General features: G+C 38.0%; 3 protein-coding genes across 4 annotated transcripts; 2 read left to right on the top strand and 1 right to left on the bottom strand.

Annotated features, from left to right (window-relative positions):
• The first annotated feature begins 47,985 nt into the window (after positions 1–47,985).
• Positions 47,986–48,439, top strand: LOC138884064 (uncharacterized). Its single transcript, XM_070164804.1, has 2 exons — positions 47,986–48,166; positions 48,249–48,439. Exons 1-2 carry the CDS (start codon positions 47,986–47,988, stop codon positions 48,437–48,439), a joined length of 372 nt encoding a protein of 123 aa, XP_070020905.1.
• A 7,649-nt stretch (positions 48,440–56,088) lies between these two features.
• Positions 56,089–56,522, top strand: LOC138884063 (probable pectinesterase/pectinesterase inhibitor 7). The gene is made up of 2 exons (XM_070164803.1): positions 56,089–56,236; positions 56,293–56,522. The coding sequence occupies exons 1-2, from the start codon at positions 56,089–56,091 to the stop codon at positions 56,520–56,522; spliced, it is 378 nt and encodes a 125-aa protein (XP_070020904.1).
• Positions 56,523–57,008: 486 nt separating this feature from the next.
• Positions 57,009–60,366, bottom strand: LOC104235724 (nascent polypeptide-associated complex subunit alpha-like protein 1). 2 transcript variants are annotated; one of them, XM_009789538.2, is made up of 4 exons: positions 60,173–60,366; positions 58,561–58,645; positions 57,623–57,750; positions 57,009–57,512 (listed from the first exon to the last, which is right to left on the bottom strand). In XM_009789538.2, the coding sequence occupies exons 1-4, from the start codon at positions 60,230–60,232 to the stop codon at positions 57,180–57,182; spliced, it is 606 nt and encodes a 201-aa protein (XP_009787840.1). In that variant the 5' UTR covers positions 60,233–60,366; the 3' UTR covers positions 57,009–57,179. The 2 variants fall into 2 exon arrangements, with proteins under 2 accessions (XP_009787840.1, XP_009787845.1); XM_009789543.2 differs by having other exon boundaries at positions 57,623–57,747; positions 60,173–60,332.
• Positions 60,367–72,089: the final 11,723 nt, after the last annotated feature.

Raw genomic sequence — 72,089 nt, 5'->3', positions numbered from 1 at the left:
GCGATACACCTGGCATAGCCAGCGTCACGGTTTTGGCGTGACAATCAAGAATAGCATAATGGGGCGTCAACCAGTCCATGCCCAAGATAATATCAAAATCAACCATGTTGAGTAACAATAAATCGGCTCTGGTCTCAAAACCACTAAGAGCAACCAAACACGACCGGTAAATGTGGACCACGATAAGAGAATCTCCCACAGGAGTAGAAATATAGACAGGGAACTCAAAGAATCCCGAGGTACACCCAAATGCTGAGCAAAATAAGAAGACACATAAGAGTAAGTGGAGCCTGGATCGAATACAACCGATGCATCTCTGTGACTAACCAGTATAATACCTGTGATGATAGAATCAGAGGCAATAGCCTCGGTACGGGCAGGAAGGGTATAGTATCTGGCCTGGCCTTCCCCTCTAGCTGGCTGAGCAGGTGGGGTAGCAACTGGTGCAATGATCATAGCCTAAGAACTCTGCAGAGCGCGCTGTGGCTGAGAAGTCTGTGGAGGTGCACTCCTCCTAAGTCTAGGGCAATCCCTCACCACATGGTGTATGTCACCACACTCAAAACAAGCTCTGGGAGGACGTGGCAGTAGGAACTGTGCGGTACGGGTACTCCAAGATCCCTGAACTCCTGAAACAAAATGTGAAATCTGAGATGCAAACTGAGCTGGCTGACCCACAAAACCTATACCATGCCGTACTCTTCCTCCAAAATAATGACCAGTGGGTCTCTCTAGTCTACGAGGTCTCCTCTCTTCCCTATACTCTCTCTCCTGACCTTGTATATCCTCTCTCTCTTAGACCCACCTATTCTCTACTCGGTGAGAGGTTCTCACTACCCGCTGAACTGGGACCACAGGCTGTGTCGCCATGACACCTAGGACCTGAAAAATGTGAGCTCGTTGCTCTGGGGTGGGGGTGGTGGAAGTCTGGGCCCCTTCCCTGATCTGTGAAGTAGTTGGTACAACATGAATCAACCCCGCCTGAACTAATGTACCAAACATGCTTAGGAATTGTGCTAATGTCTCCTAAAGTGTTGGAGTAGTAGTAGCAGTAGGCGTATCCGGTGCCTGGGCTCTGGCTGGAACTGCTGGTGGCTCCTCAGTGGTAGCTCGTGCGGGTGCTCTGGATGCACCGCGTGTGCATCCTCGGCCTCTACCTCGGACCCGACCTCTAACGGCTCTCGCAGGGGGCGCAGGTGTCTGATCATCTCTGGTAATACGTGTTCTCACCATTTGTGAGAGAATGGAAGACAGGGGTTTAGGATTGTGATGTCAAAAATCTTGCACCACAGGGAAATCAAAAGAAGTGCAATTTTCCTAACTGTTACATAGCCTCTCGTAGATAAGTACAAACGACTCCGTACCGATCAGCGAGATTCTATTAAATCGGCTGGTGATTCATGACTCCTATGAACCTAGAGCTCTGATACCAACTTGTCACGACCCTGGTTTACTCTCCATGAACCATTGTGACGTACCTAGACTCTACGACTAGGTAATCCTAAATTGCGAAAGAAAAACCAAATTTGCAGAAGTAAAACAATTTAAAAGAGAAATAAGGTAATAATAGTGTTTAAATGAGCCGCCCGGCATACACCATATTTAAATATCAAAACCCATACCTTAATCCAAGGCCCGGAAACCCACGAATCACAAGCTAAGAGATACATAAGAAGCTCTAACTCTAGAAATGTCTAATAAAGGGAAATACTAAAGGGCTACACTATTACAATAAGATAGAGAGGGACTCCTCGGTCTGTAAACGCGGCAGATATACCTCGAAGTCTCTACAGAGCGCCTCGCCTCAAGGATAGTGAGTTTGAGCAGAGGTACCTAGATCTACATATTAAAAAACATGCGTAGAAAGGGACATGAGAACACCACAACGGTACTCAATAAGTGCCAAGCCTAACCTCGGTTGGGTAATGACGAGGAAGGTCGGGGCCCTACTGAGATTAAATAAATATAGAGATGACAGAATAAGATAAGTAATACAATTGAGAATCTCTAGTAAGAATTTAATACAGGATAATAAGGAATACAATAACTGAAACAGAGAATAAGACAATCACAAGGAAATACCAATCATAACAAGGATGAAAACCGGGGATTTTCCAGTGTCCCGAGGATGTCTTAGTACCCTCACTATATGTCAGGGATCTCTTGGTATCCCGAAGATCTCTTATTACCCTCACTATAAGCCAGGGATCTCTTGGTATCCCGAGGATCTCCTGGTATCCTCAATGTATGCTAGGGATCTCTTAGTATCCCGAGGATCTCTTGGTAACCCGAGGATCTCTTGGCATCCTCAACGTATAATAGGGATCTTTTGGTATCCCGAGTATCTATTGGTATCCTCAACATATATTAGGATCTTTTGGTATCCCGAGGATCTCTCGGTATCCTAAATATATGCTAGGGATCTCTTGGTATCCCACACTTTAGCTCAAACCGTAAATGCATACAGGGGATCTCCTGGGATGCCGTCCCGTAGTCCCAAAGTAAAGCACACAACAATGGAACAAGTAATACTCAAGTAAACTCAACTTCATAACAAGGTAACACAGACAATTCTAACCTAGCATGCTTCATGTAATACAATTTAAGACAGTTAAAGCAAATAAAGCAATTAAGTCAATTAGACATTCTTCTCTAAACTACCAGCAGGTTTAAAAGTGCGAGTAGAATAAGTAGAAAGGGAAAACACAATTAAAGTTACTTAATGAAAACCGAATTTTCAACAATTAGCACAAGTACGCACTCGTCACCTCACGTACAAGGCATTTCAATTATCAAATATATCATATCCTAAGGGGAAGGTCCCCCACACAAGGTTAGGCAAGCCACTTAAATCGAACCGACTCAAAATCAACCCGAGACCACGTTCTTGCCCTGAGTATTCGACTCCAAATGACCCAAATCTATTCAATTCAATTTCATAATGTAAATAACATTTCAAATAACTGATTCTACAATTAAATTCTAAGATAATCACGAAATTAGGTTAAATGACCAAAATGTCCCTCGGACCCATGTCTCAGAATCGGGTAAAATTTACATTTCAGAATCCTCGTACCCTCACGAGTCTAGCCATGCCAAAATTATCCAATTCTGATACCATTTGGTCCTTCAAATCATTATTTTACATTTTTTGAAAGATTTCACAATTTTCTTCCCAAATTCCATCCAAAATCGCGAATTAAATGATGAATTCAATGATAGATTCATGTACTCTAGCCAAATCCGAGTTAGAATCACTTACCCCGATGAATTTCTTGAAAAACCTTCGAAAAATCGCTAAAATCTGAGATCTCTAGGTCAAAATATGAAATAAAACCCTAAACCTCGTATTTATAGTGCACCTCCCGGATTTCCACCACTGCTGACCGCACAAAAACCACCACTGACCGCGGTGGAGCACCGCTGACTGCACAAAAACCAGTGTTGTCTGTGCTGGATTTTACTACAGTGAAAGACTTTAGTATGTTGTCCATAACTTTCTCTACAGATGTCCAAATTGTGATTTCTTTACCTTTCTAGAAACTAGATACGAAGGGCTACAACTTTCGTTTTTGAATCATCTTAAAATTCCTTGTAGGTCAAACGATATAAGCTTCCGAAATCAGACCAGTGAAACTTTCCTCACCGCGGACCACATTAGATTTTGTGCGGCCGTAAAGCCCTCACCGCAGCAGCACAAAATCCTATGCGGACCGCACTGGTGGGTTCAGAGGTCTGCAACTCCTTTGGACCTGCAACAGCTATGATTTTAGGCCTAAAATATTCCGGAACCTACCTGGAACTCACCCGAGCCCCCGGGACTTCAAACCAAATGTACCAACACATCACATGACATCATTCAAACTTGTTCAAAACTTCGGAACGCTCACAACAACATCAAATCACCAATTTAACATAGGATTCAAGCCTAAGAACTCCAAGAACTCTTAAATTATGCTTTCGATCAAAAAGTCTATCAAATCTCGTCCGAATGACATGAAATTTTGCAAGCACGTCACATTCAACACTACGGAGCTACTCCAACTTTTGGAATTCCATTCCGACCCTAGATAAAAATCTCACTATCGGACCGGAAAACTTTAAAATTTTGACTTTCGACATTTTAAGCCTTAATTAGCTACGAACCTCCAAAACACAATCTGATCATGCCCCTAAGCCCGATATCACCCAACGGAGCTAACGAAACCATCGAATTTCCATTCTGAGGCCGTCTTCATACTGTTCCAACTACGGTCAACTTTCCAACACTTAAGCTCTCATTTAGGGACTAAGTGTCCCAAAACTCTCCAAAACTCAAAAACGAACATCCCGGCAAATCAAAATAGCAGAAATAAACTAGGGGAAAGCAGTTAATAAGGGATCGGGGCGTTAATTCTTATGACAACCAGCCAGGTCGTCACATCAATATCTTTAACAATAACATCCCGGCAAGGGATATAATAATGATAATCATCATATTAAGCATGAGTAAATCACAACGGATTCACAACAATTACAGTACGCGACTTGCGGGCATGCTTAACACCAACGTATAGATACTCGTCACCATACCTATAAGTCGTACTCTACAACTAACATTTAGCAAATAGGACACAACTCTTAATCCCTCAAGCTAAGGTTAGACCAAACACTTACCTCAAAGCCACGAACACAATTAAGCCTCAACTACCGTTTTACCTCTTGATTCCACCACAAACTTGATTTTATCTAGCCACAATTTACTTAACGATATCAATAAATGCTAAATGAATCCATTCTAATGCATGAAAATAGGTTTTATGAAGATTTCCCCAAAAAGTCAAAAATCAACCCCGGGCCCACAAGGTCAAAACCCGAGGTTCGAACTAAAAACCGATTACCCAATCACCCACGAACCCAAATATATAATTTATTTTGAAATTGGACCTCAAATCGAGGTCCAAATCCCCAAAATTTGGAAAACCTAGGTTCTACCCAAAACACACAATTTTCCCCATGAAAACCCTTGATTTTGAGTTGAAATCATGTGAAAAGATGTTAAAGATTGAAGAAAATGAGTTAGAAATGACTTACAATCGATTTGGAGAAGAACTTTTCTTTGGAAAATCACCCAAGAGAGTTTATGTTTTGAAAGAGTTTGAAACATGAAAGATTTTCGGCTAAGTTATGAATTTGCAGGTCGCAAATGTCGTAATTGCGACTAGGGTTCGCAATTGTGAACCCCTTCATGACCTGCTATCTTCGCAATTGCGAAGAATATGTCGCAATTGCGACACATGGAAAATTCATTAAGCTTCGCATTTGTGAAGAAACAGTCGCATTCGTGATCAAGTGGTCGCATTTGCGAGCAAGGCCTGCCCAGGCCATCTTCGCATTTGCAATCAATCTTCGCATTTGCGAGCCAGCCTTCACATTTGTGAAGCCTGCACACCTGCAATATACCAGCAATTTCCTAAATCCAAATTTCACTCTGTGGTCAATCCAAAACTCACCCAAGCCCTCAGGGCTCCAAACCAAACATGCACCAAGTCCAAAAACACCATACGGACTTGCTCGTGGGATCAAATTTTCAAAACAACATCAATAACTATGAATTTAGCATCAAAATCAAAGAAAATCTCAAGAACTTTCAAAGTTTTAAATTTTACAACTAAGATTCCGAATCACATCATATGACCTCCGTTTCTTACAAAATTTTACAAGCTCAACTTAAATCACATATAAGACCTGTACCGGGTTCCGAAACCAAAATACGGGACCGATACCATCAAATTCAAACATATTTCATTTTCAAAAACTCATATATATATTCCAAAAAACAATTTTCTGTAAAAATTCATTTCTTGGGTTTGGGACCTCGGAATTCGATTTTTGTCATGCGCCCAAGTCCCATATTTTCTTACAAACCCTCCGGGATCGTCAAATCACGGGTCCAGGTCCGTTAACCCAAAATGTTGACCAAAATCAACCTTAATTCATTTTAAAAGAAAAATTCATCATTTTTCACAGAATTTCACATAATGGCTTTTCTGATACACTCCCGAATTGTGCACGCAAATCGAGATAAGATAAAAAGAGGGTTTTAAGGCCTCGTATCATAGAATTTAGTTCTACAACAAGTGATAAATTTTTGGGTCATCATATTAAGTCTTAGGATTTTGACCGTAGTTGAAACTGTGTGAAGACGACTCCGGAATGAAACTTAGGAGCGTGTCTGAATGGCGAAATGGCGAAAGTCGATTTTTTGGAGATTTGACCGGAAATGAACTTTTTGATATCGGGGTCGGATTCCGATTCTGGAAGTTGGAGCAGGTTTGTAATGTTGAATATGACTTGCGTGAAAAATTTGAGGTCAATCGGGCGTGGTTTGATAGGTTTCGCCATTGGTTGTAGAAATTTGAAGTTTCAAGTTCATTAAGTTTGGATTGGAGGGTGATTCGTGTTTTTGTTGTTGTTTGATGTGTTTTTAGGGCTCGACTAAGTTCGTATGTTATTTTAGGACTGGTAGGTATGTTTTGTTGAGGTCCCGAAGGCCTCAGGTTGATTTCGGGTGGTTAACGGGTCATTTTGGACTTAGGAAAAGTTGCAGGTTTTCTGGTGTTCTCCAGTTCTAGTTTCCTTCTTCGTATTTGCGAGGGGAGTCCCGCAATCGTGAAGAGAAACTGAAAGCAGGTGGAATTCTATGCTTCGCGTTCGCGATGTTGGTCCCGTGTTTGCGAAACTAGGAGGTTATAAGTTTATGCGTTCGCGATGAGGGTCTCGCGCTCGCGTAGAAGAAGTTGGTCCACTGGGTCCTCAGGCCTTTTGCCTATGTGTTCGCGATGCCGGTCCTGTGTTCGCGTAGGGTTGAGATAAGTGATCTTCACGTTCGCGACAATGGCTTCACGAACGCGATGGTTCTTTTTGCATTCGCGAAGAACGAATGCTTGGGCAGTATTAAACATTCCAAAATCGAGGATTTGACCATTTTTATCAAAACTTGAGATAGAGAGCTCGGATTTGGATGAGATTTTGAGGGATTTTCAGAGACATCGATTGGGTAATGATTCTTCACTTGATTTTGGTTATATCCCACTAATCTGTCATTAATTCCATTCTTTAATTTCGGGTTTGGGTTGAAAATTTTGAGAAAAATGGAGAAGTTCTTCAACTAAGATTTTGGGTTTGATTGGGATTTTGATATCGGATTTGGATAATTTTGGTACTAGTGAACTCGTGAGTGAATGAGTGTTCATATTTTATGACTTTTACCCGATTTTGAGACGTGGTCGCGGATCGATTTTTTGGGGTGATTTTCTAATCTCTTGCTTAAGCCTTGATTTTATTAATTAGATCAGATTCTTATAGTTATATTTATGGTATGTAATTGCTTTTGGCTTGATTTGGACCATTCGGAGTCAGATAATCATGGAAAAGACATTGCTACCGATTGATTGAGCTTGGTTTGAGGTAAGTGGATTGCCTAACCTTGTGTGGGAACTCCCCTTAGGATTTGGTACTGTTGTGATATGTAAGCGGCGTGTACGTAGGGTGACGGGTGCATTGTCACGACCCAAAATTCACTAGTCGTGATGGCACCTAACGCAACCCACTAGGTAAGCCAATTAACAATTATCCATTTCCCATTAACTTAGTAAAACAATTAAAAAAAAGGAATTATCTGAATCTTATACAACTCTCAAGGACTGGTAGTACAAATCATGAGCTTCTAAGAATAAAATTTTCAAAGCCGACATGAATTAAATACACCTTCTGTTTGAAAAGTACATAAACATAGTTTTAAAATCTAAGGTTACCATGAACAAGAGGCAACTACAACAGGGATGCAGGTACAACTTCCAATCTAGCTCCCATCGAACACAGCAACATCGGCATCTGAAATCTGCATGTAATGTGCAGGAAGTGTAGTATGAGTACAACCGATCACATGTACTCAATAAGTAACAGATCTAACCTTAGGTTGAAAGTAGTGACGAGCTGGAACATGGTCGGGTCCAACACCAATAACCAACAACAATTTATAACAATGTAGAGCATATAAATAAAGGAGCAATTCAGAAGTAAAGTGCTCAATTTTTTCACAATTTTCCGAAAATAGTTCCGCTTTTCAAGAATAACAGTGAAAACCCAAATTCTTTACCGAAATCGTCAAAAAACATGAGATAGTTTGAAAACTATAATTTTTTCAAAATCCTTTTGACTATAGATAAGATGTTTCATTTTCTTTCCAGATAGCAAGTGTGAAATACCCATTTACGCCCACATATCAATGTGTGTAAAAAGTCATGAATGATGTGATACCGTACAACATGAGGAAAAATGCATCTCTATGCTTGTATGTCATGTGTGCATGCCAATGCCATGTATCTTAGAGATGAATCATGTACTCACACTCTCACAGTACTCAATCTTACTGTCTCACACTTTCCATTCATCATGCCCAACCACTCGGTACTGATATGGCACATATGGCCTAGTGAAATTCATCCCTGAACATATACAACACTGACTATATGTAACCCAGTGCCGAGGAAAAAGGGCAATCCAACCCTGTGGAGAAATCCATCTCCAGATATCAAGTACTTTGCACAAATCCATGTCCAGGGAAATCCATCCCTTAATAATATCATCCGCGTTCACTGGGGGTGTGTACAGACTCCGAAGGGCTCCTTTTGCCCAAGCGCTATCATAAATCGGTATAACCACTACGGCGTGCAGTCCGATCCCATAACTATCGCTCATAATCAGGCTCTCGGCCTCACCCAGTCATCAATCTCTCTAGTCTCACCCATGGGCTCACAATGTCATGAAAGCTAACCCGGAACAATGATATGATGTATCAATAAATAACAACTGAGACTGAAATATGATATGAATGCATGAATATGATTGAGTACGAAATATACAGTGAGATGACAGCAAGCAACGACCACTATAGGTCCTAACAATATCAACATAAAGCCTAAACATGATATCTAGCTTGATTGACAGCTCAGTTACTTTATCACATGGTGAAAACATAGACATCAACAAAGTAGGGCCACTATACGGTGCCATGGAAATAACAGAGTCATAATTCACCGAGTGCATGCCCACACGCCTGTCACCTAGCATGTGCGTCACCTCAATACAAATTACACAACACGTAATTTGGGATTTCATACCTTCAGCACTAAGTTTAGAAGAGTTACTTATCTTGAACAAGCCAATTCCAACACCGAGTAAGTCAAGCGATGCTCCAAAAATACCATCATGCATGTAGCGACCTCCGAATGGCTCACAACTAACCAAAAACAACTCAAATTCATCAGATAAAGTCCAAGGGAACAATTACAAATGATAAAGATCGAATCCTGCGTCAAATCTCAAATCTGACAAAAAATCACATCTGAGCCTGCACCTCAGAACCCGATAAAACTCATAAAATCCGATAACCCATTAAATTACGAGTCCAACCATACTAGGTTCACTTATTTCCGACTCCAAATCGATGTTCAAAACTCAAAATTCAAATTATGAAACTTTAGGCCAAAACCTCCCAATTTCCTTTTAAAAAGTCATCAACCAAAAGCTAAAATTGAAGAGAGATTCATGGAATATAACCAAAACCGCGTAGAGAACACTTACCCAATTCATATGGTGAAAATTGCTTCAAAATTTGCCTCAATCCGAGCTCCATAGCTCCAAAAATGTGAAAATGGCTGAAACCCTCGAAATAGAGTACTTTATACTTCTGCCCAGACATCCTCTTTCGCGAACGCGGGATAGCCATCGAGTTCGCGATGAACAAAAATTATGAGCCACTAAAATGCTCTACACGTTAACGGCACAGGCCTCTCGAACGCGATACACACTGGAGACAGAACTACGTGAACGCAGCACGAGCCTCGCGAACGCGATGAAGAAAGATCCTCCAGCTCCATCCCCCAGCTCAACTCTACGCGAACGCGAAGAAGACTAGCCCTAACTCTTCGCGAACACGAACCAATATTCGCGAACGTGATGAAGAAAATGCCACTGCCATCAAAATACACTACGCGTTTGCAACTCTTGCCACGCGAGCGTGATGAAGGACTAAGACACCAGAAAACCAGCAGAACACAACAGTGGAAACATGAAGGAAAATGATCCAAAATCAATCTGAAACACGCACCAGCCCCTCGGCACCCCGTCCAAATATACGCATAAGTCCCATAACATAATACAGACTTACTCAAGGCCTCAAAACACACATAACAACATCAAAACGACAAATCACACCTCTATCCAAAATCAATGAACTTGAAACTTTGAACTTCCACAACCGATGCCAAAACCTATCAAAATCCGTCCGATTGACCTCAAATTTTGCACACAAGTCACATTTAACATTACGGACATGCTCCAACTTCCGAAATTGAAATTTGACCCAATATCAAAAAGTCCACTCCCGATCAAACTTTCCAAAATACTAACTTTTCGCCATTTCAAGCCAAATTCTACTACGGACCTCCAAATCACAATCTGGACGCGCACCTAAGTCCAAAATTACCCAACGGAGCTAATGGAACCATCAAAAATCCAATCCGAGGTCAAATACTAAAAAGTCTGAACTTGGTCAAACCTTTCAAATTTAAAGCTTCTAGATGAGAATCATTCTTCCAAATAAATTCCGAATAACCTGAAAACCAAAACCGACGATTTACATAAGTTATAATATATCATACGGAGCTACTCATGCCCTCAAACAACCGATCGAAGTGCAAATGCTCAAAACGACCGGTCGGGTCGTTACATGCTATTTGTTGTAAAATCCAATTTTTTACGGAGTAATAACCCATTTCTTCTTAATTGAGATATACTAGCATGTGTGGTTATCCTGTTTAGCCTAGAATAGCATGTCTACATGCCATAAATGTTTATTTGAACTCTGTGCAGCATGCTTAGTGGATTTCCTTCTTTTTCCTTGACTTGTACTTAGTCTAAACTGCAGGATTTCTTACCGTAACTGTTACTTTCATTGTTTGAGCTACATATTTACTTTGGGACTACGGAATGGTATTCCAGGAGATCCCCCTGCATATTTATTTGGGACTATGGGACGGTATCCTGGGAGATCCCGTTGCATATTTATTTTGGGACTACGGGACGGTATCCCGGGAGATCCCCATTCATATTTATTTTGGTACTACGGGACGGTATCCCAGAAGATCCCCCTACATATTTACTTTTGGGACTACGAGACAGTATATCGGGAGTCCCCTGTTGTTACTCCTATGTACTGTACTGTTATTCTTCTGTGATTCTCTCTTTGTTAAATTTCAGTCTCTTATTACAGTCGACATTTTTATTCTGTCTTATTTAATTTATATATAACAGTAAGGCCCTGACCTGACATCGTCACTACTCGACCGGGATTAGACTTTGCACTTACTGGGTACCGTTGTGGTACACTCATACTACTCTTGTGCACATATTTCATGTGCAGATTCAGGTACCTCCCACCAGTCTCGCTATTAGTTGTATACTTGCTGCTGCTCCGGAGACTTCAAGGTACATCTATCCGCGTCCGCAGACCTCGAAGTCCCCCTCTATCCCTTTTATATTGTTCTTCCTTTACTTTTTCTAGTTATTGAGGTATAGAAACAGTTAGACAAAAATCTTAGAAGCTTGTGACTTATGATGTTTCGGGTTTTGGGAGAATTTTGTGTATATTTTGAGAGTTGATTATTGTACATATCGAGTGGCATTTCTATCAGTATTTAAATATCAGTTGTTGTTAGTTGTTAAGGTTTTGCTTTTATTTTTGGTTATTTCCACAAATGTTAGGCTTACCTAGTCGTAGAGACTAGGTGCCGTCACAACATCTCATGGAGGGAGGATTGGGTCGTAACAAGGACGTCATATCCTTAACATTTACACTGCATATATGAAGTTAAGGACATGATGTCCTAAAGTTTAAAAACGGAAGCTGCAAATACATGACACTTTGTCCTTAATATTTACATAACATTCATGAAGTTAAGGACACCATGTCCTTAATATTTACACAACACTCATAAAGTTAAGGATATTATGTCTTTAACATTTACACTGCACACATGAAGTTAAGGACACCATATCCTTAATATTTTACACTGCACATATGAAGTTAAGGACATGAGGTCCTAAAGTTTAACAACAGAAGGTACAAATACAAGTTAAGGACAGTATGTCCTTAACATTTACACTGTACATATGAAATTAAGGATGTCATGTCCTTAACATTTACATTTCACATATGAAGTTAAGGACACGATGTCCTAAAGTTTAATAACAGATGGTGCAAATACAAGACACTTTGTCCTTTAATATTTATACAACATTCATGAAGTTAAGGACACCATGTCCTTAATATTTACACAGCACCCATGTCTCGCACAGGGATATTTCCGTCTGGATGGTAAAAATTTATAAAGTATTGACTAAAAAGTAAATACATTTTAAACAAATAGCTAAAAAATAAAAACATCTCTAATTAGTGACTAACTGTGCACTTCCCCTTACAAACGAATTACATCAAAACTGAAATTGTTGGGGCAGTGTTTTTGCACGGGCCGAAACTTATCTAATTACTACTATTAATAAGGGAGAATGAGAGGAGCTTCTGGTCAATGTGAATTGACAAAAAACCCATGAAATCTCACTACAAAAAACCCATGAAATCTCACTTTATTCTTTTGTTTGTCCTAATATAAATTGAGGTGCATCCGGTTATATTTTGGGTTTGGAGAGTACTTTGAAAATTTTAGTGCTTTGTGCTTCTGTGGCTTGAAAGGGCAGTTGTTCTCTCAAACTTCAACCCTGATTTGGTCTGTTATTACTTGAGTTGCCATCCTACATTTTGGTAATTAAGGCAACTACGCAGACCCTTAAAAGTATACAAAATGTCATCCTATCACCTTTTGCCTTGCATGTGATGTGAAGTGAGAGTCTACCACGTGGCCTGCAAACGTTTGATTTCTGTTCTTTCATCTTCCCATGTTAAGTTATTTCTCCATTTCATTTTTTGTAATTTCTTCTTTTGAGAGTTAAATATGACCAATTGCATGGGTTTTAGAATTATTAAACTGGCATAAATAGTTTCCGTTTTATTTTTTGCTTTCAAATAGGTTTTTACTGTCTCTCCCTCTTAATTTATCTAATCTGCAATGAACAAATAAACTAAAATAGCAACAAAAAAGGCCAAACTAATTGACTTATGTTATGAAATAAAGACGGTAAAGTAAAGACAAGTATAGAAAGAAACTTATATATTATTCGAATTCAAACTGATGTACATAATGAACTGTAATCTCTTTTATTTATAGAAGAAAGGAAGCTGCTACTGCAAGCTGCTATTGCATGCTGCTGTGTAAGCTGCTACGCAAGTTGTTGTGTAAGTTGCTACTGCAAGCTGCTGTGTAAGCTGTTATTATATCAGATATGGATAATTCTCCACCGGGGGTAATGTTTATCCATAACCGGGTACCGAAGTGATAAGCTTCTTCAGGAAGCTTATTTCCAATAGAGTACTAAATAGATAAACATATTTACGGCGGAGTCCCATATAGATAAGCTTCTTCAGGAAGCTTATTTACAATGGAGTACTAAATGAACATCCATAATATAATATATTTATAACACTCCCCCTTGGATGTTCATTAAAAGATAATGTGCCTCATTAAAACCTTACTAGAAAAAATCACATGAGAAAAATCCTAGTGAAGGAAAAAGAGTACACATATTTAGTAATACGCATTGCTAGGTGCCTCATTAAAAACCTTATAAGGAAAACCCCATGGGAAAAAACCTTAGTAAGGGAAAAAGAGTGCATCGCGTATTTTACTCCCCCTGATGAAAACCTTGTTTCAAATATTTGAGTCTCCGCATTCCAATCTTGTATACCATCTTCTCAAAAGTTGAAGTTGGCAAAGATTTAGTGAATAAATCTGCTGGATTATCACTTGAACGGATTTGTTGCACATCAATGTCACCACTTTTCTGAAGATCGTGTGTGTAGAATAATTTTGGTGAAATGTGCTTCGTTCTATCTCCTTTTATAAATCCTCCCTTCAATTGGGCTATGCATGCAACATTATCTTCGTATAAAATTGTGGGTCTTTTCTCACATTCCAAACCACATTTTTCTCGAATAAAATGAATTATTTATCCCAACCATACGCATTCCCTACTTGCTTCATGATTAGCTATTATCTCAGTGTGATTTGAAGAAGTAGCAACAATAGATTGCTTTGTGGAGCGCCATGACATGACAGTACCTCCATATGTAAATATGTACCCGGTTTGAGATCGAGCTTTATGGGGATCAGATAAATAACCTGCATCTTCATAACCAACAAGATCTGCATTATCTTTGTTAGCATAAAACAAACCCATATCAAGAGTTCCCTTTAAATGTCGCAATATATGCTTAATCACGTTCCAATGTCTCTGTGTAGGAGAAGAACTATGTCTTGCTAGTAAATTAACAGAAAATGCTATGTCAGGCCTTGTAGCATTAGCAAGATACATTAGTGCACCAATTGCACTGAGATATGGTACTTCGGGACCAAGGAGTTCCTCGTCCTCTTCTAGAGGTCGGAACAAATCCTTATTCACTTTAAGTGATCAAACAACCATTGGTGTACTCAATGGGTGTGCTTTGTCCATGTAAAAGCATTTTAAGACCCTTTCTGTAGAGGCAGATTGATGGATAAAGATCCCGTCTACTAAATGTTCAATTTGCAGACCAAGACAAAGTTTTGTCTTTCCAAGGTCTTTCATCTCAAATTCTTTCTTAAGATATTCAATTGCCTATTGGAGCTCTTCTGGAGTTCCAACAAGATTTATGTCATCAACATAAAGAGCAAGTATAACAAATTCTGATGACATTGTCTTTATAAAAATACATGGACAAATAACATCATTTATGTAACCTTCTTTTAGCAAATATTCACTAAGGTGATTATACCACATGCGCCCATATTGATTTAAACTGTACAAAGATCTTTGTAATCTGATTGAATACATTTCCTGAGATTTTGCTTCAGGCATTTTAAATCCTTCGGGGATTTTCATATAAATTTCATTATTAAGTGAACCGTACAGATAAGTTGTAACTATATCCATTAGATGTATTTCAAGCTTTTCATGTAGTGCTAAACTGATGAGATATCGAAATGTTATGGCATCCATAACAGGTGAATATGTTTCATCAAAATCGACTCTAGGTCGTTGTGAGAATCCTTGTGCGACAAGGCGAGCTTTGTATCTTTCAACTTCATTTTTATCATTCCTTTTTCGCACAAAAACCCATTTATGACCAATTGGTTTTATACCAGCAGGTGTTTGGACTACTGGTCCAAAGACCTCTCTTTTAGAAAGTGACTTTAATTCCGATTGAATTGCCTCTTGCCATTTTGGCCAATCAGATCTTTGTCGACATTCTTCGACAGATCGAGATTCAAGATCCTCACTATCTTGCATAATATTAAGTGCAATATTATATGCAAAAATATTATCCACCACTATTTCAGATTGATTTAAATTAATCCCATCACCAGTCGAACTTATTAAAAGTTCTTCACTTACATGAGCTTCGTGTTCATTGATTTCTTTAGGAATCTCAGAACTAATCAGATCTTGGGTCTCTTCAGGAGATCCCGTCATAGTATCGTTTTGATCATTTGTCGATTTTCTTTTTCGAGGATTTCGATCCTTAGAACCCAAAGGCCTACCATGCTTCAGGCATGCTTTAGGTTCACTAGCTCTCATGCTAGTAGATGGTCCTACTGGGACATCAATTCGGATAGGCACATTCTTTGCTGGGATATGTGACTTAGTTATCCTTTTCAAATCAGTAAATGCGTCTGCCATTTGATTTGCTATATTTAGTAAATTGATGATCTTCTGGACCTCCTGATTACATATAGGAGTACGGGGATCAAAGTGAGATAATGATGAAACTTTCCACACAATTTCTCTTTTGATTTCCTTTTTCTCTCCCCCTAATGGTGGGAAATTTGTTTCATCAAACCGATAATCTACAATCGAGCAGTAAATAAATCTCCTATCAATGGTTCAAGATAGCGAATAATAGAGGGTGATTAAAACCCAACATAAATTCCTATCCTTCTCTGTGGTCCCATCTTACTGCGCTGTGGTGGTGCTACTGGCACATATACAGCACATCCAAAAATCCGTAAATGAGCAATATTTGATTCATGACCAAAAACTAATTGTGACGGAGAATATTTATTACAATGTGTTGGTCTGAAACGGATAAGTGATGTTGCATGCAAGATAGCATGGCCCCAAACAGTAGTGGGCAATGTTGTTTTCATAAGTAGTGGTCTTGCTATCAATTGCAGGCATTTAATAAATGACTCTGCAAGGCCATTTTGAGTATGAACATAAGCTACAGGATATTCAACTTTTATCCCAACTGATAAACAATAATCATCAAAAGCTTGAGATGAGAATTCTCCAGCATTATCAAGGCGAATAGCCTTTATATGATAATCTGGGAATTGTGTCCTTAATCGAATTATTTGGGCTAATAGCTTTGCAAACGCCAGGTTGTGAGATGATAGTAGGCACACATGAGACCATCTTGAAGATGCATCTATTAGGACCATAAAATATCTAAACAACCCACTTGGTGGGTGAATAGGTCCACATATATCACCATGTATATGCTCTAAAAAGGCAGGGGATTCAATATCAATCTTCATTGGTGATGGTCTAGTGATCATTTTGCTTTGATAACAAGCATCACAAGAAAATTCAACATTTGTAAGAATCTTCAGGTTCTTTAATGGATGCCCACTCGAATTTTCAGTAATTCGTCTCATCATTATTGATCCAGGATGGCCCAAACGGTCATGCCAAAGCACAAAAGTATTTGAATCCGTAAACTTCTGGTTTACGATAGAGTGTGCTTCAACTGTACTAATTTTTGAATAGTATAAGCCAGAAGATAAAGTTGGTAACTTTTCTATAATGCATTTTTGGCCAGAAATATTCTTTGTAATACAAAGATATTCCACATTCATTTCATCTATTGTCTCAACATGATACCCATTTCGGCGGATATCTATAAAACTCAACAAGTTTCTTCGGGACTTGAAGGAGAACAATGCATTGTCTATAATAAGTTTTGTTCCCTTAGACAGAAATATTATAGCTCTTCCGGAGCCTTCAGTCAAACTTATATTACCAGAAATTATTGAAACATTTGCTTTTTCCTTATGCAAATAAGAAAATTATTTCTGATCGTTGAATATGGCATGAGTTGTTCCACTATCAATAACACAAATATCTTCATGATTTGTCTTTGATCCAAACAAATTTGAGGATTATCCATATTCTTCAAAATAACATAAATAAAATATATGATAGCAAACATCATTATCAAAGCATAACTTTTATTTATGTATAACAATTACATAACCATACTATCTATTACAAACAACAAAAATTAAAATATTTACATTTCTACAGATTCACTACCGATTACATGACTTGTTTCTCCTTCTGGGAGTGCAAAGTAATCAGCTACATCCAAATGCATGAAGTCTAAATTATCTTCAGAAATAAAATTTGCTTCAGCATTTTTCTCTGTCTTCTTCAGGGAGGCTTGATAAAGCTCAACCAGGTGCTTTGGCGTACGACAAGTACGTGACCAGTGCCCTTTTCCTCCACATCTATAGCATGCATTTTCTGCATTTGGCGCTTGCACCGCTTCATGCTTTTGTTCCTTCCTTTTCCACTGCTGGTGGTGAGGAGGCTTCTTTGGTGTATTATTAATACCATGATTGGGGTTTCTTCCCCGACCACGGCCATGACCACGACTGGGGCCACGACCTCTTCCACGTTTAGCTTGGTGGAAGTTCGTCTCATTCACTTCAGGGAATGGACAAGAACCAATAGGTCGGCTTTCATGATTTTTCATTAATAGCCCATTATGTTGCTCTGCTATAAGAAGATGTGAGATAAGTTCAGAATACTTTTTAAATCCCATCTCTCGATATTGCTGCTGCAGGAGCATATTCGAGGCATGAAAAGTGGTGAAAGTTTTCTCCAACATATCATGATCAGTAATATTATCACCACATAATTTCAATTGGGAAATAATTCTGAACATAGCAGAATTATACTCACTGATAGATTTAAAATCTTGTAGCCTTAGATGAGTCCAATCATATCGTTCATGTGGAAGAACGACCATTTTCAGGTGGTCATATCTATCTTTTAAATTATTCCATAGTATGACTGGATCTTTAACAGTCAGACATTCCATTTTCAGGCCCCCATCAAGGTGATGACGTAGGAATATCATTGCTTTGACACGATCTTGGTTTGATGCCTGATTTTTATCTTTGATGGTGTCTGTCAGACCCATCGCATCAAGATGAATTTCAGCATCAAGCACCCAAGACATGCAGCTTTTGTCCGATATATCCAGGGCTATAAATTCAAGTTTAGAAAGATTTGACATTATTTAGGAAAAGAAAATTCTTATCTCTAATACTTTCAAAGTATTTGCTCGAGATAGCAGAGTCTCGTGCTGATAACGTGTTATGAAATAAAGACTGTAAAGTAAAGACAAGTATAGAGAGAAACTTATATATTATTCGAATTCAAACTGATGTACATAATGAACTGTAATCTCTTCTATTTACAGAAGAAAGGAAGCTGTTGTGTAAGCTTCTACTGCAAGCTGCTGTGTAAGCTGCTATTATACTAGATTTGGATAATTCTCTACCGGGGGTAATGTTTATTCATAACTGGGTACCGAAGTGATAAACTTCTTCAGAAAGCTTATTTCCAATAGAGTACTAAATAGATAAGCATATTTATGGCGGAGTCCCATATAGATAAGCTTCTTCAGGAAGCTTATTTACAATGGAGTACTAAATGAACATCCATAATATAATATATTTATAACAACTTATAATTGATAAGAATTATGGACTAATCCCTCGGTCAACTTTCCGAAGAATAATTACAAATTGATCTTACTTAATATTTTAAAAATACAGGAGCCGTTTTCTGCTCTCTTCAAAAAATTGTGTTGCATTTCCCAACAACATGACAGCCGTAGAAACCACCATTAAAATTACTAAAGGTATGGGAGAATATTAGAATTAAGATAAAAAATAAAATTTGCAGCAAGGGCTAAGAACACAGTAATATCTAGGGCTATTCATGATAATGCTTTTAATGGGATGCGCTTCTATTTTCATACGATGACAACTTGACTTTTCCTACGTTCCCAATAATGTTTAGATGGAAAGTACATAAATTAATTATATTATATTTTTTATTATTAAATATAATTAGTTTGATTTGCAAACTTTTAATAAATGAAGACTTTTAAAATTTGTGGTCTTAAACATTTAATAACTTGTGTGGCTATAAGATTTTTGAAATGCATGATGATAAATATGTCATAACATTTCTATCATTAAAGGCAAAATACTAAGTTTAAGTTAAATTAAATCTAAATTTTAAATTTTTTTTTGGAATAGACTAAAAAGAATTAAATTAAATCTAAATTTTAAATTTTTTTTTAACAGATTAAAAAGAAAATATGTTCAAATAAATTAATAAAGAGCGAACATGTAGAATCAAATTGGGATAGGTGAAACAGATAAGTACTATTTGAATATTATCATTTGTAGGTTGTTTGAAAGTGGCGGTAAAGGTGAGGTGAATGGTCGAGAACAAAGATAGTGGTGGAGAGGATGGTGAAATATAAAATAGAAAAAGACAGATTAAATTTTTAAAATAATATATATAATTAATTTTTTAATGATGAAGCTAAGACTAAGGTTCGGATTGTGGGAGGCGACTCGGAGCATTTTCCGGTTGTTATGGGATTACACCAAGGTTCTGCGCTTAGCCCGTTCTTATTTGCCTTGGTGATGGATGCATTGACACACCATATTCAAGGGAATATTCGGAAGAAGGTGGGCGTGGCCCCTGTGGATGACAAGATGCGGGAAGCGAGGCTCAGATGGTTCGGGCACTTGCGGAGGAGAAGCCTTGATGCTCCGGTGAGGAGGTGTGAGTGGTTGACCGTGGTGGGTACGAGAAGAGGTAGAGGGAGGCCTAAGAAGTATTGGGGAGAGGTGATCAGGCAGGACATGGTACGACTGCAGATTTCCGAGGACATGACCCTTGATAGGAAGGTCTGGAGGTCAAGCATTAGGGTTGTAGGTTAGGGGGTAGTAGAACTTTCCTTACTTCGTACCGGGGGTGAGGCGGGGTTGGATTAGGGTTGATCTTAGATGGCTTGCAGTTTATGTTGAATCCACACTATATTTGCTGTTTATCTTAGCCCTGGGCCTTAGTTACTGGTTACTGTTATTGCATGTCATTTATCTTTTGGTTGTTATGTTTCTGTTACTATTACGGTTTCTACTTGAGTTACTAATGAATTGTTTTTTCCTCTCTTTCTCTTTCGTTTTTTTCTTCTCTGAGCCAAGGGTCTATCGGAAACAGCTTCTCTGCCCTATCGGGATAAGGGGTAAGGTCTGCGTACACATTACCCTCCCCAGACCCTACTTTGTGGGATTTTACTGGGTAGTTGTTGTTGTTGTAATATATATATATTAAAATTTTAATGATGTGTTATAGAAAATCTGACGTGGGCATTGATATGCCATCCATGTCACGCCATTGACGAACATTTTGTCTTAATATTCTATTTAATATTAAAAACAAACCCAAACAGAATATCAATTACTATAATCGAGCATAATACAATTTTTTCATAAAATGCTAATCCCTAAATTATTACTGTGCCATTTCAAATTAAAATATTAAGTAATTTTTATTAATTGTTATTAAGCTATTCTCATTTACAAAAAGCTCTGACTTGACTCAAAATACTAATAGTAATTTTATGTTTTTTTTGTATATATAACAAGAAAAGTCATTTGATAAGGAAATAACACATACTCAAATTAGAACTTACGATATTACTGTTCAAACCATTTGAATTTTCATGACCATTTTCAATGTCAAGTAAACATTTCAAGGTACAATTTCTCAAACATCTGTCTTTAATTCAAGCACTTAATGAGAAAAGTCTATAAAAAGAAAGAGCAGAGAATTGGTATCTCCTTTAAAAATATTTGTCTCGATATTTCCAGGTCCACTTCTAATGTAACACATATTTTTTCTTATGTTAAAAGAAGACATCTTATCTTATTTAATATTATTAACACATGAACTATCCACGAAGAAAAATGCAAACTCTTTGATTGTTCACAACTTGACGAGGTTTAAATAAATTAGATTTTTTTCTTAAATATACGTGCTAGTAAACTACCAAAATGTGTTGCCTATGAATTTTGTGCTACCAAAAATAGAATATGAGGAAATAACAACGCACAAACACAAAGAAAAAGTAAGTTGATGAGATATTGGTCACCTTTTATTTCTTCTTCATTGATGTTTAATCCCAACAAAATAAGTTTAAAATCAAATGACTAACTCGAAAATGCAATAGTTTTTATTGAATAAAGATGTATATGAAATATCCATATGTAAATATATTATTTAAATTAATTGAAAGATCTTTGCAAAACAATTGGAGTAATACAACTAAGGAAATTATTTTTGTAATAAAATGTTGGGCCCATGCTCATGGGTCATCCCCATCTAGTACTATTAAATGGGAGAGAATGTGAGGAGCTTCCGGTCAAAGTGATTTGACAAAGAAAACCATCTCATTTCACTTAATTCCCTGAAATACTCTTCCAGGTTAACATGCTTGCCTGCCATTCACAAGGCTATCATTGTCTTTGCCTTTACGATCATTCGGCTGCAATTTTGTAGTACGAAACATGGGCCCATCAAGCTTTCCATTCCACAAGTATTGTGTAGTTCTAAGTAAAAATAGCACATGCTAGTAAGTTTTCGGATTGGTCATTCAAATATAGCTAGTATTTATAAAATTATTAGAAAATAGCCACTATTTTGCTGCAACAGGGACCAGTCCAGCATAATATACTGGAGATCGGTGCACCTGTGTATGAATTTCCAGCATATTATGCTGGAACTTTCTGCGTTATGAACTTCCATCATATTATGCTGGACTGGTATATTATACTGGAACTCAAGTATATTATGCTGGAGTTCCAGTATACTTATGCTGGAACTCCAGTATATTATATTGGAGTATTTTCCGGATTTTGAATAGTGTTTTCGTTCAGAATTCATGTGGCTAAATTTCGATTACTTTTAAAACCTTGGCTATTTTTAAATGACCACTTGTAAATCTGGCTATTTTTGAATTTTTCCGAGTTCTCAAGGGTATAATAAAGCATGGGCCCCACCTAAACTTTTAACATGTATATCTTCTATTGCAGTTGTAGCCTATTACATGTAGTCTTTTCAATGTTTTTCTTCCTTGATTTTCTCGTGGGTTGGATCATAGGACATGCAAATTTAGTTGTAAGAATTCTAATACACAAGTTAAATAAAATAAGTAGTAGTATGCTATAGCTAACACGTAAGTAGACAACATAATAAAACATAAAAAGCTAAAAAAGATAATATCCTAAATAACCAGCTTTACATAATAATTTAACCAACAAAAATAAAATAGTGAGTTAATGAATCCAATGTAAAACAAAAAAAAAGGTAATATACTACAACTAAAAAATATATATTAAAGAGAGTTTATAAATCTAATGTAAAACAAAAGGTAAGATACAACCGTTAAACCAACTCTACGTAATAGTGTAAGAAAATAAAAAATATTAAAATGAGTTCATGGATGTAATATAAAACAAAAAGTAAAACAAAATCTGTATGATATAGAATAAACACTTCAGGTCCAATAATTTAAAGATACTAAGATCGATAAAGTACAAATAACATATAATGTAGTGATCATTTTAAGAAGAAAAAAGAAAAGTAAAACAAAACTATTTAAAAACATGTTTTTCTTCTCTAAAGTTCTCATTTTTTCAACTTTAAGCTTTAAGGTTTATGGTTAGAAGTTAACAGGATCAAAACTTAAAAAAAGTAAAATGAAAGCTCCTTTTTGGAGAATATTTTTCTTATTAAACTTTATTTATTTGATCATAAAGTAATAAAAACTTAAAAAATAACAATAAAAAGGGTGAGAGAGATATTTATGCCCCTTTTGTAATATCTCATTTTGTTTGAAATTTATAGGATAAAAAAAATCAAGGTAGAGACATGATCAAACAACTCTTTGTGGAAAAAAAATTAATCATTATTAGGTACTCTTATTAGTTAGTTGGTTTGCATTTTCATTTATAAAAGATCAATAAATCTATTTGTTTTACATTTTGAAACTATCGCATTTGCTGCTCATTATTTTTGCTGGGATACTGAAAAAATTAATAATTTCTCTTCAATTATCCAATATTTTGTGGTTCTAAAACATCAAATAGGTTTGTAAATACGATTTATTAATATTCGAAACAAGTTTAATACTTAAGAAAAAAGAATATATTTATGTTGTTGGCATTTATTTGAATGAAACACATGAAATGAGATTTTCTTATTAAAAATATTGAAGCACTTCTTCCATAACTCTAATTCCGTGAAAGTAATTTAAAAATAGAAAATAATTTCAGATAATTGATTAGAATGTGAGCACATCCGCACTGATAAACCTTTTCATTCTTTGTAATTAATGTACAATAAAAGTTCTTACATGATAATATCTTTTAAAACCTCAATTCAAGCATTAATATGTAACTTTTACAATTAACATGATACTATTATTTATATTATGGTGATTGATATTATGGTATGTTGGATTGCTGCCATTACATATTTGTCTAATTCAAAACAAAACAAGAAAAAGGAAAGCTGGCACAATTTATCATGATCCAAAAATCCCTCCGAAGGAGTCGTGATGACACCTAGTCTCTAAACTAGGTAAGCCTAATATTAACTGAGATAATATTTATATTTGCTAACTTTAATTTAAATAACCCTTAACAAATTACAATTTTCAAAACCGGTGGTACAAGTCACAAGCCTTTCTAAGAGTAGTTATACAAAATAAATAAATTACTACTCCGAAATAAAAGGAACAAATGGAAATAAGTACAAATGAAAGTGATTCCGAGGCCTGCGAACGCAACAATAGGTTACCGTGAGTCTCCACCGCGATGACCCGCACTTTTACTATCGTTCAATACCTGGATCTGTACACAAAAATGTACATAATTGTAGTATGAGCACACCACGACGGTGCCCAGTAAGTATCAAGACTAACCTCGGTGGGTAGTGAGGAGGAACAGTCAAGACACCAACTGGTCAAATGATATGAACATGATATGATAATATAATATCGAGATACAGATAACGAGGCAATATCAACAGCGGAAAGAAATCAAAATACAAACAGTAGGAACAATAAAGGGAAAACACGGGTAGTAACGAACGTTAACCAAGTAAATCAGATAATCAAGTAAATCAACACTGACATAACAGGAACAGAGATAAGTAAGAATGTATTCAATTAAAGAAGGCAATGCCTACTCAATCAATCACATCATATCTAATACACAATCTCGATCATCTAAATCCTCGGTTTCTCATATCATAAACTCAACTTCCGAACCTTCAACACACATGGCACCTTGTGCCCCCATATTTTCCATTTCACTTTTAACAACAAAATCCACATGCTATACAATACATAATGTTCGTACAATGCACTCAATATGTCCAATAAGTCTCATTTACCTAATATAAGTAAAATTACAATTCTAAACTAAGTAGGAAAGCCAGCGAGAAAAGATAAAGTTATTTCGTTTGAAATCATTTGAGTAAAGAAAGTACCCCTTTTAATTTAAAATACAACATCGAACGGATTATTACCTTTAACATGAGAGTTAATAACTTAAAACATAATAGAAATTCCTTTTTGAGTAAAATACAACCTCAGACGGTTTAAGGGGATATAATTGAGAAACTAATTGAATTAAGGATGTAACAATTATTGAAGTTTGAAGTATATATATATATATATATATATATATATATATATATATATATATATATATATATATGGTGAGGTATTAAAAACACTATAGGTTCTAACACAAAGGATCACAACAATAAAGGAATTTAAAGAGTTTAAACACTTGAATTGATAACAACAAATAAACACAGCAACAGAAAGTGTACGACATCACCCTTCGTGCTTTTACTCTCGTTCTCACCATAAGAATCAATATTCACTTTTATTCTTTCTTGTTGCGGCGTGCAACCCGATCCCAATCATATAATATTGTTGCAGCGTGAAACCCGATTCAAATCATATAACGATGTTGCGGCGTGCAACCCGATCCAAATCATATAATATTATTACGGTATGCAACCCGATCCAAGTCATATAATGATGTTGTGGCGTACAACCCGACCCCACCTGTCCACCCTTATTACTCCTTGTTGTAGCGTGCAACTCGATCCCATATAATATTATTGCGGCGTGCAATCCGATCCCATATAATATTATTGCGGCATGCAACCCGATCCCAATATACTAACCAACACCAATCACAAAAGAATATCGGCAAGGAAACAATAGTATAACAACAATATCTCGGCAAAGGAAACAATATCATAAGCAATAACATCCTGGCAAGGGAAACAATAAGTACATAATAAGGGTCACGGAAAAATCAAGAAGTACGATAACCTCAACAAAACAACAAACATAATAAGCACGTGATAACTACACCGGTAACCATAACAATTGGACATGTAACCTATTTGCACGAAGGCATAGAGGAACTCACAATCAAGAAGTATCAAAACAATAAGGAAGACAATCACTTCAATTAAGGCAATTAAGTGTCAATGTAATACGTAAGAATTAGAGGAGAGCTAACAACGTCATATGGAGCATATAGAGGCAATTTAAGCAATTAGGAAACCCAATCATAACGGGATACTTTTCATGTAAGGACCTAAGAACCCTAGAGGCAAATTTGCCACAAATAAGTCCGAGCACACACTTGTCACCTCGCATGCATGGACTACAATAAGCATAGAACACTCAATTCCTAAGGGGAAGTCCCCTACACAAGGTTAGGCAAGATACTTACCTCAATCCGGCCAATTTAATACTCAATTTAGATTTTCCTTTACCAATTCGTCAATGCTCGGCTCAATCTAGCCAAAAATGACTTGAATACATCTAAAAATGCAAGAGAAAATAATTCCAATTAATAAAACTATGATTCTTATACAATTTGTAAAAAGTCAACAAAAGTAAACTCCTCAGGACTGCACCTCGGAACATGACAAAATTTACAAAAATTAAATATCCATTCTGATACGAGTTCACCCATACAAAAATTATCCAATTCCGATACCATTTAGTCCTTCAAATCATCATTTTATATTTTTGAAAGATTTCACAATTTTTCCCAAATTCCATCCCAAATCACGAATCAAATGATGAATTCAATGATAGATTCATGTATTCTAGCCAAATCCGAGTTAGAATCACTTACCCCGATGAATTTCTTGAAAAACCTTCAAAAAGTCACCAAGATTCGAGCCCTCTAGGTCAAAATATGAAATAAACCCCTAAACCTCGTATTTATAGTGCACCTCCCAGATTTCCATCACTGCTGACCGCAAAAAAAACCCATCGCTGACCGCGGAAAATGTTGACTGTAGTAATATACTTTAGTATTTTGGCCATAACTTTCTCTACAAATGTCCAAATTATGATTTCTTTACCTTTCTGGAAACTAGACATGAAGGGCTAAAACTTTTGTTTTTGAATCATCTCAAAATTCCTTATAGAGATAAGAGGGGTTGCTCTGATGGTAAGCAACCTCTACTTCCAACCAAGAGGTTGTGAGTTCGAGTCTCTCCAAGAGTAAAGTGAAAATTCTTAGAGGGAAGGATGTCGGTGGTCTATTTGGAAACAGACTCTCTACTCCAGGGTAGGAGTAAGGTCTGCGTACACACCACCTTCCCCAGACTCCACTAAGTGGGATTATACTAGGTTGTTGTTGTTGTCAAAATTCCTTATAGATAAAAAGATATAAGCTTCCGAAGGCGGACCAACGATCCTACAGAACATCTTGATGCGCGGCCGCATACAAAATTATGCGGTCCGCACTTAGGTCCGCAAAATTTTAGTACAGTCTGCACTCTCCTCTGCGATCCGTATATATTTGATGCGTTCCGCACTCCCAAAAATGCCAGAACCATCTCAGAGTACGAAAATGCCCGGACTCGCTCAAAATTCACCACGAAACACACCCGAGGCCCCCAGAACCTCAACCAAAAGTACCAATACATCCCCTAACATCATACAAACTTAGCCCCACTTTCAAACCACTTCAAACATCGCTAAGGCCATGAATTAGATGCCCAAACGCATGAAAATCACTATGAACTTCAAGAACCTCTAGAATTGCAACCAAGCGTCCAAGCCATATCAAATCAACTCCAAACGACGCCAAATTTTGCAGGCAAGTCCCAAATGACATAACGGATCTGTTCCAACTTGCGGAATCGAATTCCAACATCGATAACATAAAAGTCAACTATGGGTCAAACCTCTCTATTTTCCAAGCTTCAACTTTTTTTCAACTTTCACCAAAATGCCTCAAATTACCCTACGGGCCTCCAAACCCAAATCCGAATACACGCTCAAGTCCAAAATCATCATACGAGGCTACTGACATCATCCAAAATTCATTCTAGAGCCGTTTACTCGAAAGTCAAATTCTCTCCGCTTAAGCTTCCAAGACTATATTCCTTCTTTCCAATTCGACTCCGATTCATCCGAAAACTGAATTGAACCCTGCACACAAGTCGATATACATAATATGAAGCTACTCTTGAACTCAAACTGCCGAACCAGATACAATTGTTCAAAACGACCAGTCGGGTCATTATAAATTATAACACTGAATAAATTATAGTTGTATCAAAGTTACACAATGTTGTGGCAAAGACAATCTAAAAGAAGATCTTACAATTACCAAAAATAACACAATCTTTATAGCTTATAAAAAATGAGAGAAATGAAGCCATTGGGGAAAAACAAGTTAGTCAAAATACCCTAGAAATGAGAATATAAGAATGTAGAGTATTCAACTTTTCTATAAAAAAAAATATAACATCAAACAAATAACAAATTAAAATCACAAGAATATTTATAATGTCCAAATTAGATTAACAATTTAAAACAAAGACAACTAAAAACAAACACAAGCTAAACACTGTCACAATATTAACACAGTCGACATTTCATGCTAATAGTTCACAATATACAACCCAACGTCCGGACCAACTTTTACTAGTCTATGAAATAAGTCTCAATTTCGGCTAAGCAGCTATACCCTTTGGAAATTGAAACACATCACATAAGGATTGATGTTTCGGGCTTTCGGCGTAGCCTACTGCATGGGCCGAAATATCTGAAAACTTTGTCAAAATAGCACGGGCTAGCCAGTTTTTGGATTGGTCATTGAAAAATAGCAGCGTTTGCAAAGTCATTGAAAAATAGCCATTATTTTGCTGCAACACGGAAAGTTCCAGCATAATATACTGGAGATTAGTGTACCTGTGTATGAACTTCCAGCATATTATGCTGGAACTCCAACATACGAAAAGTTCCAGCATAATATACTGGAGATTGGAGCACCTGTGTATGAACTTTCAGCATATTATGCTGGAACAGTATATTATACTGGAACTCGAGTATATTATGCTGGAAGTCCAGTATATTTTACTGAAACTCCAACATATTATACTAGAAGTCCAGTATATTATACTGGAACTCCATGCTGGAGTATTTTTTGGATTTTGAATAGTGTTTTCGTTCAGATTTATTTTTACATGAAAAGTGACTAAATTTCGATACTTTTGAAACAGTGACTATTTTTTAATTACCACGTGTAAATTTAGCTATTTTTGAATTTCACCCGAAAACTTTAGATAAATGGGCGTGCTCGAGAGCCCAAAATTGACGTATTTCACGAGGATCAAGCAATAAAAAGTGGATCCTTTTTGAATAATTTATTGTAAATAGTGAATTTTATTCTACTTCCTAATCTTTTAGGTTAAGCATAAAATTGTCTTCACCGTTAGCTTAAACCATTAAACAACAATAACAACATCTCAAAAAAAAAGGAAGAGTTTGTTTTACTTTTCTAGTTCATTGTGTTATAGGGCGTCGCAAAAGATAACGACTTTACAATTATTTGAAAAGATCAAACAAACCCAATATTGTATCAATAAAATGAAAAAAATCATTATTCCTCGCTTTTAATGGATCCTTGCGAACCGGATGCCATTCAGTAAAAGACTCTTCACAAGTGACGGAATAAATCATGGCATCACCTGTGTCACCTTTTGCCATAAAAAAGTTATTCTCGTCTAAATATTTAATCGAATTTGTAACTTGTGACATAGCTAGATCATATTTATCCCGACAAACCTGAAGGCATTGCTTGAGAATTGGCTCCATTGGTTGCTTCAATATAATTGAGTTTGATTATAAATATGCTCAGCCTTGGCTAAAGACAATTGAAGCATAATACGCACCAAATCTTTTTTATCAGCAGAAGAACTTCTAGGATTCGCTCTAAGAGAACTGACACATAATTTGTAGTCTGTAGACTTTTTGCAAACACCTTCTATCAAGTCTTCTGAGGAATGAGCCACAAATGAGAGAGAGAAAAAGAAAAACAAAATCACTATTGAAGTTCTTATGGAATTCATTTTTTATTTTTATTTTTATCTTTTGTGTCATGATGAATTGTTTTTATAGAATATAGTATTGACATTTATGTTGGTATTACTCTAATGAGATTGTTGTAATAAGATTTTACTCTCTCTTTTTTCGGGAAAAGAATTAAATGCTATAATTTAATGTGGATGAAATTTTACATAAGCAATTTTCTTAAGCAAGAATCATCTTTATCCCCTTCCTATCTTTTACTAAGAGCCCGTTTGGACATACAGAATTTTTGGTTTTTTCCAAAAAAAGTTTTGAAAACAATATTTTTGGTTATCCATATCTTACCGATTTTTTCAATTTCACTTGAAAATGCATTTTCAAATTTGAAAAACTGGTTCTTACCACATATTCTAGTTTTTAATTTTACAAATTTACCCTATACTTTCAAAATTTATAAAATGACCCAATTAGTTATTAACCTACAACTAACCACGTATTTTCCTTCGACTGTCAGATGAAGCTACTGCAGTGGATAATGAACATTTTTCTTGTGACGACTACCATGTTGTTAAACAATAGCATGTTTGATTGTTTATTTCAAGTAGGATAATCAAATTGGGATGGTTTTGATATTTTTTATAAGTTATGGGGTATAAATTATATTTCATAATTTTGCAAAAAAAGACATTCAAATATGTTGCAAAAAATTATAACCAAACACAACTTCATCTTCAATTCAAATTTTAGTGAAATTCCAATTTTGATTTTTTTTTTTTTTGGAATTCAGGGCCAAACGTAGTGTTATCTCTTAATTTAAAAGAATAATATAAAATTCATTCCAATATGATTTTCGTTCAATATTTCCTTCATAGAATTATGAACCTATTATTGAGCATGGTGATGTCTATAGTAAAAGGATTACTAATAGTCTTGTCGTGGTACTTTGGAACAGTGTTTTAAAATGCTTTTCTGGGACTCGCCTCAGAGCTCGTCCCGGGGCGGGGCACTATCAAAATGCCTTGAGACTCGTGTATGAGCTTAGTTTTGTGAGGCTTACGCTCCCAAGCGCCCGACTGTGCGCCCTAAACACACCTAACATTCAACGTTCGGGACTCGCCCAATAGTTCCTATGTAAATCATGTGTTGAATTAATTAATTTGCATTGTCTGACTCTTTAAATTCTTTAACAAATGAATGATTAAAGTTTTTATCTATAGGAATATAAAAATTGTGAATAACTCAAATAATGAACCATAGTATTGCATATTTACTAATTAAAAACATTGTGAGGGTGAATATCATTTGAATATTTCGTCTAAAAATTAATGACCAAAATTTATATCTTTACTTGATAGATATTCATGTCTTAGTTCTATGTCTCTCAAAATTATCATACATTTCTTATTTTATTATTTAAAAATAATTTTATATTTACTCATGAAGGAGTAATATTTTAAATAATGACGTTGATAAAATTTGTTGAATATTTACTTTTAAAGAGATAAAATTTGCAGTTTGATATTTTTTAAGAAATTATAAATTTTTACTTGTTTGAAAGTTAAGAAGTTATAGTTAATTTATATTTCATAGTAACTTTAAAAAATTGTATTAGTTATACTTGTAAAACATGCTAAATATTTTATTTTTATATGAGTTTATTTAATTGTTTTTAGTTTTTTGAACTTTTAATGTATCTTTTATATTTTTTTGTATTATAATGAATTATTATTAATTCATAAATTTATAAAATTAAAGATCCGTGGGACTTACGCCTCGTATCTTGAGGCTTTCGCCTCACCCCGTATTAAGTAAAACGTCCTGTCTCACGCCCCCGCCTTTTAAATCACTGCTTTGGAATTGCAGAGACAATGGGACAATGGCCACAGTACTACTCCCTAGTTATTCCGTAAATAATTTGATTAAAAATTTGATAATAAACTCAATTTCATATTTCACAGCATATGTATTCTCATCCGTATCGCAAAACTAATTCAGTAGACTATCATACCAAGTGCCTGAGGAAAATTGCATATCTTATTTGAGGAATATTTGTTTGTTTCATAATTGGGATGTAATGACCACAGGAGCCATTGATCTTATGACTGTTTAATTTGGTTTCTCTTTCAAAGGGTGAATGGGCAAGGATTCATGGCGCGAGGCATCACTTTTTGAAACATTGCTGGAGCTCAGATGCTACAGGCAGTAGCTTTAAGAGAAACTGATGATTCCTGTACCCTCTATAGGTGTAAATTCGACAGTTTTCAGGACATTTTATACGCACATTAGTTCTACAGGGAGTATACAATTTTGGGAACCACTGACTTTATATGTGGCAATGCAGCTGCCGTGTTACAGAATTGCTTAGTTAATTGAAGCACGCATGCCACTTCCTGGCCAATATATTACCATCACATCACAACAGAAAAATATTGAGAATGAAGCAACAGGACTCGTGTTGCAAAATTGCACGTTTAGCAACTCCAGATACAAATAATGTGACTATGTATTTAGGGCGGCCATGGGGTGACTTCTCAAGTACTGTGATCATGCAGAGTTACATAGACCTATTGATAAATCCAAAAGGATGGATAGAGTTTCAGGGAGAGCCCCTAGTTCGACCTTTCTATATGGAATTCAATAATAGAGGACCTGGAGCAAACACAACAGGACGTGTGACATGGGCGCGTGTCACTAATGATCCTAATGTCGCATCAAGTTTCATAGTCAGGAATTTTATCCAGGGTGATAAATGGATACCCTCCACAGTCCCGCATTACTTAGATCTGCTATGAATACAAATGATATTGCAATCCACGATTTCTGCTAGTTATAGCAGTATAGTATTTGTTAGTAGTATTAATATGGCTTGCAATTTTTTCTTTCAGCAAAATATGTTGTAAAATGTTAAAGACTCATGTTTTTCATATCGTTCTGACCACATAAAATGACACTGATTGTAGATTTTGTGTCTCCCCATTGTCCTTGCGATTTTTCCTTTCTTTTTCTTGCTAATTGGAACTTCTTAAAGACATTTGTTATTTTCCTTTGCGATTTGAATAGTGTCTTTGTAATACATAAGCCGAGAATATATATCAGACACCTAACAATCTTGATTTTTAAAATCTCTGTTGAGGTAGCAGCAGAGGCGGACCTATGATTTGAAGGTAACAGGACACAACTATTTTTAATATAAACATACTTTTGTTTTAATCGTTTGATATTCAGTATCCACATGACCGACTAATTCGGATTAGCACGGTATAGGGATCATTAAAGGGAAACACTCCCTACTAGGAATTTCTTCATTCTTAAGGGTTTAAAGTAGACATGCCAATTACGAACTACAAAATTTGGTGTGCAACCATTGGAAAACTTAATTATTGTGACAATTTATGAGCAAAGCATAAGCTTCAAAGATATTACTATCAAATATCATTAAGTTGGTGCTAATATAACAAAAGTACAAATTCTATGTCTTTTAACACTAACCGAATATAATTATTAATTGAAACAATTAAAGTTGACAATGATAGTGCAAAGATGCTTCGGCATTTGCATAATACAGTTACACAAATAATAGCGAGTTTACAATTATTTGAAAATGTCTAACAAACTCAATGTTGTTGCAGTAAAATGAAAAAAGTCATCACTCCTCACTTTTAATGGGTCCTTGCGAACTGACCGTTCAGTGAAAGACTCTTCACAAGTGACGGAACAAGTAATGACACTACTTATCTCACTATTCACCGTATAAAAGTTCTCGTCTAAATCTTTAATCGAATTTGTAATTTGTGACACAGCTATATCATAATTATCCCGACAAATCTGAAGGCATTGCTTGAGGATGGGCTCCGTTGGTTGCTTTAACATAATTAGAGTGATTATAAATATCCTTAGCCTTGCCTAAAGACAATTGAAGCATGATACGCACCAAACCTTTCTTATCGGCAGAAGAACTTCTAGGATCCGCTCTAAGAGAATTGACGCATAATTTGTAGTCTGTAGACTTTTTGCAAACATCTTCTATCAAATCTCCAGAGGAATGAACCACTAAAGAGAGAAAGATAAAGAATATCATTATTGTTGTTCTTACGGAATTCATCTTTTTTTTTTTTTATCTTTTATGTATTATGATGAACTGTTCTTATAGAATATAGTATTCACATTTATGTTGGTATTACTCTAATAAGATTGTGGTAATCAGATTTTACTTCTTTTGCTTTTGGTAAAAAGAATTAAATGCTATAAAATAAATAACCTTCATCGTTTAATGTGGATGAAATTTTACATAAGCAATTTTCTAAAGCAATAATCAGCTTTATCCCCTTCCCAACTTTTACAAATAAGTGTGTAGTATTATCTCTTAATTTGGGGAATAATATAAAGTTTATTCCAAATATGATTTTTGTTCAATATTTTCTTCAAAATACTTTGTGAACCGAGTTGCTCTTTTTCTTTTAACAGTGAGCAGTGAAACTCTTGTTATGATTTTTGCATAAATATAACTTATGACAAGTGCCAACTAATTAAAGCTCAAACTTCAAATCAATTCCATCAAATTATAAGTCAGTTGCAACAATAGGTTTCATCAGTAAGGAAATGTTTAGTATAATACTTTGTTACGAATATTTATTCCAGCCTAATTTAACCTATAAAGAAAAAGAAAATGCCAAAAAATAGAGCAGTGATACCTCCTGTGCCGTCTTTAAATGCTCCATCAATATTGAGTTTGAAGTGATTTAGTTTAAGAGGATGCCATTTGACGTGAAAATCTAGAGGTGGTTTGGTGCTGCTGTCATTTCTTGCTAGAGCAACATACCTTTGTGGCTCGCGTATGTACCAGATCATAAGAAGTAGAGTTTGTGAGGTTATTGTAAAGGTTGTTATGTCTAGTGATCCAAATATGTCAAAGACAAAAGGAAAATAGTTCTTTCCATGTGTAGATTTTATAATGTACATGTGTACATTTGGTAATGTAAGAGGGAGGCTTGCAATATTGTCCAACCAGTGTTGGTTCAAGAGTATGAGTAATAGTAATACCAAGTCTTTGCCAAAAGGATTTAATAACCACACAGTCAATGATGATATGATCAAGGGTTTCTTCATAAGATTTGAAGGCGAAGCATTTTCTATTAATATTAATGCTTATGTAGTTTAATTAGACTCGAGTTGGTAAACGATTTTGATAACATATTCAAATGAAGAATTTTATTTTATTTGGTGTCTAGAGTTGTTCCTTTGAGAATCATGCATCGGGATTTACTCTACTTGTATCGGTTTGAGAGGTATTAATTAACAGCATGATCTCTCTTACAAATTGTTTGGATGGTTGTTACCTATCGTTTTATATTATATTATATTATATTGTAATGTATTATATCGTATCGCTTTATGAATACAATATTTGAATAGATTGTATTGTTTGGTATTGTTAAATATCGTATTGTACTGTAACTGATAAGTTTATTAAAATATCCTCAATTATTTAAATATTAAATCTATCAAGAATTACGCATAAAAATAATTTTAGAATTATGATAAAGAAAGGAACGAGAATTGGCAGAATAAAGGAACAAAGAATTGGAGTTAAAATCACATTAAGTGAAAAAAATAAAATAAAAAAAAGGCAAAACTTATACCTTTTAAGTTGGAGTTGGAAGCGGAAGAATTGAAAAAAAAGGGACGAAGACAAAGTAGGTTATAGGTTGGAGATTTGGAGTTTAAAAGAAAAAGATAAAGGGTAAAATAGAATTATGGAGTAATAAGTTAGGACATAATTGGAAAGAAAAAATAATAAACAATCCCACCACATCAAATCAGTTGTTTCAAAAAAGGGACTTTTTATTATTCTAGAATAATGAATTTAACAAAACAATACAACCAATTTTAATAAAATAATCAAAACAAATATTTTTTTGAATACACAATATGATACAATAGATAACAACCATCCAAACAAGTTGTAACAACTATTTTTCATCTATCTGCAAAAATAATCATGTTAGAGTCACGATCTTGAGATTCCATTCAACTTTGATAATATTTCTTAGCTTATAATTACACAGTATACTTAACATCAATTTTCACCTTCGCCTTGCGAATTGAAGAGTGTGGTTGTACCCCCTTAATTACACCCAATTTGTCACGACCCTAACCCAGAACCCAGTCATGATGGCGCCTCTCGTGAAGGAAAGGCCAGCTAGTTTAACCCAGGTCATCTTTTAAAGCAGCTAATCAACACAAAAATAGTCTAAACATGGTTAATAATACTGAATAGCGAAAATATCGATAACAATGCGGAAAATCCAATCCGACACAGCCCTAACTGGGGTATCACAAGTCACGAGCATTTATAAACCATAATACCAGTCTGCTAAAATCATAAACTTCTACAAATGTTTGGAAAAGAACAGAAATGATAGAGGAGTAGAGACATGGAGCTGCGGACGTCAACAACTACCTCGTAATCTCCGAAAGCCGCCTGGACCTGGAGGAATCAGCACTCAGGAGCGGAACCAGCAACGCCTAAATCTGCACACAGGGTGCAGGGAGTAAAGTGAGTACTCCAACTCAGTGAGTAACAAATGTAAATAATGACTGGAAGTAAGAAAACACGTAAAGCACAAGGCATTCTATAATGAAGCAGTAAATCACTTAAAATCAAGTAAAATCCTCTTTCAACCAGTAAAACAGATAAATTGACAGATAATTAAGATAAAGTAAACAAATAAAAGTTCGCCCCTCGGGCACAGTATCAACAAGTCCGCCCCTCAGGCAACATCTCAGAACAGTACCAGCCCATCGGGCTCAATCTCAGAACAATACCAGCCCCTCGGGCTCAATCTCAGAACAATACCAGCCCCTCGGGCTCAATCTCACATCACAATGAGTACCCGCGCTCACTGAGGGTGTACAGACTCCGGGAGGGGCCCCTTACGGCCCAAGCGCAACAACAAGCCATCTCGTGGCATCAAATCTAGGCCCCCGGCCTCATATCAATGAAGTCACCTCGTGGCGTATATATGTATCTCAGGCCCTCGGCCTTATATCAGTATCAGTGTATCCTCACAACTAGGCCATCGGTCTTACATAGTCCGAAAATCATCACAAGCCCTCGGGCAATAGTAAAATAGTTTTTCTCAGCCCAAAACATCATTTAAAATATCACTTAAATCTCAAAACTGAGTAAAAATGGCTGAGTAGGAAAACAATGGAAAATAACATGACTGAGTTCAAGTAATAATTCAAAACAGTGAGGAAATAGTAGTAAAAATCCCCGAAGGGTTCAAGTAGTTGGTACGAAGCCCAAATATGACAATCAACCCAAATCATGATGATAGCAAATAAGTTTCAGTCAAATACGCAGTAAAATCATCAATCGGGACTGACCAAGTCACAATCCCCAATAGTGCACGACCCCGCGCCCGTCATCCAACGTGTGTCTCACCTCAATATAGCACTACGATGTACAATCCGGGGTTTCAAACCCTCAGAACATAATTTACAATCATTACTCACCTCGAGCCGGCTAAATCTCTAGCTCGCGACGCTTTTGCCCCTCAAATCGGCCTCCACGTACGTCGAATCTCTTCAAAATTAGAACGAGGATGTCAACATATGCTAAGGGAAGAAAGCCCAAGCGAAAACAATCAACAAAGGACACAAATTCCGAAATTACCAAAACCCGAGCCCCGGGCCCACTTCTCGAAAATCAGAAATTTTTTACATCAATAAATTCCTCATCTCCCCACGAGTCTATGCATATCAAGAATACCAAAACCAGAGTTTAAATGACCCCTCAAATCTTCAATTTAAGGCCTCTTAAACTCAAGCCCTAATCCTCCAATTTTATTCTTTAATTCCTTTAAATTCAGTCTTAATATATGAAATACTACCATAGAAATGTGTTTTAGGTCCAAAACCCTTACCTTAACGAAGTTCCCTTGAAATCTCCCTTCCAAATCGTCCAAAAGCTCTCAAGCCGAAGTCAAAAATGGTGAAAACCTTCAAAAATCGCGAAGGCAAGCTTATATACATTCTGCCCAGACATTGTCGCATCTGCGACTTACCAACCGCTTCTACGGTACCACATCTACGGTACCGCATCCGCGATCAAACCACCGCTTCTGCAGAAATTCATTAATCCGGCCTAAACCACATCTGCGGTCCAATCGCCACATCTGCGGCTCCGCAGGTGCAGCCCCCATACCGCATCTGCGATTCCAGACATCCCTCAACCTTTCCGCTTCTGCGACACACTCAACGCACCTGCGACACCGCACCTGCGACACCGCACCTGCGGTCCCCAAACCGCAGGTGCGAAAACCCTAGAAGCAGCAAACTTCAGCAGCTGCAATAACCTTCCAACTTCTCCGTTAACCACTCGAAATCATCCCGAGGCCCTCGGGACCTCAACCAAAAGTACAAACATAACCCAATACCTTATTCAAACTCGTTCCAATCATCAAAACACCTCAAACAACATCAAATCTACCAAATCACATCGGATTCAAGCCTAAGTTTCTAAAAATCTTCCGAAATACGCTTTCGATCAAAAACCCGACTAAACCACGTCCGAATGACCTGAAATTTTACACACACATCCCAAATGACATGACGAAGCTATTTCAACTCTCGAAATTCCATTCCGACCCCTATATCAAAATCTCGTCAATCAACCGGAAATCGCCAAAATATCGACTTCGTCAATTCAAGCCTAATTCTACTCCGAACCTCCAAAATCTATTCCGATCACACTCCTAAGTCATAAATCACCTCCCAAAGCTAACCGAACTATCGGAACTCACATCCGAGCCCTCTAACACATAAGTCAACATCCGGTTGACTTTTCTAACTTAAGCCTTCTTAAAAGAGACTAAGTGTCTCAAACCTTATCAAAACCACTTCGGACTCGATCCGACCAACCCAATACTACAAAACACAGATAACGAAGCATAAAGAAGCAGAAATGGGGGAAACAGAGCGGTAACTCATGAGTCGACTGGCTGGGTCGTCACATCCTCCCCAACTTAAACAAACGTTCGTCCTCGAATGAGTCAAGAAACATACCTGAAGCCTCAAACAGGTGAGGATATCTGCTCCGCATCTCCCGCTCGGTCACCCAGGTAGCCTCCTCCACGGACCGACCTCTCCACTGCACTTTCACTGAAGCTATATCCTTTGATCTCAACTTTCGAACCTGACGACCCAAAATAGCCACTGGCTCTACATCATAGGTCAAATCATCATCCAACTGAACCATGCTGAAATCCAGAACATGAGACGAATCCCCAATATATTTTCGGAATATAGAAACATGAAATACCGGATGCACGCTCGACAAGCTGGGTGGAAAAGCAAGCTCATAAGCCACCTCCCCAATCCTCCAGAGCACCTCAAAAAGACCAATGAACCGCGGACTCAACTTCCCTTTATTTCCAAATCTCATAACACCCTTCATGGGCGAAACCTTCAACAGAACCTTCTCACCAACCATATAGGACACATCTCAAACCTTTTTGTCAGCATAACTCTTCTGTTGCGACTGCGCTGTACGAAGCCTCTCCTGAATCACCTTCACCTTCTCTAAGGCATCCTGAACTAAGTCTGTCCCCAATAGCCTATCCTCACCGGGCTTGAACCAACCAACTAGAGATCTAAACCGTCTCTCATACAAAGCCTCATACGGAGCCATATGAATACTCGACTGGTAGTTGTTGCTATAAGCAAACTCTGCGAGTGATAGAAACTCATCCCAAGACCCTCTGAAGCCGATGACACAAGCACGCAACATGTCCTCCAATATCTGAATGGTGCACTCGGACTATCCGTCCGTCTGAGGATGAAAAGCTGCTCAACTCAACCTGAGTACCCAACTCTCGCTGCACGGCCCTCCAAAACTACGAAGTAAACCGAGTGCATCTATCTGAATGATGGAAACTAGGACACCATACAAGCAAACAATCTCTCGGATATAGATCCCTTCCAACCGCTCTGAAGAATAGGTAGTACACACTGGAATGAAATGCACGGACTTGGCCAGTCGATCCATAATCACCCAAATAGCATCGAATTTCTTCAAAGTCCATGGAAGTCCAACTACAAAGTCCATAGTGATCCTCTCCCACTTTCACTCGGGAATATCTATTTGTTGTAGCAAACCACCCGGTCTGTGATGCTTATGTTTCACCTGCTGACAATTGAGACACCGATCTACAAATCCCACAATATCTTTCTTCATTCTTCTCCACCAATAGTGCTGCCTCAAATCCTGATACATTTTCGCGGCACCCGAATGAATGTAATACCGTGAGCTATGGGCCTCCTCAAGAATCTACTCCCGAAGCCCATCTACATTGGGCACACAAATCCGGCCCTGCATCCTCAACACCCCATCATCACCAATGGTCACATCTCTAGCATCATCGTGTTGAACTCTGTCCCTAAGGACTAGCAAATGCGGATCATCATACTGGCGCTCTCTGATGCGATCATATAACCGAGAAACCACACAAGCCAATACCTAACTGGGCTCTGAAATATCTAACCTCACGAACCGATTGGCCAAGGCCTGAACATCAACTGCAAGAGGTCTCTCCCCAATTGGGATATATGCCAAACTCCCCATACTCTCCGCCTTTCGACTCAAGGCATCGGCCACCACGTTGGCCTTTCCCGGATGATACAATATAGAGATATCATAATCCTTAAGCAACTCCAACCATCTCTGCTGCGTCAAATTAAGATCCCTTTGCTTGAACAAACGCTGAAGACTACGATGATCAGTGAACACTTCACAAGCTACGCCATACAAGTAATGCCTCCAAATCTTTAATGCATGAACTATGGTAGCCAACTCCAAATCATGAATGGGGTAGTTCTTCTCATGGGGCTTCAACTAACGAGAAACATAAGCAACAGCTCTACCCTCCTGCATTAATACACAACCAATACCAACCCTCGAAGCATCACAATACACGGTATATGAACCTGAAGTTGATGGCAAAACTAACATTGGAGTTGTGGTCAAGGCTGTCTTGAGCTTCTGAAAGCTCTCCTCACACTCGTCCGACCATACAAATGAAACACCCTTTTGAGTCAACTTGGTCAAGGGTGATGCGATAGATGAGAATCCTTGAACAAACCGGCGATAATAGCCTGCCAAACCAAGAAAGCTGCGAATCTCTATGGCCGATGACGGTTTGAGACAACTCTGAACCGCCTCTATCTTCTTCGGATCAACCTGAATACCCTCGCTGGACACCACATGCCCCAAGAAAACCACTGAACTGAGCCAAAACTCACACTTGGAGAACTTTGCATATAGCTTCTCCTCCCTCAATCTCTGCAACACAACTCTCAAATGCTCCGCGTGCTCTTCCTGACTACGCGAATACACCAGAATATCATCAATGAAGACTATGACGAATGAATCAAGATAAGGCCAGAACACGTTGTTCATCAAATGAATGAACGTTGCTGGGGCATTGGTCAGCCCAAAAGACATCACCAAGAACTCATAATGACTATATCGGGTTCTAAAAGTTGTCTTAAGAATATCCAAGTCCCTGATCTTCTACCGGTGATAACCTGAATGGAGATCAATCTTGGAGAACACACTCGCTCCCTGAAGCTGGTCAAATAAATCATCAATGCGAGGCAAAGGATACTTGTTCTTAATTGTTACCTTGTTCAATTGCCTATAATCAATGCACATTCTCATTGTGCCATCCTTCTTCTTCACAAACAGAATTGGCGCACCCCAAGATGACACACCAGGCCGAATGAACCCTTTATCGAGGAGTTCCTGAAGTTGTTCTTTTAATTCCTTCAACTCCGCTGGTGCCATACGATACGGTGGAATAGAAATGGGCTGAGTGCCCGGCACCAGGTCAATACCAAAGTCAATATCCCTGTCCACTGGCATGCCCGACAGGTCTGCAGGAAACATATCAGAAAAATCCCTCACAACTGGGATAGAATTAATACTGGGAGCCTCAGCTCCGACATCTCTCACAAATGCTAGATATGAAAGGCAACCCTTCCCAACCATACGCTGGGCTTTCAAGAATTAGATCACCCTACTGGGAACATAATTAGTCACACCTCACCATTCGATCTGTGGCATACCCGGTATAGCTAAGGTGACTGTCTTAGCATGACAATCTAAAATAGCACAACACGGAGATAGCCAATCCATGCCCAAAATGACATCAAAATCCATCATGCTCAACAATAATAGATCCACTCGGGTCTCTAGACCCCCAATAGTCACTACACATGACCGGTACACACGGTCTACAACAATAGTATCGCCCACCAGGGTAGATACATGAATAGGTAAAGCAATAAAATTAGGGGCATACCCAAATAACGAGAAAAGTATGATGACACATAAGAAAAGGTGGAACCGGGATCAAATAATACAGAGGCATCTCTATAGAAGACTGAAACAATACCTGTGATAACAGCATCTAAAACAATAACATTGGGTCTGCCTGGGAGTGCATAGAAATGGGCTTGACCGCCCCCTTATCGACCTCCCCCTCTGGGCGACCCCTGGCTGACTGACCTCTACCCTTAGCTGGCTGAGCGGGTGGTGGTGAAGAAACTGGCACTAAAGCCGAAGACTGACCCCTCTGCTGGGACGAACTAGAAACACGACGAGGACACTACCTCCATATGTGGCCCATCTCGCCACACTCATAACAACTCCCAGGTACTGAAGAAGGGGACTGAAGGGAACCCCTCGCACCAGAGTGACTAGCAGATGCACTCGGCATAGAAGAACCCTGAACCGATGGAGCACGAAATGCACTCTGAGTTGGAAGGGCGCTGAGTGATGATTGGCCCTGTTGAGATCCATGATAACCATGACCCGAATATGCCCCACGATAACCTAGGCGAGCTGACTGTGCAGGCCTGAATGAACGGCCTCTACTGTACTGAAACTGGCCCCTCAAAGGAGCACCACTATAGCTTCCAGATCCTCGAGGCCTCTTTGCCTTCCTTTTCTCTCGCTCCTAACGGCGAACAGTCTCAATCTCACGGGCGATATCTACAACCTTCTCGAAGGTATCACCAGTCACCCTCTCTCTGGTCATAAGAATACGGAGATGATAAGTAAGACCATCAACAAATCTCCTGATCCTCTCTTGGCATGACGAGCCAACTCAGAAAACCTCAAGTCATACTGTGACACAGTCATATCCCCCTATCACAACCACTCAAACTGCGTACGCAGATCCTTTCTGCGGGACTGCAGCACATACTTCTCCAGGAAGAGAACGGAGAACTGCTGCCAGGAAAGGGGTGCTGCACCAACAGGCCTACGCCTCTCAAAATCCTCCCACCAAGTGAAAGCAGCTCTTGAAAACTAATAAGTAGTGAAAGCGACCCCGCTGGTCTCCAGAATACCTGTTGTACGAAGCATCCTCTGAAACTTGTCCAGAAAACCCTAGGCATCCTCGCCCTCTGCACCATTGAATGACGGAGGCTGAAATCTACCAAACCACTCCAACCTACACTGCTCGTCCTCTAGCATGGCAGGAACTACATAGTCCTAAGCAGCTGCAACCGGTTGGGCTGGATGCGCCCCCAGCATCTGAAGTCCATACACAACCTACTCAGGTGTGCAAGCGACGAAAGTGTGATTACCTCCCCCGACCTGAGAAGTAGTTGCGGGTGTAGTAGTTGAAACCGCCTGAGCTAGGCCAGTGCAAACTGATAAAGACCAGGAATCACGATGGGCACAGCTGGTGCTTGAACTGTTGCTGCTGGAGCATCCATAGTTGGAGCCTAATCCTGAGCTGGGGCAACTGGTGGATCTACAGGTGTTGCCCTCGCTGCTCTGCCTCTACCATGACCGCGTCCTCGGTCTCTGGTGGCCACAACTGGTGGTACTGGGGGTCATCCACCCCACTAGTAGCATGTGTCCTCACCATCTATGAGAGAATAGAATAACAGAGATTTAGTACCCGGATCAACAAGTTCGCACGACAAGAATTTCAAGAATATGAAGATTTTCCTAAAGGTTCTGCAGCTTCTCGAGGATAAATACAGACGTCTCTATATCGATCTTCGAGACTCTACTAAACCTGCTCATGACTCTTGAGACCTATGTAACCTAGGCTCTAATACCAAGTTGTCACGACCCTAACCCTGAACCCGATCGTGATGGTGCCTCTCGTGAAGACAAGGCCAGCCAGTTTAACCCAATTCATCTTTTAAAGCAGCTACTCAACACAAAAATAGTCTAAACATGGTTAATAATACTGAATAGCAGAAATATCGATAACAATGCGGAAAATCCAACCCGACACAGCCTAACCGGGGTGTCACAAGTCACGAGCATCTATGAACCATAATACCTGTCTGCTAAAATCATAAATTACTACAAATGTTTGGAAAAGAACAGAAATGATAGAGGAGTAGAGACACGGGGCTGCGGACGTCAACAGCTACCTCGTAATCTCCGAAAGTCGCCTGGAACTGGAGGAATCAGCACTCAGGAGCGGAACCAACAATGCCTGAATCTGCACACAGGGTGCAGGGAGTAAAGTAAGTACTCCAACTGAGTGAGTAACAAATGTAAATAATGACTGAAAGTAAAAAAACATGTAAAGCGCAAAGCATTCTATAATGAAACAATAAATCACTTAAAATCAGTAAAACCAGTAAAATTCGCTTTCAACCAGTAAAACAGGTAAATTGACAGATAATTAAGATAAAGTACACAAATAAAAGTTCGCCCCTCGGGCATAGTATCAACAAGTTTGCCCCTCGGGCAACATCTCAGAACAGTTCCAGCCCATCGGGCTCAATCTCAGAACAATACCAGCCCCCCATGCTTAATCTCACATCATAATAGGTACTCGCGCTCACTGGGGGTGTATATACTCCGGGAGGGGCCGCTAACGGCCCAAGCGCAATAACACGCCATCTTATGGCATCAAATCTAGGCCCTCAGCCTCATATCAATCAAACAACCTCGTGGCGTATATATGTATCTCAGGCCCTCGGCCTCATATCAATATCAGTGTATCCTCACAACTAGGCCCTCGGCCTTACTTAGTCGGAAAATCATCACAAGCCTCTCGGGCAATAGTAAAACAGTCTTTCTCAGCCCAAAACATCATTTAAATCTCAAAACTAAGTAAAAATGGCTGAGTAGTAAAACAGTGGAAAATAACATGACTGAATTCAAGTAATAAGAAACAGTGAGGAAATAGTAATAAAAATCCCCAAAGGGTTCAAGTAGTTGGCACAAAGCTCAAATATGGCAATCAGCCCAAATCATGATGATAACAAATAAGTTTCAGTCAAATACGCGGTAAAATCATTAATCGGGACGGACCAAGTCACAATCCCCAATAGTTCATGACCCCACGCCTGACATCCAGCATGTGTCTCACCTCAATATAGCACTACGATGTGCAATCCAGGGTTTTAAACCCTCAGAACATCATTTACAATCATTACTCACCTCGAACCGGCTAAATCTCTAGCTCGCGACGCCTTTGCCCCTTAAATCGGCCTCCACGTGTGTCGAATCTATTCAAAATCAGAACGAGGATGTCAACATATGCTAAGGGAACAAAGTCCAAGCGAAAACAATCACAAAGGGCACAAATCCCGAAATTATCAAAACCCGAGCCCTGGACCCACTTCTCGAAAATCAGAAATTTTTACATCAATAAATTCCTCGTCTCCCCATGAGTCTATGCATATCAAAAATACCAAAATCGAAGTTCAAATGACCCCTCAAATCCTCAATTTAAGGCCTCTTAAACTCAAGCCCTAATCCTCTAATTTTAGCCTTTAATTCCTTTAATTTCAGTTTTAATCCATTAAATACTACCATAGAAATGTGTTTTAGGTCCAAAACCCTTACCTTAACGAAGTTCCCTTGAAATCTCCCTTCCAAAATAGTCCAAAAGCTCTTAAGCCGAAGTCAAAAATGGTGAAAACCTTCAAAAATCACGAAGGCAAGCTTATATACATTCTGCCCAGACATTGTCGCATCTGCGACTCACCAACCGCTTCTGCGGAAATTCATTAATCCAGCCTAAACCGCATCTGCGGTCCAATCGCCGCATCTACGGCTCCGCAGGTGCGGGGACCATACCGCATCTGCGGTTCCAGACATCCCTCGGCCTTTCCGCTTCTGCAACACACTCAACGCACCTGCGACACCTCACTTGTGGTCCCCAAACCGCAGGTGCAAAAACACCAGAAGCAGCAAACTTCAACAGCTACAATAACCTTCCAACTTCTCCGTTAACCACCCGAAATCATCCCGAAGCCCCCGGGACCTCAACCAAAAGCACAAACATAACCCAATACCTTATTCAAACTCGTTCCAATCATCAAAACACCTCAAACAATATCAAATCTACCAAATCACATTGGATTCAAGCCTAAGTTTCTAAAAATCTTCCGAAATACACTTTCGATCAAAAACCCGACCAAACCACGTCCGAATGACCTGAAATTTTACACACACATCCCAAATGACACGATGAAGCTACTGCAACTCTCGGAATTTCATTCCGACCCCTATATCAAAATCTCATCTATCAACCGAGGAAATCGCCAAAATATCGACTTCGCCAATTCAAGTATAATTCTACTCCGAACCTCCAAAACCCATTCCGATCACACTCCTAAGTCATAATTACCTCCCAAAGCTAACCGAACCATCGTAACTCACATCCGAGCCCTATAACACATAATTCAACATCCGGTTGACTTTTCCAACTTAAGCCTTCGTAAAAGAGACTAAGTGTCTCAAACCTTATCAAAACCACTCCGGACTCGATCCGACCAACCTAATACTATAAAACACGGATAACGAAGCATAAAGAAGCAAAAATGGGGGAAACAGAGTCGTAACTCATGAAACGACTAGCCGGGTCGTCACACAATTCCATATTGGTCATGTAATTATTTTCCCGGACAAACGCGTCAAAATGAGTAATTACACATAATTAAACACAAATTCAACTGCTAGGTGTCTTTCCAAACATGGATCTTAATATTTCACCACAAATCTCTATTTACACAAATAAATAAAAGAGGTTAAGCCTCTTTGCAACCACTTTCCTGCAAAGGTGACTTCTCCGGAAACTTTGCAAACAAATGGCTGCCTCAGTTCAGAATCCAATTAGAAATCCATCAATGGTTTATTCACATATAACTTCAAACAAGATTGAGCTATTTATGGGTTTTCAATGTCTTAGCCTTATGTTTTGATGATCTAACAAACTTACTGTCAAGAACCAGATAGGGAACCCGACACACTTGGTATGCATTGCTAATCAATGGACTCCAGCTAAATGTGAACTGCTACAGCTTCAGGAGATAGAGAACTAATACAAGAACTTAATACCCTTGTGGTTCCTTAACAGCAGTACGAAGTCAATTGTGTACAGCTGGAAAGTGACGTGACTGTTGCATTGTTTCTGCCTGCGCTGCATTGTTCCCTCAGTCACTTGTCCTTTGACCAACCAAGTGATTACTTCATTCATGTGATGTCATCCAAGTTGTATTAACAAGAGTATTACAACAAAACATCACTTGAACACTTGAGAATTCACTTCAAGCATTCAAGCCATCTGATATTTGAGCATTCAATTCTCAACTGCATCAAGAACAAAGTTTAACAGTACTACAGACCAGTTCCTAAATTTAGTATTTTATTGTCCTTAGTTGAGTTGTAACTTTGTAATTGTTCTTCATTGCAATTTCTAATTTGCTTAGCTAGAAGCGTTGCTTAGGAACCCTCTTGTAAAATCATAAACCCTTAGTGTTTGTGTCGTGACTAGAGTTAGTCATGAGTTGAAGTCTTTAAAATAGGTATATTGCAAAGTAGCTTGAAATAGGTGTATTACATGTTACTGAGGGATTAAGAGTTTAATTCCTAGGTTACAATAGGTTGTAATCTAAAGATTTCTCAGTAGTGAAGTTGAAATACTACCAGTGTAGGTCGTGGTTTTTATCCCCTTGAGCAGGGATTTTTCCACGTAAAACTCCCTGTCTTATTTACTTACTGTTTCATTAGCATTCTCAGTGGGAACTCATTAGAGGACCTGGTCTCTCTATAGTTTAGTAGACTCACATAAACTATCAATTGGTATCAGAGCAGGTTCCTCCTAACAGGCTAACACCTAGGAAGGATCTGTATGGCTGCTCCACCAAATTTTGAAGAAGGTCAATATACGTACAAACCACCCAGGTTCAATGGGCAATACTACGGATGGTAGAAAATGAGAATGCATGATTTCATCATGGTTGAAGACTCTGTGTTGTGGGATGTTATATATGATGGTCCTTTTGTCCCAACAAAGAATGTCGGAGATCTTCCATTGACGATGCTAAAGACCAGGAAAGAATACACCGATGCAGATAAGAATGTTGTGGAGAAAAATTTTGTGCCAAGAAAATTTGGTATGTGGGATAGGACCTGATGAATACAACAGGATCTCAGCTTGTTAATCCACCAAGGAGATATGGGAAACTTTGCAAACAGCACATGAGGGAACCACTCAAGTAAAGCAATCTAAGATTGATATGCTTACCACTGAGTATGAGCTCTTTCGGATGAAAGACGATGAATCTATCCAAGACATGCACACAAGATTCACTTCCATCATAAATGAGTTACACTCACTTGGTGAAATCATTCCCAGGAACAAGCTCATGAGGAAAACTCCACCATAGGGAAAACTCCCCAGATGCTACCCTCACCCGAGCTCCGGTCATAGTGCCAGATGATCCATCATATTTTCCATATTTTCCCGCTTATCATAGCTTTTCTAACTTCCCTAGTAACTCCATTGTTCGTCCTCCAACTACATTTTCCAAAAAATAGCCCTCTTGTCATATCCACTGTCCCCACTATCACAACTTCTCAACAACCTCTCCTTCATAAATCCAACAGTGAACACCAGTTCAAACCTCATGATGCCCAATACTACACCCCAGAGTTGGACCACCAGGTCCCAGTAATTTTGATGAGTAACTCACTGGCTAAAATGTTGAGCTTGGTGATTGGAAGGACACTCCTTTCTTGGCTAGCTAGGGAGGAGTTTTGGTGATTTATTTTGTTGTCATTTCTGCTGTTCCGGTTATTTCAGAGTTGTAATCCGGATATTATCTTTTGGATCAAACCCTTCTTCTTATTTTGCCTAGTTCGTTTAGTTATAGCAACTCGTCTAGTGTTATCTAGGATTATTCCAGGGTTGTAACCCATGTCTATTTTGCTTGTTTTGTTCAAACCTTGTTCACTATCTGTCTAATGCAATCTCCTGTTTTCTGTTAGTTCAAGTTAGTTTTTGTTTATGTGACTTTTTCTTTTACAGTTCTTTTAATACCGAATCTAGTGACATGACATGCACACATAATTCTCAGTCTGGTCTTAAAAGTTAGTCTAATCATGAAGCAATAATATAATTTTGAATATGATAAAAGGATGCATTTGAGGAAACAAGTAAAGATTTACGCATTGTAAGATAACCTGAAGCTTGAATTGAGTGAAACTGAGGTAGTTAGTCTGGAAAATCAAGAGGTTGATAAGAGCATACAACAAGGAAATGTCTCTCAAGCAGTTTGAGGTAGATCAGTCAATGTTGAAATGCATTCTTCCACATCAAGATAAGGTTAAGTCAAGTTTGCTTCTAATTGGCAAGGATCATTCATTGAGACAAAGGTATTGCTCGTCGGCACTTTCTATTTGTGTTGATGCTATCAATAGATACTATGCATGATTTTTGATTATCTTCAATTGCATGATTGTACTTGGCATTTTTAAAGTTTGGTATGACGAAGACATTTTACTCTGCTACCCTAATACTTTTATTTTTTGCTACCCTTTTTGAGCCCTAATTTATTTTGTTTCATACCCCTCGTTTGGAATCAGAAGTAGAGTTAGGAACTAGAAAAGAAAAAGAAAAAGGGAAAAATAAGGAAAAGGGAAAAAAAGAAAAGAAAAAAAAAAGAAAATGAAAAGAAAGAAAAGGAAAAGAAAAACTACAAAATAATCCAACTTTGTGTTGGAACTACGTTCAACCTGATTCCTTTTAAGGATACGTAGGTAGCCTTACTCTGAGATTCGGTCCCATTAAAGCAAAAATCCAAAAAAAAAATTCCCAGACTCCAAGAAACTGGGGCAGAAGATTTAATTTGGCCAAAAGTTCTGATTCCAAAAGTTGTAATTTTGAACCCTTTCATCTTAAATTATTTTGAGCCTTCATGCCACATTTCTTTCCAACCCTTTCCAAAAGCCTACATTACGGTCCAAAGAAAGACCTTCCGACTAATCTTTCAGGATGCCAAATCAAGCGTGTGGTGAAAGTATGATCTTCATGCATCATGGGTAATACATTTGTTCTCAGCACAAAGAGAGGAAATGATAAAATGAGAGTCTTCTCGGTGAAAATCCTCATGGGCATCGTAAGGCGACGGTGAGTTGATAAAAGAGCAAAATGAGAGAGGCTTGATGGTGAAAACCCATCAGGGCACTACAAGTCCACCGGGGATTGTGGATCAAATAGGAAAAATGGAGCGTTGCAGCCCCAGTTTTACAGCTTAGAGGCATAACAAGAGTTAAAGATTAGACTCGCTTAACAGATCAAGCCGCTTAATCCAAAATGCATGTCATGGTCAGTGGAGATGGCCTTCAAATCATATTAGTTCCTACTTTGTTCTTTTTTCTGGGTAAATTTTTTTTTTCTTGTTAGATACCATCTCTTCTCGTTTTTCTCCTTATTTTGTTCCTCTTGTTTTGTTTGAGTCCCTTTTGAGTCTGTTTTTGTCGAAACAAGTGAGAAATGACTTCAAAATCTGCTACCAGCTTTTTAATCACACGAAGCCGATGTCTGGCAAGCACATCAAATTGGCATAAGACGCATGAGAATAGTGGATGCACTAAGTTGGTGGTAATAGATATTCTTTGGGATTGAGGTAAAATGCAAAGATTTGGTGAATGATAGAACACGAGTGGAATGTATCGCGCATAAGGTATTAGATTTGAACGAATCAAGAATATTTCTTGTGATAAGGGCGGCCCGGAAAAGCGCTCGGCCGATAACAAGAACTGTCTTCCAAGTTGATCGTGATAAGTGCAAGAGAAATCACCCTCGTAGTAAAGGCCACAAACTAACCACCATATTTTAAACTCACAAGTTTTCTTTGTTTGAAATAGGAACAAAGCAGTGCAAGCAAGTTGGATAAAAAACAAACCAAAAAAAAAAAAGAAGAAGAAGAGCCTATAAAGGGAAGTTTCTCAAATCTTTGCTTTATCTGTCTTGCCAGTGTGCATAAAGCATTGTCATTGCTCTTCACATTTTTCCTCCTAGGATAAAAACTCATAGTCTGATGGATTTTCCTCCCAATAAAAATCTTAGTCTAATAAATTTTTCTCCTAAGATAGATAAACCTAGTCGGATAAATTTTCTCCTAGGATCAAATCTTAGTCTGATGAATTTTTTTTTCTAAGATAGAAAACCTAGTCTGATGAACTTTCTCCTAGGATCAAATCTTAGTCTGATGAATTTTTCTCCTAAGATAGAAAACATAGTCTGATGAATTTTCTCCTATGATCGACATCTTAGTCTAATAAATCTTTCTCCTAAGATAACAAAAAAAGAATAAATACCTAGTCTGATGAATTTTCTCCTAGAATAGAAATCTTAGTCTGATGAATTTTTCTACTAAGATAGAAAATCTAGTCTGATGAATTTTCTCCTAGGATAGAAATCTTAGTCTGATGAATCTTTCTCCTAAAATAACAAAAAGGGGACCTAGTCTGATGAACTTTCTCCTAGGATCAAATCTTAGTCTGATGAATCTTTCTCCTAAGATAGAAGACCTAGTCTGATGAACTTTCTCCTAGGATAAAATCTTAGTCTGATGAATCTTTCTCCTAAGATAAAAAGCCTTAGTCTGATGAATTTTTCTCCTAAGATAGAAAACCTAGTCTGATGAATTTTCTCCTAGGATAGAAATCTTAATCTGATGAATCTTTCTCCTAAGATAACAAAAAGGGGACCTAGTCTGATGAACTTTCTCCTAGGATCAAATCTTAGTCTGATGAATTTTTCTCCTAAGATAGAAGACCTAGTCTGATAAACTTTATCCTAGGATAGAAATCTTAGTCTGATGAATCTTTCTCCTAAGATAGAAGACCTAGTCTGATGAAAACTTTCTCCTAGGATAAAATTTTAGTCTGATGAATCTTTCTCTTAAGAAGGCCTTAGTATGATGAATTTTTCTCCTAAGATAGAAGACCTAGTCTGATGAACTTTTTCCTAGGATAAAATCTTAGTCTGATGAATTTTTCTCCTAAGATAGAAGACCTAGTCTGATGAACTTTTTCCTATGATAGAAATCTTAGTCTGATGAATTTTTCTCCTAAGATAGAAAACCTAGTCTGATGAATTTTCTCCAAGGATAGAAATCTTAGTCTGATGAATCTTTCTCCTAAGATAGAAGACCTAGTCTGATGAACTTTCTCCTAGAATCAAATCTTAGTCTGATGAATCTTTTTCCTAAGATAACCAAAAAAAGGACCTAGTCTGATGAATTTTCTCCTAGGATAGAAATCTTAGTTTGATGAATCTTTCTCCTAAGATAACAAAAGGGGACCTAGTCTGATAAACTTTCTCATAGGATCAAATCTTAGTCTGATGAATCTTTCTCCTAAGATATAATACCTAGTCTGATGAACTTTCTCCTAGGATAAAATCTTAGTCTGATGAATTCTCCGAAGATAAAAAGCCTTAGTCTGATGAATTTTTCTCCTAAGATAGAAGACCTAGTCTGATGAACTTTATCCTAGGATCAAATCTTAGTCTGATGAATTTTTCTCCTAAGATAGAAAACCTAGTCTGATAAACTTTCTCCTAGGATAGAAATCTTAGTCTGATGAATCCTTCTCCTAAGATAGAAGACCTAGTCCCTAGGATCAAATCTTAGTCCGATGAATCTTTCTCCTGAGATAACCAAAAAAAAGCACCTAGTCTGATGAATTTTCTCCTAGGATCGAAATCTTAGTTTGATGAATCTTTCTCCTAAGATAAAAGACCTAATCTGATGAATTTGTTAGTCGGATATTCTTGGTTTTACTCACAGGAGACGCATATCCTAGTCAAGTCTTTAGTTTTACTCATATCATTGCATCAATAACATAGGTGATTTATAGTTTTGCTAATAACTCAAATTTTTCTAGTGCAAACTGGGGCAGAAAATTTTGTTTGTTCTGTTATTTTGATTGTAGGCACCCACCTGGAGAACGAGGGAAGACATTTCAGAGTTCATTTCAGAATCATTTCAAGTTTCAAATCAGTAGTAGGCACCTACCTAGAGAACGAGAGAAGTCATTTCAGAATTTAATTCAAGTTAGAAGTAGCAGAAGCTCGCCTCAAGAATGCAAGTCAACAGTCTGAGATAACCAAAAAGAAGAAGTCTCAATCCAGAATGAAAAAAAAGAAGAAGTAAATCCAAATGCAGAAACAGATGAAAGTTGTGAACTGCTCAAGACATGGATGAAGTTACGATATTGCATATCCGGTCTTGATCCGAAAAGCGGAAGAGGAATGAACTAGCACCTGCAGCTAGCAAGCGTCAAGGTTCAAATCTAAAGCATGCATGAAGAATCATTCAAGACTCAAGATCAAGCTTCAGAATACTTATAGATAGAAATCTTGTAACTCATAGCTGACAGGCTTAGTTAGTCTTTTTCATTTTTTTAATTTTGATGTAATAACAGGATCGCGGACTGGAACCTCGACGGAACGGCACCTCAATCGGCTCTCCACCTCGGTATACTCCATCACTATTCCTATTTCTGAACTACACGTGGTCTGATTCTTTTATAGCCAAGGATATGTAGGCAGCTCAGATACCACGGCTTGGTCACATTCTCCTTTCTTTTAGTATTTGGTCTCTCTAAATAAGGGTCGGGTCAAAAAACCTGTCTCGTTGTTCTTTGTCTGAAAACTCTTTGTATTTTCAGTCAAAGATGGGCAGTTGTAGACATATAATTTTTTACCCTTCCCGAGATTTTACACATTTTTAGCGTTTAAATAGTTAGTTTAGGTCTAATATCGCTATTTTAACTAGTTTTGATTCTTTTATTTTATCACAAAAAATAAAAATTACAAAAAAATAGTTTCATTAATATTTTGTAGTCATACTATTTTACTAGAATTTTTATTTTTACATAATCTTGAAAAAATACCAAAAACAGTTTCATTTTAGGTTTATCTTTAATAATTTATTTTAATTAGTTAGGAGTAATTTTACATTTTATAAGTGTTTTATACTATTGAACAAGAAGAATTGGATTTGGGTCTATAGTTTATGAATTTTAATTTTTAGCTCAATTTTAATCCCAATAATACATAGACCCAACCCAAAATCTAAAAACCATCAAAGCCCAAATCTTATTAGCCCATACCTCATTTCCCTCAAGGAGATAAGAAAACCTAAACCTTTCTTCTCTCTTCGGACCTTGGACAAAAAAGACAAAAAACCCTGGAGACCTAGAACCACCAGTCGTCACCCTTGAAGACCTTTATCTTCTTCAACTTTCAACACACCCAAAAAAACCAAATCATCGGCTCCCTCACCACAAAACAAGACCAGAGCCGCCCATCCATCTCCTTCGCTTAAGGTGCTGCCTAGCCGGAATTGATCACCGGCGAGTGACGACGCCGCCAACAGTAGGTCCAAAATGGCCAACCCTAGCGAGCCACCAGCCGCCGAAAATCCGGCCATCACTATAACAGCACCCCCTCTCCTCTGCTTCTTCATCTTCATCACCCAATCTCGCCTAGAGCCGCACCCATCTCTCAAAAACAGTAAAAAAACGAAATAAAAAGCTGAAAAACAAGAAAAAATGGGGGTGCGGACAGAATTTAGGGGTTGAAAGAAATTAGGGTTTTGGTTTTTTAATATTTCTACACTTCTTTTGGTTTTGGCTCTAGTTTAGATACACAAAAAGAAATTCAATTCTTTCTTGTTCTCAATCTTGCGTCCAAAATCAGAAAATTCAAAAAAAAAAGAACAAAAACCAAAAAAGTTCCGTTTCTTTTCCTGGATTTCTGCCTGAAATGGAGTTCGTTTGATTGAACCGAGCTTGTTTCGAAGTCGTACCTCAAGGCGCAGGTCCAAAGTTCTCTGTTCGAATTTTGCCGAATCTCTGTGGATGTTTGAATTTTGCCGAGCTTATATCTTGTCTGTTGTGTGAGTTTTACAATATATGAATCATTTTATGAATTTTGGGACTTTCATTGAACTTTTCACGGTATCACTTAGTGAAGTTTATAGTGGAAATTGGTTCAATCTTTGATGAATCCTTAAGCTCCATTACTCTCTGTGTGGTATTTGTTTGTTTATGATATTAGTTAGTTAAACACGTAGCATGAAAGCTTAGGTTGTTTAAATGAGAGGCAAATAAAGCAAAATTTGTTTGGATGGCGCCGAGGGTGTTGGGTTAAAGTAAATGAAATTGGCTTTAAATGTTTATTGCTTTATTTTTGCTCCATTACTCGTCAGTAACATGATTAGGCCGTCAATACTTGGGTAGGCAAGCCTTAGAACTTTTGTTAGTGTTGAGGCGAGAGGTCATTCCCTTAGTTAAATTTATCTAGGGAATACCCCGAAGGATCTGTATATATTTTATTTCGGGGAATGACCCGTAGTATTCTGTAATTGGAGGCTGAAAGCGAACTCTAAGTATTTTATTCTTATTTTATTTTTATTTTTATCTTCTTTTATTTAAGTGGGGACGACCTCGAGCCTCTTTTGTGTTTACTTTCTTTATTTTGTGTTTAACCCTCAATTTGAATATTTTAAAAGCCAACTAGATCGAGTATGCAATCGTACTAGTTACGGGACTCGGGGAATGCCTAACACCTTCTCCCCGAGTCAAATGAACCCTCTTACCTGAATCTCTGGTGCAGACTTAGTTTTAGAGTCCAAAGTGTTTTAAAAGGAAAAAATCATTTTAAAAAAAAAACGGTGACCTAGCACACCGAAACCAATGTCAGATGGCGACTCTAAAAAATCCTTTTGAATAATTCTTTGTCACTTTCGAATTTGAAAACCTTTTTTAAGCTTTACAAAATTTTTTAATATTTTTAAAACGGTTTAGTGAGGTTGGTAAAAAAAGGGGTGTGATACCCAAGACATCACTTTTCGAAACATTGCTGGAGGCAGTAGCTTTAAGAGCGACTGCTGATTCATGCACCTTCTATAGGTGTAAATCTGACGGTTTTCAAGACACTTTATACGCACATTCTGGCAAGCAGTTCTACAGAGAGTGAACAATTTTGGGCACCATTGACTTTATTTGTGGCGATGCAGCTATGGTGTTCCAGAATTGTTTAATTGAAGCACGTATGCCACTTCCTGGCCAATATATTACTATCACAGCACAACAGAAAAATGGTGAGAAAGAAGCAACAAGACTCGTGTTGCAAACTTGCACGTTAAAATTAGAAACTCCGGATACGGGTAATGTGACTATGTATTTAGGGTGAGGTGACTTTTAAAGTACTGTGATATTGCAGAGTTTCATAGACCTATTGATAAATCCAAAAGGATGGATAGAGTTTCAGGGAGAGCCCCTATTCGCCCATTCTATATGGAATTCAATAATAGAGTACCTGGCGTAAACACAACGGGACGTGTGATGTGGGCGCATGTCACTAGTGATCCTAAAGTTGCATCAAGTTTCTTGTTAGGAATTTTGTCCATGGTGACAAATGGATACCCTCCACCAGATTTAGAGAAATTATAATGTATATATAAGGAAAAAACCATTTTACTAAGTGTGTAGTGTTATATCTTAATTTAGAGGAATAATATAAAATTCATTCCAAATATTGTTTTCGTTCAATATTTTCTTCAAATGACTACTAAAACTAGGTGAACCTACTATTGAGCATAGTGAAGTCTATAATAAAAGAATTACTAATAGCCTTGTCGTGGTACTTTGGAATTTAACGGAGAATTCAATTTCACAGAATCCATAGCAGAGACAATGGGACAATGGCTACACTGCTCTTGCAGGCTCCTACTTATTCCGTAAGTAATTTGATTAAAAAAATTAATAATAAACTCAACTTCATATTTCGCAACATGTATTCTCATCCGTATCGCGATACTAATTCAGTAGGCTATCATACCAAGTGCACCTGTTTGAGGAATATTTGTCTGTTTCATAATTGGGATGCAATGACCAAAGGAGGCTTGCTGCAAGTTTAAAGAATCAGGGCCACTGAACTGTGCTAAGGCTTCACCAGAATCTTTTCATTTGCATAACTCAGTATGTCTCTGGTATACAATGAAAGACAATAAGCAGAATAGTAAAGTTGAATAGGAAGAGGAGCAACTGAAGCCTTATAATATCCATAAGCAGCTTAAAAGATTGGAAAAACTACATAGTAGAGACTTCCTAGTTTGTAAGCTCCATAATGGCAGAGACAATATCACCATCTGCACCCTTGAGAGCTTTGACAGCTTTAGCTCTGGAAACACCTGCTTGAGTCATAACCAGCTCGATATCCTTGGGTTCTACGCCAGTTTCATCTACATCCTCATCGTCCTGAGCTACTGTTGATGGCTCTGGCTTTGATATAACGTTGCTCAAATTAGGAGCCTTGAACTGCTCAGCAGCTTGACTCTGCAATTGTGAGCTCAAATCCTCAATCTTTGCCTCACCAAATATAACGTATGTGTCTGACGCGGGGCTTTTGAAAACATCCGGTTTCGAAATGACAAATAGAATCTGCAAAAGAGAGGACCAATATAAGGAGAAAGCTTATAACTAGAATGTGAGCACTAAAACAGAACACATGGAGAAAGAAAAGCAAGAGCGCAATAACATAATTAACTAACATTCTTGCTCTTCTTGACAGTGACACGGCTAACCCCCGGGATTGGCTTCATTCCGAGCTTTATCATAGCTTTTCGACTCTTCTTCTCGCTCCTGCTCTGCTTTGACCTACCACTAGCATCTCCATCTTCTGCCCAGAATTCCAAGCATTTCAGTATAACAAAACAATCAGATAATCAACCCACTGTAACATGCATCACGAAACATTTGTTTTTTCTCAGAAGGAATCACACTTTGAGAAGCACAAAGAAGGACCCAGAATCTCCTCCGACGAGTTAATCAGGAACATGGCAATAAATAAGCACCTGAGTTAATGTAATTACTCTACTTTCAATAAAACCATGGCCAGAACTGTATAATTCAACAAAAGAATGAAGTGATATGATTTCACTCCTTTTTTTATTTTTTTACTTATATGAAAACACATTCAAAAATGGTAATGCAACAGCAGGGAATTGGACAGAGACAGGATCAATATGAGAGATACTCCACATTTGTAATACTCCTTCTATCCCATCTTATGTGAGACTCTGGAGTCTGGACTGAGTTATCCTAACTTGTTCAACACACTAACACAATCGGTAATTTTGAATGCACCTTTTACAAGTTTCAAGAACTCAGGTTAACCGAAGAATTCAACTTTAAATACAGAATGAGCGCCCAATTAAATAAAATTCACAAGGAAAAGGAAAATACACAAGCAAAGTCCTTAATCTCCATAGATAGTCGAACCTAAAATTGGATGAATGATACTTAGAACTAGGAAATGCAACTAATGCTTTGAAGGCACCATCTTAGAACACCAAAAGAATCATTCTCAAATTTTTTTGCACTCAAAAAAAAAAAGGAACCAAAAGCATCAGAACCAGTAAAGTCAGGCTCAGAATTATTATGCATTTATACTTTTTTTGATAAGTATGAATTATGCTTTTATACTTACCTTCAGCATCATCTTCATCTTTGTCATCGTCATCATCTTCATCATCATCATCATCGGCCTCATCCTCAATGATCGGCTCCTCTGACTACAAAAGAAGATTATACTTGGTTAAAAACCGATACAGAATATACATGAATCACACAACCATGCTCACTTGACAAAAGCTGACTTGAACACCAAGAAATATAATAGCTCTACTTCTAACATTTACCAGTGAACCAATAAAGCATTTAGACACCACATATAAAATCTAGAAGACCTTTTCGTTGTTCTGTTGTTTTCTTTGGCCCCGCGCGCGTGTATGTTTTTAACCAAAATTAATCCAATATCCTTAGCAAGGTATAAATTTTATACTTGTGGAAAACTAGGATGCAGTGTTTCAACTCATTCATGAAAGAAAAAGCAGAAGATGCTAAAAAATATTGCATCACTACAACAACATTGGAAGTCGAAGTGACTTCATGGAATTTCTCATTGGTATTAAATGCAAGTAACGATTCAAGCAAATAAATATAGCTACATTTAGCTGCTCTAGTACATTTATCACATCAACTTTTCAGGTAATCTAGACAGCAACTTTATTGTACAGATGATAATTACAACTGATCTTGGCCTTACTTTGTCAAAAAAGATGATAATCACTAAACCATTAGAACTAGTCATGAAGACATTGAGAGGAAAAGGAAAGGTGAGGCTGGAAAGGAAGATGTTTTTTTAGGTGGGGGAGGGCTTTGTCCCGGTGCACTCGGTGAAAGGGGCGGACTGCATAGGGAGTCAGAAAACGAAGGAAAGGGAGAGAAACTAGATATGGCCATGCCTCTTAGAAGGGAAATCAGCAGCAGGAAAGTAGGGAAAGGGTTAAGTCAGCCAATCAAGATGTCGATTGAAAGAGTAAAAGGTGTTCCAATATTGCTCCTGGAAGGACCTCATTGCGAGGAGCACATTCCTCCACGTCTCTATATGGCCTGATTTTAACTCAATTGGCCTGACTTACAACTTGTAACCGAGGATGTCAAATGGGCATAAACAAACTTCAACAATTAAATTTACTCTACTAATAGATTTAACATCCATATAAGAACAATATGTCGCCTCTTTCTGATTTTCTACTTACCAACTAGGATCTTCATTACAACAATACCAAGTTAGAAATCAAACAAAACTGCGACTTTCCGTCTACAATGCAGATTAGATTACAAAGGAAAACACCACAAAGCCTAAAGGAAAACTCAGTCTTTCACTTAAACAAGATTGTTTATGGTGTCCCAGAGTAAACAAGTTAGTCTCTTTCACAGAAAAAATTCAAATTTCTGCCATAACAGCCTCAAATGATTCAAGCTTTTTGAAAAAAAGACCATCTATAATGTCCCACAGTAAAACAAGTGAATAATTATTTTTGGTTTATCATCTACTTTTCTTATAGATCCCAAAAGTGAAAAAAATTCAAACAAAACCCAACATTCAATAAGATATAATAAAACAATAAAATCAAGTTAAATTGCTATAAAACTTCAAAAAATCCTCATACACAAGCTATAAGGGCCTAAAAAGTTCACAACTTTATGTCTACACATTTGTATGAATACTAAATTGCGGGAAAAGGGAGAATTACTTCAATCTTTTGTTGTTCGAGATGAGCGGCTAGGATCTCTTCTGGGGATTGAGCAGTCATGGTTGCGTTGAGTGTGTGATGATAGAGAGAATTTAGGTTCTGAATGAAGAAGACAATAGTCCTAAAACCCTAGGATAACCTGTTACTTATTTTCCATTTTCTCTTGGCCCGACCCGAAATGTAAGCGGTTATATAACTTATTAAAAATTAAGTACTAGTAGTATTATTTATAAATATTGAAATACTATTTTGAATTCTTTATGATTTTATCCTTAGTTTAGTAACATCAAATTGAAATTAAGTGAAATGAGATTTTCAGTCATCATCATTTTTTTGAGTAAAATTTATGTCCAAGCCTCACGAGCTGAGACTGTTTTACTACTCTACTTCATGGTTTAAATCTTAATTTGATCTTTCAATACTAGTTTGATCTTTCAATACTAGAATGAATTATGTTACCACACCAAACATTGGCTAAAGCTCTTTTTCTTTATTAAGTTTATATACTCTATTTCGAGTGAAAATTCGTTCTATTTAAGGGTGTGTTCGGTATAAAGGAGCGGAAAATGTTTTCTAATTTTTCCATGTTTAGTTGGCTTAAATGTTTTGAGAAATATTTTTCTCATGAATTCATTTTCCTCCATTTATTTTCCCTAGAAAAAGAATGGAAAACATTTTCCAAAACTCTTTTTCAACCTTCTCTACCATATTCTTCATTCCCACCATCCCACCCCCATACCCATCCCACACCCCACCCACCTCGTCCACCCCCAAACCCCGCCTACCCTCACCCCCCGCCCACCCCCCCCCCCCCGCCCCATCCCCCCTCCACCCTCTGCCTTAAATAAAAATATTATTAAGAGTATTTTTTTCATGTTGTAGATATAGTATTTTCTTTTTCATTTCAACAAAATGAGTATTTTTCTTTTATGATGTAAAAAAGTATTTATTTCATTTCAACAAAAAATACTTTCTTTTCATGATGTAGAATTATTTTCTTTCATTTTAGCAAAATGATTATTTTCTTTTCATGATGTAGAAAAAGTATTTTCTTTCATTTCAACAAAATGATTACTTTCTTTTCATTTGTAGAAAAAGTACTTTTTTAACCAAAAAAAAGTGTATTTTTTTTATTATGGAGCACTAATTTCAAATTTTTTTTGCGTGAAGAATATAAAATAACACATTAGTTCCTTTGGGTTTGTGCGAATTTTAAAAGAATAATTAAATTCTTGAAAGAAAAAAATAGAGCCCTAAAAACGTTGGGTATTTGGGTTGGGAAAGGTGGGGGGAGAGCACACGAAACATAGGGATTTGGGGGAAAGGGGGTGAGGAGAGTAGCATAAACATTATTTTTCAAACAAAAATTTTCTACTCTCTAACCAAACACTAGAAAATAGTTTCCGAAAAAAAAATTCACTCACGAACCAAACAAGGAAAAATAAGTAATAAAACCACTCATTTTTCAATAAAATATTTTCTAGGAAAACTTTTTCAATGGAAAATATTTTCCTTTATAACAAACACACCCTTAATTTTATTCATATTTGGTTCAAATTCTAGTTTGATATTTCAGCTAACCTCGATCAATAATACCTCAAAACTAAATTATTGAGACAACGCAAATTGTAGTCTACGTTATTGAATTATTTTGAGGTTACTAAGTAATTATGATTTATTACAAGCCTACATAAATTTTAAAATTACTAATGAAAGAAAATTCCGATCATATCCCTAATTCATTTTGTATATGGGTAAAACCGTTCTCGTGATACACCTTGGTCTCCGACATGATAAGTCAAGCTTGAGATATGATAACAAGGGGTCGAGACCGAGGTATAGGTCTCATCGATTCAGAGTCCGGAACCATAATTCCCACCCCCGAGAATATCAGGGTTATGGTTCGGGATCGGTCCTAGCCTTGATTAGCTTCGAAGGACATTGTCAAGTAATCAAGCCCGACCAACAAAAGGCCGTAATATCCGTGACCGACCAAATATCACGGCGGGGATCTCAACATATATCGATAGGAAATCGGCAATCAGTTAATTAGAAGATTTTTACCTTTTATAAGAATTGTATCTAGAATGAGACTCTTCTACTATATCAAGGGGGTCTGATATTTCATAACACATGTTGTAACACACATTCCAAGACAATATATTATTATTTTTCTCTGTCATTAGCTCTTATCTTGTTCATCAATGCTGGTTACGGTGAGCCCGGATCGAGGGGGAAATTTCGCTAAGGCTGAAACTATCATATGCGTGCGTTTTGAATTTATTTTTACTTTTACTTGTTTAATCTAATCCAATTTACTGCTTTTTGTGAAATTAATATGCATATCCTTAAAATCACTTACAAATTCAATTATTATCCGATTTTGAGGGTAAAGAGTTTGGCGCCCACCGTGGAGCTAAGGATAATAGTGGCTATTTGATACAAACTTCTATCACACACCCTATTTTACACTTATTCTTTGGAGTGCCTTTGATTTTAGATTAAAATTTGAAATGTCGAACTCCCAGTCCGCCCCTCTAAATATGGCGAGAAAAACAATATAGCACCCTGTAACAAGGTGCCCCCCATCTACCTCAACAGAGTTCAAGTTGCGGACACATCGACGCTAGCTCGCATGTGGCCATCAATGCAAATTTGCCTACTGATCTTGAGAACAGTGTCCGCAGGGAAGTCCGATTGGTTGCACAAAATACGCACGGCGGTGAAGATGATGGGATCAACTTGCATGTGATATTCGAAATGTTACAGGCTCAACATGCAGCAATATCCCAGCTTCAGAACCAAAGATGCGCCCCGAGCAGAGTTGAGCCCGAGCCATCCCGGGAAGTCATCCACAGAAATAAACCGGTCTCGAAAAGGCAGAATGAAAACGAATCAGGAACCAACCCCGAGATCGTAAAAATGCTTGTGGAACTGATGAAACGGGTAGAATTGGGAGAGAAGAAAATTTAAGTCAATGACAAAAATGTGGAAACATACAATTCTAGGGGCGATCAAATACTGGGAGCACCTGTCATGACCCAAAACTAACCCTATCGTGATGGCACCTAACGTGGTACTAGGCAAGCCAACACACTACCAAAACTAATCAATATTTTTATTTTTAAGACAACCAAAGTTATTTAACAATAAACATGCATAAGGAGTTTAAATCAACAGAACTGTGCAGAAAGAAAGCCTGACATCGGGGTGTCACTAGTCATGAGCATCTACTACAACCATCTGACAACATCAAGACTAACATAGTTTGGAAATAACTAAATAAAACTAAGGGAGGATAAGGAGGGAGAAAAGAAGGGTTGCGATCGCTAGGCAGCTACCTTGCTAACTCCAATGAACATGCCACTGAGTAATCAACACTCGTTATCGGGTTCAGTAATACCTGAATCTGCACACAAGGTGCATGGAGTAATGTGAATACGCCAACTTAGTAAGTAATAATAGTAAATAAAGACTGAGCAGTAAGAAATCACATAATCCACGTCATAACACCACATGAAGTACATGATGTTTCCAAAATAGTATATAAATCAAGTCATCTCGTTAAAATCAAATTTCAGTAAAAATCCTTTGAAACTGTCATTCAACAATTTTTAATAACAAAGTGATAAAATAGTGAGTAAAAAATAGTGAGAACATAATCAACCCCTCGGGCAAAATTCACTCATATACAGCCCCTCGAGCAACATAAATCACAAACAGCCCCTCGGGCAAGACATGTATCATAAACTGCCCCTCGGGCATAATATCAACAGAACCAGCCCCTCGGACAACATCATATCACTCACTCTAGGTACTCGCGCTCATTGGGGTTGTTCAGACTTCGGAGGGGCTCCTACAGCCCAAGCGTTATAACAAGCCATCTCGTGGCATAAATCAATCAGGCCCTCGGCCTCATAACAACAAGCCACCTCGTGGCATAAATCAATCGGGCCCTCGGCCTCACAATATCATGAATCAGTAACAACCTACCGCGACGTGCAGCCAGATCCCATAATATCGTCACAACACAGGCCCTCAGCCTCACTTAGTCAGAAACCTCTTAAGTCACTCGAGCTAACAGTAAAACAGGGCGTTCAGCCCAAAATATCATTTATAGTATCAAAACTGAGTAAATAAGGCTGAGTTATGAAATCAGTAAAACACATCATGACTGAGTATAAATATTAAGTCAAAACAGTGAGGAATAGTAGTAAAAAGTCCCTAAAGGTCCAAACAGTTGGCACAAGGAACAAATATGACATCTAGTCCAAAACGTAGATATACTTCCCAAAACACAATAGTATCAAATAGTTTTTTATCAAATACGTGACTTAATAGTCGTATGGGACGGACCAAGTCATAATCCCCAATGGTGCACACCCCCATGCTCATCATCTAGCATGTGTGCCACCTCAAATTAGTGAAACAATGTGAAATTCGGGGTCTCATACCCTTAGGACAAGATTTACAATCATTACTTATCTCAAACAAGCCAATTCCAATACCGAGCAAGCCAAGCGATGCTCCAAAAATGCTATCTCGCGCGTTCTGACCTCTGAACGGCTTGAAACTAACCAAAAACAACTCAACTACATCAGACAGTGCTAAAGCAACCAAACCCAATTGAAAAAGGTCGGATCTTTAATCAAAAGCCCAAAATCGGCCAAAAAGCCCAACCCGAACCCGCATCTCGGAATTTAGTAAAACTCACAAAATCCGATAACTCATTCAATTATGAGTCCAACCATACTAGTTTCATCAAATTCCGACTCTGAATCGATGTTCAAAACTTAAAATTTCACTTTATGAAAGTTTAGGCAAAACCCCCCAAAATTTACTTTGAAATCATCAATCATATGCCAAAAACGAAGATGAATTCATGAAATATTATAAAAACCAAGTAGAGAACACTTACCCAAATACATATGGTGAAAATCGCCCAAATCCGAGCTCCCCAACTCAAAATATGACCAAATAAACAAATCCTTATTTTATATATTTTTTTTGTTAGCTATTCTACCTCGATTCTTATGCTAAACGATCCCGAAACTTGTTTTTGATGCCTCCAATGAATTCCTTGTAAATTTTAGTCAAGTTAGGCTCTTGAATCACTTCTTATATTGAAGGAGATATGATGCTTTCAATATTTGAAAATAGTACAGATTTTTAAATATGAATTCAGTGGCAATTTCGTAATTAATCTGAAAAATCGAGCAACCCAATTCTTAGAAAAATGACCATAGAAGCTTCGTACGATGTCCAAATTCGATGATTCCTTTTGATATGGCTCCGTAATTACGATACGGATCTAATTCTTTAATAAAAATAGAAATCGGAGCTCATTTGCTGAATGTAGTACCATTTATGCTTGAAAAACAACATCGAAACATAAAAAAAAATGAGTGCAACACAACCCAATCTTATCTGAAGCTCACCGAGCCCCTTGGGACCCTGTTCGAACATACCAACAAGTCTCATATCATAACACGAACCTACTTGAGGCCTCAAAACACACATAACAATATCGAAACGATGAATCACACCTCAATTCGAAATCAATGAACTTGAAACTTGAAACTTCCACAACCGATGCTGAAACCTATCAAAGTCACATTTGACATTATGGACCTACTCCAACTTTCAGAATAAGAATCCGGCCCTGATATCAAAAAGTCCACTCCCGATCAAACTTTCCAAAATTCCAACTTTTGCTATTTCAAGCCAAATTCTACTACGGACCTCCAAATTACAATCCGGGCGCGCTCCTAAGTCCAAAATCACCTTACAGAGCTAACGAAACCATCAGAAATCCAATCCGAGGTCAAATTCTAAAAAGTCAAAACTTGGTCGATTTACATAAGTCATATACTTCCTACGGAGCTACTCATGCCCTCAAACAACCGAGCGAAGTACAATTGCTCAAAATGACTGGTAGGGTCATTACATCCTCCCCCACTTAAACATACATTCGTCCTCGAACGTACCCAGAGTTATTCCAAAAGCCATCAATTCGTTGTATAATCTCATTATGCACATACTCGGGGGTGATCCCATGTCACCGTATCCCATATAGGTCTGATAATGCAATATGACTGAAATTTCTTAATCCAACCTAGTCCATAAGCCTTAGGGCCCAATTTCCAACATCCAAAATTTTCGATAAGATCATAACCTCATAAGTCCGAACAAGCTGTATCAAATCATATCAGTAACCCAAGATATAATCACATGGTATACCACATAACTCAAACACTTATGGCGATAACTCCTAATCATAGTAGCTGCTCAAAACAACCCAATACCGGTAATACACCTCTTAACAAACAAAGTCTCGTTCTAACACTTTCATATACTGCCAATGATGAAAGAAATACACAGAAACTCATAACCATTCTTCAGATCAACAAGTCATGGAGCTCGCTCTTCTCCGACAGGAACTATTGCAGATTTCTAAGTCGACTTCCGATATTATCCTTCCAACCATGCTGTAACCAATTCTGATAGTATTCATTCTAGGTCCAATGACCTCATCGCATCCAACACGACCACTCTGATGACATGACACATCAATACAATCCAAAGCCATAACATGTGCAACTCGTGCACCCAATAGCGACATCCCAAATGTACTCAAATCATGAAAAAAAAATAACTCAAATGAGTGGACTGTCCCACAAGCTTAACAAGTACTGCCACAACGAGATACTGAAAATCCATCACACCCTTTAGGACCATCACATGAATCTAACACAAAGGTTCATACCTCAACATAATTTCACTGCAATGTGTGCCCCATCCAAACACTAATCCATGGCATATACCTCAAGTCACCTTGCTCGAAATCAATAACCACGTGCAACGACATCAAGTACTCAAAGTGCATTACCATAACCACGGAGAAGCAAATGACATAACACCACACGAAACCCGAAAGGGCATAACCAATACGCCATCCACCAAGCAATACCCAATACTCTTCCCGCTCAAATTCCATTATAAGACCATAAGGGAGCCTCACCATATGTACATATAACCAACAAATCATAACCCCTAGTAACATAGAAGAGTAGCTCATAGATCACTCCAGAACACCAATAAGCTTAACAACAATCGAATGGCACATCCCTCAACAATAGCAGTTCAGAGTCAACAAAGCCGACCTGATGCAGAATACACATCCATATTGGCCTACAAATGAACCCCTTATCAAGGAGTTTCTGAAGCTGCTCATTCAACTCCTTTAACTCTTTCGGTGCCATACGATACAGTGAAATAGAAATAAGCTGAGTGCCTGGCACCAAATCAATACCTAAATCAATATCCCTGCCCGGCGGCATGCCCGACAGGTCTACAGGAAACACATCCGGAAAATCCCTCACCACCGGAACTGAAGTAATGGTAGGAGTCTCTTGCACTGACATCCCTTACGAAGGCCAAATAAGAAAGACAACCCTTCCTAACCATTCACTGGGCCCTTAAAAATGAAAACACTCTATTGGGAACATAATCCGTCGAACCTCACCACTCAATCTGTGGCATCCCCGGCATAGCCGACGTCGTCGTCTTAGCGTAACAGTCCAGAATAACACGACATGGAGACAACCAATCCATACCCAATATCACATCAAAATCTACCATACTAAGTAACAAAGATCCACTCGAGTCTCCAAACCCCCAATAGTCACCATACAAGACCGATATACGCAGTCCACAACCACGACATAACTTGTTTATGAGAACTCCCAGTCCCCAAATCCATAAAGTACACGAATCACTATATTTGATCCCAACTCCACTGCTTGGATACCTAACAACCTCTAATACTCGATCATTCCACAAAGAATACTTCTATAATCCTTCTGTGCCACCAAGCGAACTTGGATATCAGTAGTCGATCAAACAAGGGAGTGCCACAATACCAATGAAGTATCCATGACTCACACACATCGCCCTTTATGAAATGTTTACCCTCATCAAGCTGCACCAATTCGCAATATCATTTACCTAGTCATCTGAAACTGTCTGTGCTGCCTAATAATTTATGACCTTCCTTTCAGAATTGAACCGTGACCTTACACATGCAAATCTCAACCCTACATAGCATACCGCACATACCATGCCGTCTTATGACAAATATGAGAACTTCATAATCCATTCCGAGCCACAAGCAACTACGTACTCCACTAGCCAAGAACTTTCCATTTGATCCAATCTAGAAGAAAATTGCTATACATCACATGCTCCTCATGCCACTAGAAAATATGAATCTCTAACCATGGTAGAAACCATCAAGAACTCTCCTGAACCATTTGCACAAAACCACCCCGTAAGGACTGAATACTTCTAACTCAACCAAGCTACGTAAGTCACCAAAAACCCAAGAGCATTGTGACGAAACACCTGTAGAAACTCATTACCTCATAAACACCCAAAGAACTAATCATATCCATTATCATGCCGATCCAACCTACTACCAAGCTTTCCTATCTATCTGAGTTCCTTCTGAATTGCATTCACATTGATACTTCTCCTCGCCATAATACCTCAATCCTCAACCCAGACTCACCACACGAGACTCAAGCATGAAACTGAACTGCCCTAAGGCTCATAAGCCGCTGAATACTCTCGTAAATATCCCCAAAAGTACCATATTCAAAATACTTACCCTGAAAAGGCTTTCTGCGAACCTAAAGCAAAGACCTTCACCTTCTTGATACTGACATGTAGAATCCATGACGATATAGAAATGCCATAAGTCTTGACACCCTCCAATGTAAACCTCACTTTCTAGCCAAATACACATCCTGAAGATCCCCATTTGTTACATATAAATCTTGAATCCATTAGAACCATCCTCGAGAGTCATCCACGCTACTTAGGTTTCAATTAAACTGATCAAGCGCGCCGAACGACCTGTGCCCCATTAGCACTCCAACACCCTAGGAAGTAACCTCACCTTAATGCAACCAAATGAATTCCTGCTCCATGCATATTACGTCCTTCACCAATAATACTCAATTCATTCCGTGATTCTCATACACCCATAAAGCCATAATTGATTCGCCAGCATACCTCAAAATACTACACTTAGCCGCACAATCAACTTATCAATGAAGAGTCCCCCACTTAGATCAAAGCTATAGATCAAAACACACAAAAACTCACAATGTCCATACTCTATTACTGCCATAATACCATAGTGAGATTTAACTAAGTCCTTCATAAGCTCATGCAACACAAACCATCTAGTACTTCAAATCATTTGCAAATCTCACATTCACCCTCGTAACAGTCAAGAAAACTCTCATACACGATCCAAACTCAATCTGCTGCACATATATTTCACTGGTAAAAGAGGACTCGCTACAAAACAACATAGGGATCACACGCCTTCAGGACACCCCGCAGGAGATAACCCACCTGCTTCATCTCAAACTAACATCTCTTTATACCCTTTCACCATCATAAACATCCTACAATCACTTAATCTTCCTAAGTATGAACTCATATCACGACATGAAATCTACTTCATTCCCCAACTAAACAACACGAAAAGATCCTTCAACACACCCATAACTCGAGGCTATACATCAAATCAAGATGGAAATCAAGCACCAAATAGTTCTTTCTACTCTCAAACAGACCCTCCTCATCATATCCAAATCATATGAACACATCTCATAGTCACATCATACTCATCACGTAGCCAATCAGAAATCACTTCCACTAATAGGGACACTACCGAACATATAAATCCAAAAGCATGCGCTCACACAATCAACACCTTAGTACTCAAGCTACAGGTAAAGCCCGGCCCCAAGTCCTTCAGACTGGCCCAACATCAATACACAGAAATCACATCTCGCCTCTCGTTCAAGGAATCACTAGTCGTTGATGCACAATTGATATCGAGCACTCATGCACGCATACGAACGTGTGGAAGGAATTTCAAGAGTTACATTTCAAGCTGAATCAATGTCGCACGATAAGAATTCAAGAATGTGGGATTTCCTAAAGGTTCTGCAGTCTCTCGAAGATAAGTACAGACGTCTCCATACAGATCCACTTGACTCTACCAAACCTGCTCATGACTCGTGAGACCTATATAACCTAGGCTCTAATACCAACTTGTCACGACCCAAAACTAACCCTATCATGATTGCGCCTAACGTGATACTAGGCAAGCCGACACACTACCAAAACCAATCAATAATTTCATTTTTAAGATAAAATCAAAGCTATTTAACAATAAACCTGCATAAGGAGTTTAAATCAATACAACAGTGTAGAAAGAAAGCCCGACATCGGGGTGTCACTAGTCATGAGCATCTACTACAACTGTCTAACAACATCAAGACTAACAAAGCCTGGAAATAACTAAATAAAACTAAGGCAGGATAAGGAAGGAGAAAAGCAGGGTTGCGATCACCAGGCAGCTACCTTACTAACTCCAATGAACATGCTACTAAGTAATCAACACCCGCTACCGGGTTCAGAAATACCTAAATCTGCACACAAGGTGCAGGGAGTAATGTGAGTACGCCAACTCAGTAAGTAATAAAAGTAAATAAAGACTGAGCAGTAAGAAATTACATAATCTATGTCGTAACACCACAGCAAGTACAGGATGTTTCCAAAACAGTATATAAATCAAGTTATCTCGTTAAAATCAAATGCCAGTAAAAATCCTTTGAAACTGTCTTTCAACAATTTTTCATAACAACGTGATAAAATAGTGAGTAAAAAATAATGAAAACATAATCAGCCCTTCAGGCAAAACTCACTCATATACAGCCCCTCGGGCAACATAAATCACAAACAACCCCTCGAGCGAGACATGCATCATAAACTGCCCCCAGGCATAATATCAACAGAATCAGCCCCTCGGGCTACCTCAGAATCACTTGTAATCAGCCCCTCGGGCATAACATGAATCAAGATCAGCCCCTCGGGCAACATCATATCACTCACTCTGGGTACTCGCGCTCATTGGGGTTGTTCAGACTCCGAAATGGCTCCTACAGCCCAAGCTCTATAACAAGTCATCTCGTGGTATAAATCAATTAGGTCATCGGCCTCATAACAACAAGCCACCTCGTGGCAAAAATCAATCAGACCCTCAACCTCACAATATCATGAATCAGTAACAACCTGTTGCGGCGTGCAACCCGATCCCATAATATCCTCACAACACATGTCATCAGCCTCACTCAGTCAGAAACTTCTCAAGCCACTCGGGCTAAAAGTAAAATAGGGCGTTCAACCCAAAATATCATTTATAATATCAAAAATGAGTAAATAAGGCTGAGTTATGAAATCAGTAAAACACAGCATGACTGAGTACAAATGTTAAGTCAAAATAGTGATGAATAGTAGTAAAAAGCCCCTAAGGGTCCAAACAGTTGGCACGAGGAACAAATATGACATCCAGTCCAAAGTATAGTAATACTTCCCAAAACACAATAGTATCAAATAATTTTCAATCAAATACGCGACTTAGTAGTCGTATGAGACGGACCAAGTCACAATCCCCAACGGTGCATGCCCCCACGCTTGTCATCTAGCGTGTGTGCCACCTCAAAGTAGTGAAACAATGTGAAATTCGGGGTCTCATACCCTTAGGACAAGATTTACAATCATTACTTATCTCAAACAAGCCAATTCCAATACCGAGCAAGCCAAGCGATGCTCCAAAAATGCCATCTCGCGCGTTCCGACCTACGAATGGCTTGAAACTAACCAAAAACAACTCAAATACATCAAACAATGCAAAAACAACCAATCCCAATTGAAAAGGGTCGAATCCTTAATCAAAAGCCCAAAATCAGCCAAAAAGCCAAACTTGAGCCCGCATCTTGGAACCCGACAAAACTCAAAAAATTCGATAACCCATTCAATTATGAGTCCAACCATA

Source organism: Nicotiana sylvestris, chromosome 12, assembly GCF_000393655.2.
Source record: "Nicotiana sylvestris chromosome 12, ASM39365v2, whole genome shotgun sequence".
Classification (NCBI taxonomy): Eukaryota; Viridiplantae; Streptophyta; class Magnoliopsida; order Solanales; family Solanaceae; genus Nicotiana; species Nicotiana sylvestris.
Note: the sequence above shows the minus strand (reverse complement) of the source record. Positions and strands in the feature narration are given on the sequence as shown.

Excerpts from the sequence above, each read along its gene's own strand:
- LOC104235724 (XM_009789538.2), bottom strand. The coding sequence starts at position 60,232 with ATGACTGCTCAATCCCCAGAAGAGATCCTAGCCGCTCATCTCGAACAA. Across the intron at positions 58,646-60,172 it reads TCGAACAACAAAAGATTGAA|TCAGAGGAGCCGATCATTGA; the intron begins GTAATTCTCCCT and ends CTTCTTTTGTAG. Across the intron at positions 57,513-57,622 it reads CTGTCAAGAAGAGCAAGAAT|ATTCTATTTGTCATTTCGAA; the intron begins GTTAGTTAATTA and ends TCTCTTTTGCAG.
- LOC138884064 (XM_070164804.1), top strand. The coding sequence starts at position 47,986 with ATGAGAATGCATGATTTCATCATGGTTGAAGACTCTGTGTTGTGGGAT. Across the intron at positions 48,167-48,248 it reads TTTTGTGCCAAGAAAATTTG|CACATGAGGGAACCACTCAA; the intron begins GTATGTGGGATA and ends CTTTGCAAACAG.
- LOC138884063 (XM_070164803.1), top strand. The coding sequence starts at position 56,089 with ATGGTGTTCCAGAATTGTTTAATTGAAGCACGTATGCCACTTCCTGGC. Across the intron at positions 56,237-56,292 it reads ATTAGAAACTCCGGATACGG|AGTTTCATAGACCTATTGAT; the intron begins GTAATGTGACTA and ends GTGATATTGCAG.